Source organism: Molothrus aeneus, chromosome 1 (assembly GCF_037042795.1).
Source record: "Molothrus aeneus isolate 106 chromosome 1, BPBGC_Maene_1.0, whole genome shotgun sequence".
NCBI lineage: Eukaryota > Metazoa > Chordata > Aves > Passeriformes > Icteridae > Molothrus > Molothrus aeneus.
The window spans coordinates 114,210,789-114,261,396 of NC_089646.1; the positions used below are offsets into that span (position 1 = coordinate 114,210,789).

The 50,608-nt window shown below is 40.2% G+C and overlaps 1 protein-coding gene across 3 annotated transcripts; it reads left to right on the forward strand.

Moving 5' to 3' along the window:
* Window positions 1-336: 336 nt before the first annotated feature.
* On the forward strand, window positions 337-49,333 carry LYN (LYN proto-oncogene, Src family tyrosine kinase). Of its 3 annotated transcripts, none has more exons than XM_066546730.1 (13): window positions 337-409; window positions 20,961-21,097; window positions 22,280-22,328; window positions 22,421-22,526; window positions 22,984-23,082; window positions 23,188-23,291; window positions 24,748-24,897; window positions 26,165-26,317; window positions 32,196-32,378; window positions 33,863-33,939; window positions 40,930-41,083; window positions 42,457-42,588; window positions 47,677-49,333. In XM_066546730.1, the coding sequence occupies exons 2-13, from the start codon at window positions 20,966-20,968 to the stop codon at window positions 47,877-47,879; spliced, it is 1,542 nt and encodes a 513-aa protein (XP_066402827.1). In that variant the 5' UTR covers window positions 337-409; window positions 20,961-20,965; the 3' UTR covers window positions 47,880-49,333. The 3 variants fall into 3 exon arrangements, with proteins under 3 accessions (XP_066402827.1, XP_066402837.1, XP_066402818.1); XM_066546740.1 differs by lacking the exon at window positions 337-409 and adding an exon at window positions 516-588; XM_066546721.1 differs by lacking the exon at window positions 337-409 and adding an exon at window positions 619-802.
* The last annotated feature ends 1,275 nt before the right edge of the window (window positions 49,334-50,608 follow it).

The window sequence follows — 50,608 nt, forward strand, 5'->3', positions numbered from 1 at the left end:
AGATGGTTTTTTGGCCGTTGGTGGAACAAGAGAGCCTTTTTTACCTCTCGGACTAACAGGGTTTTATTTACTGTAACTTTTAGAGGTGGCTCGCTCCCTCTGAGGCAGCTCGGCGGGGCTGACCCCCGACACCCCGCTGCAGCCGCGGCCCCACCTCGTCCCGGCACAGCCTCCAGCCGGAGCAGCCGCCGGGCCGGGCCGGGCCGCCCCCCGCTCTGCCGCTCTCCCCGCTGTCCACCCCATGCAAATGTTCCCGGCAGCAGGAAGTAACCGGGCTGCGAACCTCCCGCGGCCGCGCCCCGCCCGCGCAGCCACAGCCGCGCTCCGGCCCCGCCGCCCGGCGCCCGGGACAGCCGCTCCGCGCCCCGCGCTGCGCCCGCTGCCGCTCCGCCGGAGCCCCCGGCACTCAGTAAGTGCCTTCCCCGGGAGCGGCGGTGCCGGCTGCTCCCGCGGGGGCCGCCCGGCCGCGCCGCTCCGCGCCCCCGCCCCGCTCCGCCCCGCCCGGCGCGGCGGGACCGGGCGCTCCCCGGGCGGCTCTCCCTCGCTTCTGCCCCCGCGAGGAGGTGCCGCTGCCGTCCGAGCTGCCCGGTAGGACTGGATGGGGTCTTAAGGGGAATAACCGCGCTTGGGATGAAATGATCATTCTCAAAAGCGTGATTTGTCTCATATCCCTTTGCCTGGTTTCTGCTGGGATCCGGAGGGCTCGGGTGCCTTCTGGCTGTTTCGTGCCGGGGAGCGTGTGAAATTAGCTGGTTTAAGTCCGCAGTCGGCGTTTCGAGCCAAAACGATAGCCTTGACTGAGGTGAGGTGATGTGATACCTGGGTATCCCTTCTTACACTGCTTTTTTCTACAAGCGTGTTTTCTGGTGCGTTCTGCAAGTTAAAGCTTCTTCCTCTTAAGTGTATGTTCAAATGTGCTTGGAATTAAAAGAAAGATGAGAAAATGTTGTTGCGATGTTTGGTGCACGGTGTTTCTTGCAGACTGCTATTATAGGTACTGCATTCCTGAGGAACGGTCTTTAAGGGTTTTCTCCTTACAATTTTAGTTTAGGAGCTGATGCTGTACCTTCAGTAAAGCAGTTAAGTTTCTGTTGAAATTGCATCTTTCAAGGGTTTGCAGTGAATGGGTTGGCACAAACTCATCTTGCTGCCTTGCTCCCGTCTGTTGGCACTAAAGACCAAAGGGATTAACAGTTAAAGCTTTTTTTAGCCAGGTTATATTCCCGTGGATATACATAGGGAGCACAGAGCTGGTTTCATCTGAAACCCCTGGTCAATATCCCATCTCCTGCCTTTCGTGCCCACCTTTGAAGAAAGAGAAACACTCTGATCAATCTTAATGTATTTTAGGACATCGTAGTACAAATTGAAAATTAACAATTTTTAAGCTTGGTCCCATCAAGTACCTGTAAGACTTTAGCAATTTAGGAATAGTAATGTTACTTGAAAGTATCTGTGAAGTACAAGTGCCACGTAGAAGTCTGCACTCAACACAGTATCACTATAGTTAAAAAGCAGAAGATATGTGTTGAGAAATTGCAAAGCTATGTTGGGAAAACATAGCTCAGTTTTACCAAAAGGAGACTGAAATTGTGTTTGTGTGTTTCCAACCCAACATTGAGGACAGAATAGGTGTTATCTTTTGAATATGTACTATCAACAGCACTGAAAGTATGGATGAGAAAAAAAATCAAATTATTTTCTCTCAAAGTCGCAACAGGCTAGAAATCAGTTAGATACTGTTAATAGGATATTATGAAACCGTGGAGAAGGATTGAAATTAATGAACTGTGAGATCAAAAGATGTCTCGTTTTATGGATCTCTTCTGAGATTTAAAGCTTTTTTCTTTCTCTGTTTCAACTTTGTGAGCTACAGACTAGTTAGGAAAGAATTCTTTACTTAATAATGTAAAAATCTCTTAATTGTGTGCTGTTGACATAGATTTTTTTAAACCATGACATAGAATGATCATCTTTGTACAGTAGCTGGCTGGCTTCAAGTTATTCTGCTTTTCTCTATTTTTTAGTAACTAAAAGGTTTTTTCCCACAGAAATATGCAGAAGACATGAGAAGATTTAGGTCTTCCTTTTTAAGCCCCTTGACCAGTGGAGTTGTGCAATGACTCTTTCTGACAAAGCAATAGTTGTGAAACTTTACAGCACAAAGTTAAACCCTGTTGCCTTTAAGTTGTTTAATACTATGGGGTTTAATGTTACCCTTTTCAAGAGAGTTTCCATAAATGTGAAACAATTCCTTGCAGGTATTTATGAACTGATAAGTATTTATGAATGTGTAAGTAACTATTTCATAGTACTTTCCCCCCCTCAGTTTATCTATGTAATTGAAGTGACCTCTCTTCCTGTGGCCTTTCTGACTCCTGTAAGCTAAATGGCATCACAGAACAGCAAGTGTTGAGGGGAACAATTCCTGTGACAGGCAATGAAAACAAGTCCAAGGTCTCCTGGCTCAGCTTAGTTCTGTTCTTCAGTGGGGTGTCTCACCAATTCAGAGATGCTACACCTGACCAATCCTTCTTGTGGGGCACATCAGAGAGCAACTTTGACCTCTCTGTAGTTAGCTGGGAAAGTTTAAGTGCTGCAATATTTAATCTCAGATGTTATTCCATTGCTGTCACAAAAAGGAGATGTTTTCCTACCTCTACTCTGCATGTTATTTTGAATCTTAATAGGAATCTTTGAGATTTCGGGATGAACACATGTTGATCAGGAGACAATTTTTGTTTTTGTCAAAGGGCTAGGTGATCTGGGAAGGGGATGAGATCTTTCTTCCTTTCCATATGTGCATATCCTGAGTAACTGAGTGACATTTTTTTCTTCCGTTCAGGGAGTTGTAAAGCCATTTTTACTCTTAGGGTTCAGGGAGCCTTTTTCAAACTGAGTGAACACTGAAGACAAGTACATGGGGAATAACTAACTAACTAACTAATTAATGGGGTGGGTGTTAGATATAACCTAGGATTCCTAGCAATCTGCTGTGGAGCGTGGTTGTACACACACATATCTCTGGAAGAGATATGAGTACAGAGATGGATGTCTGCTGCCGCAGAGATCTCAGAAGGATATGAGCCATCATGTGCTAATGCAAGGAATGGGAGGAGAATCTGTGGCCTGGGGATCCTGGGGGTTGTGTGAGCTTTATATGCAGGGAATGATACTTCCTTTTGAAGCTATGGAGTGTGTAAATAATTGCACCAAACCATGTGACTCTGTTAAGCAGCATTTGTTATAGTATTGCCTCTGTAGGATTTCCACCTCTAAGCAAAAAGGCTTCATTCTATAGAAAAACCAGCTGCCCAGCTGAGAATTAGGATTTTTTGTCCTGTTGCTCATATTCCTACTTCCTACTTCTCCCATTTATTTCTCTTCCCTCTTTAATGAGAGTGTAGGAATGCTAGAGACGGTGTAATAAGAAAGGCTTCCAGACTTGCTAAGTCTTACCACAGGAAACTGTAGATAAAAATGTAAAATTGCATTTGTATGAAAACAGTCTTTAATGACGCATGCAGGGTGAAGGAGTCTGCCACCCTGTAAACAGTAGTGGTGCCTTCTCCAAGAAATCAGCCTCTACTAATAAAAGACAAATGCAGTGTAACTGTCCTCAGTGTGACTGTTCCTAGTTTAAACTTCATTGTCCTTCAGGGAAGGATAGAAAGGTCTGTGCTTTCATATTTATTTTTGCCTGATTCAGATACATTTCCTGTTGACATTGTCATTAAATGCTGTAATTTCCGAGACTGAATTATTCACATTTGAGTTCAGCATCTTTCCTGAAAAATGTGGCTTCATGGAACAAAATGTGAAGGCAGAACTCATCATGTTCTGGAAGCATTTCCTCCAAATATTTATGGGATACTTGTATTTGTTTTGTGCCCTAAAGAACTACTTATAGAGGTAAATAGATTGGTTACTTTTGTCAGGCAAGTGTCAGACGAGAAATGGTATTTTGACAGTAACACTTTGCTGGGGAGAAAAGAAAGGAGGATACTAGGGAAAGGTGGAGGGAATAATGGGTAGATCTCATTTCTCTGGTGGGTTAAAAGGGTGGACTAGTTCTGTCTCCCTTAGGTCTAGCTTTGCCTATCTTTTTCAAGCTGCTGGCATCTTAAGTATCTACAATTGGTTCCTGTGTTTGCACAGCACACTTGTCTTACGTCTTCAGTTCAAAGGACTCCAGTGATAAACAGTCTGAACAAAGTGTCCTTCTTCCTCTATGGTCCCTGCTGCATGTGGCAAAAGGCTTGTTCTTCCTGTGGTTGTCATATTGCAGAATTTCTTACTTTAATTTGCAAAGGCCAGCTGTGATAGGAAATAGTGCAATCTTAAACTGGAACACATGATAGTTCACCAAAGGTGTTGAAGTATGGGATGCAGCTACTCTTCTGCAATAGCACTTTTTGCTGTTTTCTCTGTTTCAGAGGGGTGCCCTAAGTATGGAAATGATAAAATTTTGAAGGGAAAGGACACCCTCTGGGAAGTGCTTTTAACTTCTCCTTTGTTGGTTTAAAAAAAGCAGTTTCAGGAAGTTCGTCAAAAAAAGCATAATCTGTTAAGTGGGCTTTCTGATGTGGTATCTACAATCTATTGTTTGTTTTTCATGTTTCCTTCATTAGTTTGTACAGATAGGTGTATACAAACCTGTTTAATTTTTTTTAATGAAATCTTACTTGGGTTTTTTTAATGAAATCTTACTTGGGTTTACACTGAAGCAATATGGTATCACAGGAATTAGTACAAAAGTATATTTGGCTGCTAAAGTTTTCTCTTTCCATATATGACTGCACTAGGGACTTAGAACAAAATAATTATCAAGACTAAAAGACCATGTTTGAGTGAATTGCTATGTGGTGGTAACACATTTATAAATCAGTAGGTCTGCCCCGTGACTTAGTTCTATTTTATTCATACAAAAAGAATATTTCCTGGTAGTATCAACTGAGTAGGGAAAGATCTGAACAGTAGCACATCTATTGCATATATTGAAATTGCCTGCTAGAGTGTCCCTTGCCAGAATAATGAAGTTTATATTCATTAGATCCAGTGGACAGAAAATTGTTTTCTCCAGGGCAGCCCCAGCCTTACCATGTGTTTTGTTGGATCTTTTAAACCCTTCAGTAAGTACTAAATGCCCTGGGGAGCTGTGATTCAGGTGTGAGTGGACAAGGACTGGAGAACCAGGGTTAAGTGACCACCAGAGCTGGTGTCAGTGTCACTGAGGAAGTGAAAGTTTTTGGTAAACAAACAGGAAGGGGATGGGCAGGAGAAAGAGGAAATCCTATATTGGATGTTCTGTGTTTGACTTGTTCAAAATACATTGCAAGAGTCATTTGAATGTGCCGTTGTGATGTAGCAGAATGTGCAAATGGGATTCAAAGTACATTTTTGTAACCCCAGGCTTACCATTGCAAAAGATATGCTGAACTGTGCAAAGGCTGGAGGGAAGCATTGCAGCCCATGAGGGGTGTTGGAAAACCTGCCTTTTAAGCAACTCTTCTGCTGGATTGCTGGTGTGGCAATTTGTCCTCCTTTCTCTGTCCAGCTATACCTGCATTGGCTTCCAGAGAGGTTGCAGCAGCTGTCATGGCACCAGTGGAGAAGCACCAAGTCATACTGAGGTGAATTCTAAGCCCACTTATCTTGGGATGTAGATGGCAGGCAGTAGACAGCAATGCTCTCGCTGTGCCTGACTGGAGAGCTTGCCCCTTCTCAAAATCTCCTGCTAAATTTCCTTGGGAGCAGTTCCCCTCCCTCTGCCATAATGCTTACCAGCGTTTCCAAAAAAGTCCTTGACCCACACTGCTTCAAATGTCTTCATTAGTAATGATGTGCTGTTTGTTTGGGGCTTTTACTCCCCAGTTTCCTGGAAAAATCCATGTTTCAGTCTTTACCCTGCTGTAGGAGTACTCCCTACCACAATTTCCTTGTTTTCTTTTTTCTTCTCCCATCATTCTTTTTTTTTGCCAACATCATTCTGCTGTTTCTTTCTCTCCAATCTTCAGGACTGTCAATGTTATAAACTGTTTATTTCATCTCTTGATTTAGACATCTGCAGCAAATTTTCTTTTCCCTTTCTGGAAGAGTAAGCCTTATCAACTTTCATAATCCAATTATCATTTGTAAACTTCTTATCAGGGAACAGTCATCAGAAATACATACCCTCAGCCTCTGGAAGAGATAAGAGTCCAGTGGAGTACCAGCCTGGCAGGACTGGCATAGCCTTCAAAGTATTTTAAGGCTGTGCCTTGTTTAAGGGCAACTTCGTACTTCTGTAGGTGATCAGCAAGGACTCTTCTGTGTAGAGTACATTTTATGTGTAATGTACATTTATATGTACATTTTATGTAAGTGATCTTTAGAGACAGATAGCTGCTGTTTGACACATCTGATTTAAAATTGTGACTGACTTTAAACGGGTTTCTGTCTTGAAAATGGTCAGTGTGGATTGTCCCCTGCCGCTTTGTCTGCCCTTCTTGTGATGCTGCTTTGACCTTCTCTGGTCAAGTTTCTTTTCTGTTGCATGCAGGTTTTTGTGTGCTGTGTAGTTGTGCTTGGAAAAGGTTTCTGAGCCAGCACTGACCCTCCTTGTAAACACTTCTGGTTCAGGGAAGCAGAGCATGGATTTATCAGCATGCATGCTGGTCTGCAGAGAAGAAATCAAGTCTTGGTATTGTGGGGATGTGGTGCTGAGACAACAGCTCTTGCTCCAGGGTTGATGTTCTGTGCGCATTGGTGTTGGTGTGCCCCATACTCCACAGAAAGTGAAACTGAAGAAATTTAGCTTTGAGAAGGCAGTGCAAGTTTAGAAGAACCTAGTTCAATGGAGCTGGCACTAGCAGAAAAGAGTTTTGGTAGAGTGAGCAAGTGGGAGAAGGGTGCTTCAGGTGAAAAACTTCTGCTCTTAATGGAGCATTTAAGCAAGACTACAAGTGTCAAAAATGCATCTGAACAGCTTATTCAAATCATATGTATTGGACTAGGTTTGGATGAGTGAAAGGTCCTTTTCCCCACTCCTGCAATAAAAGCAGGTGGCTTGTATGGTATGACACGGGAAAGTAATTTCTCCTTGGAGCACAGAATACATATGTTTGTTACATGTTCTGTATCTTGTCATGCTGATTGAGGATATATGCTTTCCTAGGAACTACAATTGTCTCTACCCAATTAGTCATTATCCTTTGCATTCTTATTTGGTTTTTCTCCTTTTGTCTTTTTGCTTCTGCAGTCTTCCTGCTTAATTTGTTTCTCAGTATCAACCCCAATTCTGATTTCTTAAGGATTTTGGCCTCCTTTCCTACACCTTTTCTCATATGGTTTGTGTTGTCCTGAGGACTTCCCATGCGTGGCCAAACAATGAAGAAGTCTTACCAGTTAAAGCATCTTCTTTGCCCAATACTTAATACTGTGGAATTGAAATGCAAGCTGTGGACTCGTTACTGTTCTCCTGAAACAAACTTGGATAACCATTGTGAACACTGATTTAGTTTTAGTTCTTGCTTTGAAAGTTAGCTGCATGGGCTGGGAGGGCTGAAGTCACATTCAAACACTGGGGCTTGTGCACAATCTAAGTTTTTCAAAATATGGCATAATCACATGTCCTGCCTGTGAGCTGTATACTTTTGAACTATGTGGAGTTACAAAGGTTGCAAGCTTTAATGAGCAGCCAATAATAGTGCTATGAAATTCTTGCAATCTGCAGTATAAATGTAAAAATGATTGTTGTCATGGTCCTCCAGTTGACTGTGAGTATAAATCTGCCAGAACTATTGTGAGTGCTGGCCTATTTTTTAAGGTCTGTGTGCTGCCCTTTGTGCAGAAAGTCCTGGTGTGAGTCTCCTGAAGTTTGTCCGGCTCCTGCAAGCTGTGTGCTGTCACTTGCAGGATCAGAGCCTGGTTCAGTGAAACTTGCTATGGTTGTAACTTCTAGGTCTTCATCTGCTATCAACTGACCATTAAGCAGGACTTGAAACAACAGAAAATACCAAGTGCTGCACAATCCAGAAGTGGCATTTTGTGAACACAAAAATGTTGGTTGTTTTTAGAGTGAGAAAACAAGAAATTTCAAGGCAAAGTTAAAACAGTAGCAGAGGTCAAATTATTAGTTATTGAAAATGAAATAAATTAGCATATTGAGCAAATTCAACATGCATCTTTAAATCAGTCCCAAGTCAGATCTTCTGTTTAGTACAGAATAATTTCTCTCAAATAGAAAAGAACTTTAATCAAGTTAATATACCTGCATAGCTGCTGTCCTGGTAATATGGGAAACTGTTCATTCATGCCCTTGAGAAAGATCATCTGCAAAGACATACTTGTGTTTAAAATTGGAGCACTCCTGTTCTTCCTTAGAACCTTTGAAGCAGGAACAGTCAAGTGAACTGTCAGATCAGGTATTTACAATCTTTCCTTCAAAGAGAGCTTTCCAAATTCTCACTCTCACTCCTTTATGAAATAGAAAGCATGTAAACTATTTCTAATTTTGGTTAACTTTAGAGAAACTTCTTATTCTTGCTCATGTGTGTAATAAATGTGAAAAATATACTTAGAAACTTGGGTGTGAATTCTTATTGATTCAATGACATATGTCCTTCAGTGAGGTATTTCCTTTTACACTCTTACTGCCACCCCAGCTTGAGCATGTAGTTTCACGAGACTTCAGTTGGGGTGTGCTTTCCTCTTTACATGACAAGCTTTCAGACCCAAATTGGTGAAATTTTGCAGCCCCTCAGGATTTGTTTGGTAGACTTAAGAGAGGTCTACTTGTATCTATTAAAAAAACTCCTCTGATTTCAAGGACTTAATCTAAAAACCTCCCAAAATTGCAAGTCATAGAACTCTTTTAATTCTATTTATCATGTTTGCAGCAAACTGTTGGTTCAGATGATTCCCTTTGGTGCTACACCACCTGTGACAAATTGCAACAGTTGCTTGAAACAGTTTACTAAGCTGGGCGAAAAACCAACTGGTACATTCCTGGTTTAGATTCATGCCCTTGAAGGAATATAATAACACAGAGTTTAAAGTCAAGTAAAAGAATTGAGTTATAAATAGGCTTCTGTGAAATGCCAGAACCTGGAGGATGTTCTTACACCCTTGAAGTTCAGGGAGATTCTGCTACTTAACATCAGTGAGAACAAGACAAGGTGGTTTCTCCTGTGGATATTTTAGCAGTTGCTAAAGTGCTGAATGCTGGTCTAGTATCCCTGCAAAGATTAAACAGCAAAAAATTTCATTTCTGCCACGTAATTTAGTGGCACCAGATCTGATGCTGATTTTTTTTTTTTTTTGAGAACTCTTGCAGTTTCCTCTTGCAACTTGAGCAAACTTGTCCAATGTTTGCAAACTTTCAGGAGGAACTGTACTTTGAGTGTTAGCTCGCGTCAGCATGAATGATTTAACCCCAAATTTTTATCTGAGCATAGAATTCATTCTTGAATCCGTATTACATACCCCAGTACAATGTCCTCTGTTTCAGGAGTGTTCTGTGTTTATCTAGTGCTGTACATCTAATGAAACACAATATAATCTTCAGGAAGAGTAACTTCTTTTTTGTGATTTAAATGTATAGTGGTGTTTGAAGATAGTGAAAAAAAATCTGCTTCTCTTTTGTGAAATTCAGTGCTTTAGACATGCTCAAGACAGAATATGATGCTATTATAACAAGAATGCTATGTTTTAGTTGCAAGCTTAGTCATAAGTACATATCAGCATTCAAACATGGATGTGACAGCAGATAAAGAAGCCTTCTGACCAATGAAGCAGAATGGCAAATTCAGCATGGGGCAAAGTAATATGAGTTGCACAACGGCAAGGCTGTTAAAGTTAGGATCCATTGACACAGAAGTCATTCTGCCCTGATTTAGCCATAACTGTCATAATCCATGTTGAAAGTGGATTGTGGAATGCATGAAACCAGGTAAGGTTTATAAAAATTTATTTATACCCTGGGGATATAGTTACCCAAATCTGAAAGAACAAAAGCTAATATGCACTTCTGTTCTGTTCCCCATTTCTCTTCTATTAAACACACTGAAAACAGAAGATAAACCCAAAGGAGAAGTGGCATACTTTCTATGAGACCACCCTCAAAACCTTCATCAGGGCTTGCTGGCTGTGAATTTGCTGTCCTCCAGCATGTTTATATTGATGTGATGAGGGACTTGGACAGGCTGGGTTGATGGCTTGACGTCAGTTGCATGAGGTTCAACAAGACCAAATATTGGATGCTGCCCTTGGGTTGCAACAACCCCACACAGCACTGCAGGCGGGGGCAGAGTGGCTGGAAAGTGGCTTGGCAGAAAAGGACCTGGGGGTGCTGCTCAGCAGCCAGCTGAGCATGAGCCAGCCAGGTGGCCAAGAAGGTCAGTGGCATCCCGGGCTGGATCAGCCATGGTGTGGCCAGCAGGAGCAGGGCAGGGATTGACCCCTGCACTCAGCGCTGGTGGAGCCACACCTCAAATCCTGTGTTCAGTTTTAGGCCCATCTTTACAAGAAGGACATTGAGGTTCTGGAACGAGTCTGGAGAAGGGCAGTGGAGCTGGTGAAGGGTCTGGAGCACAGTCCTATGAGGAGTGGCTGAGGGAGCTGGGGCTGTTTAGCCTGGAGAAAAGGAGTCTCAGAGGAGACCTTATCACTCTCTGCAATGCCCTGAAAGGAGGTTGTGTGAGGGTAGGCTTTGATCTCTTCTTCCAAGCAGCAAGCAACAGGACAGGAGGAAATTGCTTCAAGTTGTGCCAGGGGAGATTTAGACTGGATATTGGGAAAAATTTCTTAACTGACAGTGTAGCCAGGTGTTAGAGCAGGCTGCCCAGGGCAGTGGTAGGATCTCCATCTCTGAAAGCATTCAAAGCACCTCTCTAAATGTGGCAGCTGGGGACATGGTTTGGATGTGATGATCTTAAAGGTCTTTTCCTACCTTAACAAGTCCATGATTTTATGCTGTGGTGCTTTCATGATGTTCATGATCTTTGCATTCTATCTACAATACAACAATGGGTTTGAATTACAGGCACACTTCAAAGCAAGTGATCATATCTGCAAAATAGTCTTTATTGCCAATAAGATATTAACTACTTAAAGGCCACCTTCATAAATAACTATCCTCTCCCCTAGGTCATAGTAGCTATTAATAATTTGCTTCAACAAGAGTCCCATCAATCCATTTGGACCTCATTCCACCAACTTTTTTTTTTATGGGTAGTTTCTCATTTTCCTATACCACAGTTATTGCTCTAATCATTAGAAAGGAGTGGAGAAGGATCCTTGTCCTAGTGGCAGGCATAGAAATACATAGCAACATACATACATAAAGTGCAGGGCAAAGATAGACTACTGAAAATTTAGCACACTGCCATTGTTGGCCAAAATCATCAATTTAAAGCTGAAAAAAACGGTATGTGAGTCATGGATACACTCAACCTGGAAAGTAGATGTCGACCTTGGGGTTTGCTAGCTGGATTGGGACACTTCCAAATAGTTAGGAAGAATGTTGATCCTTTTCAGTGTAGTGGTTTGGCCAAATTTTCATTTGGAAATGGAGATTTGGTTAAATGAAGCTGCTGTTTGTTATTACTGAGAGTTTTTACCAATCAAGAAAATGACATTTTTACTTATAGCTTGCATTACACTTTAAAGTCTTTAAAGTATTTTGGGAACCTTTGCTTTAAATTGGTTAATGTGTTGGCACAGCTTTTCTGTTCCATGTCATATGATCCTTTTGAAGAATTTGATAGAAGTATTTATTCTGTTATGTCAAATTAAGATGTTATTTGACCTTTCCCCCTATCTTCAAAAGATATAGTACAGTGGAAAAAAGTTGAGGAAATGGAAGATGTGGTTGCCTGAGGGCTGGCAAAGTGAATTAATTCATTGTTGATATTGATTCAAAATTCTGGAGGATGCAGTTAAGGCAAATGATTGTAATAAAATGAAGCAAGTATTATAAGGTCAGAAAACAGATGTTATTTTAATGTAAGACTTGGTTTAAAATTCGTGCCAAAAATACTAACTAAATGAATATGGAATATTTTCATAATATATAAAGTCTATTATGCAATGTTAGCAAAATTACAATTTTCTGTGGATTAACTTGTGTTTTGGTAATTTTTTTTCTTCAAGTCAATAAACTAGGATCAGTAGTTTGTATAAATTCTGCTTCATTTCAATGTGATGTTTTGTTTCAGGATTTTATTTTCATCCTTCCAAAAGCATTATAACATCATTATACCACCACAGTGACATTATTTTCAGTGTTTCTTGCTGATTTTTATTTACTGTAATGTGTTAGTTTTTTGTTTTTTACCAACTGCCAAAATTCCTTCATGAAACTAAGACTTTAACTAATCTAGACAAAACTGCAGTGAATTTACAGAAAAATGGAAGATTTTTTTTTTCTTGTCCACAGCTTCCCACCCCTGTTAGAGCTACTTTTCATGTCATCAGCTATGATGATATTTATTTTACGTGTCATTTATGGGCTCCAGCAAAGACTGTGTATTTTAGCCAAGCACTGAATAAAGTTACCCTCTCCCTGGTTACTTAAAGGAAAGACAGGCAAAGGCTGGAAAATGCCATTTGAATATAGAAAAGCGTTTACTTTGATAGAATTACTTTTACCAAAGCACTCCTTCCTATTGGAAGTTTGGGATGTGATAGCTTAAGTCACTTATTTGCCATTTAGTATAGCAATGTGTTCGTTCATGTTGGTTAATGCATCACTAAAAAGCCTCATCTAGTAAGAAAAAAAATTAAATGGGGAGTATAGGGAAAAAAAGATAGATTTGATGATATGATATTATATGATGATGTGATTGATATGATATGATATGATGATATGATATGATATGATATGATGTGATATGATATTGCTGCTCAGAACGGGTCTGCCTTTTCCAGAAACACATCAATACAGTGTCAGTGTGGCAACTCCAGATATTTTATCTCACCAAAAGTTCTCAGTTCTTATGTCAGCTGTTGGGAGATTTTTTGCTGTATGACTCCTCCGGTCTTGTGAAGACAGACTTAGAGGTAGGGTTGTTCAGCCTGGAGAAGAGAAGGCTCCAGGGAGCAGCTTTCCAGTACCTACAGGGGGACGACAAGAGAGCTGGACAGGGACTTTTTATAACGGCATGGAGTGACTGGACATGGGGGAATGGCTTTAAACTGACAGAGAGCAGGTTTAGATTAGATATTAGGAAGTGTACTGTGAGGGCAATGAGGCCCTGGCACATATATGCCAGAGAAGCTGTGGCTGCCCCATCCCTGCAAAAGTTCAAGGTTGGATTGGGCTCTGAGTAACTTGGTCTAGTGGAGGGTGTCCTTGCTCAGAGCAGGGGGCTTGGAACTGGATGATCTGGCAGGTCCCTTCCAGCCCAAACCATTTAATTGATTCTAATCCACAGTTCACTTCCAATATAGTTTTATGGCAGCACACTTTTTGGCCCTGTTGTAACTTGAATTTCCATTTTAAGGAAGTGGACTTGAGGTATGAATATTGTAAAGTCCTTATGCCTCATTTCACTATGAAGGCAAATGTGGGAAAGAAAAACAGGACACCAAACAATAGAGGAATGGGTGGTGAGAATTTCATTGAGAACAGCAATCAGCTTGGTAGAGGATTCAGGGTAGGTGTCTGCCAACCCAGACTGGTTTAGTTGGTTTAATTTGTGCCTTTATGTTGGGAATCAGGTCTTGGAAAAGAAGAGACAGAAATACTGGTACAGGGCTCAAAACTGAGCATTGCAGAGGAAGTAGAAATGTGATAGATGTATCAGTGTAGTAGGAATGCAGGTGTTTGGGAGCATGAACGTGGTAGGGTGATACTTTCTGTCACTGATGTAGGAAAGCATAAAAATAATCTGAGATAGCATGGACAGAGTAGGATTTGTCTTGGTCTCAATTGCTAAGGAAGGAATTGTGAAAGAAGTGGAACAAGGGGAAGTGCAGCAGACAGGAACCACTACCAGTCTCTTAGCAGGACCACTTTCTGTTTCCTGGTGTTACATTAGCATTATATTGAGACTTTTAAAACGTACTTTCATTTGCAATGAAAAAATGTGACGTCCCTTGTGATATTGAGAGGCATAAGAAACAAACAGGTGGCTGAGAATATTGTGCACGACAAATAGCCTGGGGAAATTATGGGGAGAAATGTAATATCAGGGTGTAATATAATGCCATAGGAGATAGGAAAGTCTGCTGTGACAATGACAATAGTTTGTCATTATAAAAGTGATACAAACCTGGATGTCTTATTGGATGGCCATATGATTATGAAAGGCCAATGTGATGAAAGTGTGAAAATCATAAATTAATTTCTGGGATTTGTTGAGTGATGTATTTCAGTAGATGGAAGAAATAGTAATATTATTTACTTCAAGGCGTTGCTGAAAATCATTTTGAAACATCTGGGCAGCTCCAACCTCTTGTACTTTAAAGGGATGGGTTCAAAGTGAAACACATCTGGAGAAGGGTTGCTAGGATAACCAGTGGAAGTGGAAAAAACTGAGAGGGTTTGGTCTTTAAAGTCTAGAAGACAGGCTGAAAAAGATGTGACTTCTTCCTAATCTCCCAAGAGGATGAAGGGCTAAATGCCATTATTGTCTCCAAAGCATTTTTAAGACTGGGACTTACGTGACAGCTTCTAAGCCAAGCGGAGTGAGGTTCTGAAAAATTTCAGCAATAATATTTTGTTCTTCCCCACCATCACCCATTAATCCCTCTAAAAATGGAGCATGGAAAACTTGCTTCTGAGCTTGTGCCATGTGATTGTGTTGCTTAGAACAGATCTGCCTTTCCCAAAGAGTATTTTGTAGTCCTTTGCTCTAATCATGGTTGATAAACTAGATAGCAATGTTGTCTTGCTGTGACAGACATATACCCTTGGAAAATTTGAGGGATTGACTTAAGTGAGATCAGGTATGAGGAAATTTTAAAGTGACATGCTTGTTGCATAGTTTTTCACCACAGTAATGTTGGTTACACAGGGAATTAACTTGTTTCTCTTCTTGACCTGTTTATATAGATATTTATGTCAAAATATTATTTTAACTTTGTCTCACCTTTTCCACAAAGAAGATTGAAGCAGTTAAAAGAATTCCCCCATTATTTTTACTTTTCTTTTAAATGCTGGCAGCTGGACTATGGCTTCTCACAACTGAGGAGCAGTGGGAGTCTACACAGGGCAAGTCTGTCATAGCCAAGCACTGAGTGGATTGTGGTTATCCATGCTCCTTTCCATAAGCCTTGTAGGGAGCACATGGTGATGTATGCCCATGCATATCATGTAAGGGATGAATTCCATTTGGGAGACACAGAGATGGAGTCATCCAGACCTACAGAAATAAGCTAAATTTGACAAAATATTAAAATACATGCAACAAGGATTGACTGAGACAAACAGAACCATTTTAGCAGAAAGGCAATGGAGAAAGAAACTGCTTAAGTTCCCCTAGTTATCTGCCGGTGCAAAAACAAGACGTAGGAAGTGAAACAAGCTCAAAATGAAAGCTGACCCCAGATTTCTGCATTTGCATGAGTCTAATTTGATGACAGTTATCAGACAGTCAAGACTTACAGTAAAATTGCAATGTGTATCTATAGATACTATTATATATTATTCAATTAATATATAGCTATACATATATGTGGTGAATTGCTGGTATAAGAATAAGGCTGAACAAGCTTAAATCTAACAACTTCTGAGACCGGCGAGAAACAGAAAACAACTTCTCTTCAGTTGCTCTCCAGTTGATGTTTTCATATTGCTCCCAACCACAGATAATTTATTTTTGTCACTCTTATTCTCACTGTGGTCTAGTGGCAAATCTTCACTTGCACAAATATGTGTAGACCAGTACTGATAAGCCATTGCTGAGCTTTGCCACCTCTAGTTAAACTCCTGCTCTGTATTCCTTGGCAGTTGCTTTGCCATGTAATGATGGGTCAGAAATGAACCCAAGTTTCTCAGAAATAGTCCTCTTCATAGTCCCAATAACAGAGATAAAGGAGATCCTTGCAACACTTTGCTTCCACAGATGATGTGGAAGCAGATCAACATAAAGTGAAAGTAAGCACTGAAGATTAAGGTAAATGAAGTTCTTACATTTAAGATTTTAAAATATTTTTTTTCATAGAATTATAAATTTGAGCAGTTGATTGAAGTGACATAGAATGTTGGATGAGCTTCTGAGACAGCAGGTGTTTGTGTCTTTGAGCAGAGCAGGCTTACAATCCTTCCTCCCCAGTAGTTTTAATTTAAGCTGATCACTCTGAGTTTTGAGACACTTCTGCCTTGACTTTGAGGGAAATGCACAGGAGTTCAGGAGATCTGATGAAGGCATCACTGTGTTACCCTGACTATGACTTGCAAAGTAGCAGCACACCAACTGGCATTCAAGGCTAGAATGAAGCATCTAAAACAGAAGAGGGCAATGGTATTGTTTTCAAATTTTGGAAGAGATATTAAAAATAGAACTATTTACTCCTCTGCTTTCTAAGCCCCCTTTAAAGCTCCAGGTGTGGAACCAGTTTGGATTTTATTTATAGATGTAAACAGTTGCTTCCTGTTCTTTGATTCAGAAGTTTAAATATAAAGCAATATTCAAGCCTCACAGTAAGTTGGGAGTTTAAATTTTTTCCCTTATTCTTAATCATGAAAAATTTGTGGTTTAAATGAAGAGTTTACTTTTTGCACTCAGTTGAATACAAATTTATTTTATTTATCTACCTGTTAAAATGCATATGTATATATCTGTTAAAACCTTAAGCCACATAGGTGTTTTGGTAAGTGATTGCTAACCTTTTCAACAACAGATATTTATTGGATAAAATACATACTTTGATAAAATAGAGCTTGTATGCTCAGTGCTGTAGTTCTAATTATTTTAAAAGTTAATTTATTATTGGAAAAGCTGAAGTATAATCTATGAAGATTTGAGAATAATTTCCATGAAGACATGACTTTGATCAAGAAAAGACCAGACATGTCAAGTGGGTTTTTTAGGAAATAACTTCTAATATGCACCATATACGTTGTATGTAACAAAATCACAAGGAAGAGAATGGTTATGAACACAAAATGAAAAATGAGATCACCTTTGTAGATGATACAAAGGGTAAGCACTGGGATGAAATGAAACCCCAAATGCTGCTGATGGTGGATGGACAGGTGATGGTCACATGAAACTTGGCTGCCTGCAGCAGGAAGTATTGTGTCTTTAGGCACCTTACTTTGCTGGAAATGTAGAAAAGGGCAGATAAAGGAATTCTATTTTGGGGACAGACAGCAGCTATTAACCCTGGAAGAATGCTGCATTAGTTTCTGACTTCCACTCCTCCCAAACCATTTTGGAATGAAGACCCAAATGCTGTAGTAGTAGCAAGATGAGATAGGGGATTCAGAGAAAAAATTCAAGGCAAATGTAGACATCAAAATCAGTGTCTTGGCAAAACCTGCTGTGGAGGCTCTGTGTGATAGCTGTTATGGATGCTCCTGTGGCTTTTTGAAGGGTGTCTGAACCTAGATTCTTGTCACCTCTTGCAGCTGTTAACCTAAGTACTTGTGTTTACTTTCTAGCCATAAACTACAGTATGCTCTTTGTTAAAAGAGAAGCTGTTACTTTTTTAGATATCTATTTATAAAGATTAGCAGCTATGTAAAATAGAATTTCTTTTAATTCAGTGTTAATCTTTCATGTCTAGAGGTGTGGACAGGACAATAAATGCAAAGCATGAATAGGAAGTAGTCTCCTGTATTGCAGAGCTGTTGGAATGGGAAACTTCTGAGTAGGGACTGGCAGCATTTTCTGTGATGCATAAATTATGTTTATCTCTGATAAAGAATAATGGAGTTTGGTTTGTAATGATGCTGGGCTCTCTGTATTGCTCTTTGCTTACTGTATTCTCTTTCTCTTTTTATCTGCACAAAACACTTCCTTGTGACACAGGTACAGAGCACCAGGCAAACAAACATTTACAGCAAGTAAAATGTTTTATTTATTTATACTCTCCTCCCTGCACTGCTGTTTTAGTTAGGTCAGGATGCCACTCCTGAAGCAGTTGCCCACATGCTCAGCTGTAACTGTGTTCCGGAGCAGAACTGAAGTGCAAGAATGGGGCTGCTTTGGGAGAATGCGGTGTGGGGTTCAGCTTTAGGTAAACCCTTGTCAGCTGGCTCCTCCTAGGTGTTCAATCCTTGGGGCTATACTGGAGTGAAAGGGGCAATAATCCCCTTGAACCAGCTATGGGCTTCAGCACCCACAGTTGGGACTTTTTGCTCACGTAGAACCAGCTGAGTCCTGTGGGGACTGTGGACTTTCACCTCCATGAGGAAAAGATCCCAGAAAAAGCAATGCTTGATGATGAGGCTCAGGATCTTCTTTTTGTCTGAAGCCATCACAAGGGTCATCTCACAAACTGATTTGTGTGATTTCACATGGCATCAAGTAAACTTCTGTGTGATTTCAAAGCTCCTCTACATAGTTATTGCTGATCAGTTCTTACTGTCATGAACAAATGCCAACCTTGAGCTTAACACAGCCTCACAGCAGAGAACTGACAGCTGTTCATGTGCTTTCAGCTGCAGAAAAAAAATCTGAGTAAAAAATGCTTTTCTCTGAGTTTACACTGACGCTGGGCATGCTGCAATCTCTAAAGATGTGCTCAGCTTTCTTACAGGAATAGGGAAAGGGATTTTTGGCTGACTACTTAGATCAAATTACTTCATGCCCTCCACTTCAGCTGTTTGTTCTGTACAAGCAGAACTATTCAAGAGCAGAAAGGTTAGCACTTAAGTGGATAAATACCTGATCTTGCAGATACAGCAGGTAATTAAACACTGGCCTTCCTGATGTCTAGGGTGAGTTTGCAAACACCAGTCTGCCTGTGGGTGTACAGAAATTTCCTATGAACCATGAATGACAGAACAAGAGTCATCTACATACCCACAGTTAAAAATAAATAAAATAAATTTTAAAATCCTTCTCAGTATTGCAAAACAACTAGTATGCAACCCACATGTAGCTAAGCATCACAAAAATGAAAGCATTAAAATTAATCATTAAAGATGTTTGCTTCTAAGGGAAGCTCCTGCATGAAGATGTGCTCCAGTACTTTCAAATAAGTGTGGGAACACTGAAATGTTGACAGTCAAGAAGAGGAAACTTTAATTCTCTCCCTGGTCAGTGCCTACTGATTTTTTGTAAGATTCCTTTCATTTTTAGTTCCAGAGAAGACAAGAAGGGGAGCAATGGGTTTTAATGCTGCTTTAAACCAGGATCACAGATCACTGCTGAATCTTATAGACATCCAAGACGTGTTGGCAATAGGTGACAGATAATTGTCAGAAATGGTAGGAGAGGAAGTGTCCTTCTGTCATATTTAGAAGAAAACACTTTAACTGTGGATAGGACAGTGCATTGTGTGATTATGTAGTGCTTCCTCAATGGCAGGATGGGACATTAAATGAAGGTGATGTTGGAAGTTGAGACTTGCCATGTGAGACTGCTTGTTGCCTTGGTTTATTTTTGTAATCAGTTAGGATTGTGATTGTCATAGGTGTTGTTACAAAAGTGAGTTTTAACATGAACCCAGTCCAGTCTGGTTAATTTTTGTGGCTGCAAGGCTCCATCCCATTGGTACAGTTGTGTCTGCCAGTGGACACTTCTGCTACTACTTTACTTGTTCACTGCCATGAACCTATTCACTACCATGAACCTATTCACTACCATGAGCCTTTTCTATCCTAGAAATGAAGGTAAAAGTGGGATGAAAGTCTTAGAATCTGCTTTAGCTTCTCCAGCTGTGTTTGTTTACTTGAGCCTATATTTGCACTGAGCTCTTATTTTAGGTTTTACATTGTTCTTCAAAGAACTGGCTTTAAACATTAATTAGGGCAGGGGGGAGTGAGACTGTGTGCCTGCAAGGGAAAATGTGACTGTGAACCTAGCATTAGAGCACTGACCTGAAAGGAGGGAGAGAGGAGGGAAGGAGAGGGTTGAAAAGCATTCATAGTGGATTCTTTGAAGAGTAAGTATAATTACTCTCCTCGGAGGGAGGATTGTAGAGATAATGTTATATATATATATATATATATATATATATGTATATATATATATATATATATATATATTTGCTGGAGTACTATGTAATTGTATCATCGGATTAGCAGTCAGGTTCCAGTCATGCAGATGCTGACAGCTGTATTTCATCTGATTTAGCATGGATGCACATCCTGAGAGAAGAATTAGCCTTCTAAATGATACTGAAGAAGAAATCCTGGTGTGGTGATTTGCCATCGCTGGCACACACATCAGCTATTTTAGGCTGCTGTAACGTGCCTGTGTGAGCAAGGAGATGCACTGCTGAAGGACACAGTAGCAGTGTGTCTGCCATGGAGCTGGGACTGCACAAGTCATCAGCCTCATGTGAGAGGGATTTGAATCAAACACAGCTCCCTGCTAGACTGGCATCTGCAAAATGAAGTGGGGATATACAGGCGTTGCTACTTCCAGCTGCAGTTCTCAGAATTTGGACAGGAATTTTTTTCATATATCTTCCAGAAGAGTATTTTCTTTAAAATATACAGATGAAAGTTATCCCTGCAATAATTGCATTTTTGTTTTATCTATTACAAAGCTCAGAGAAGTATCAGAAAGATACAAGGGGTTTGGGCAGGGAAAAGTAGATTAGGGAAAAATATAAAAAATCTGAAGAAATAGTAAATAACTGTTTACTTCTTCTGTGGACTGAGATGAGGTAATTTCTTTCCTTTGCAACAGAAAAGAGCTATCAGCGTGTGGGCCTAACCTTCAGTTCTTTTTTTTTTCCCATGAACTATTTTATATGAGAAGGAAGAACATTTTTACTATGTAGCTCAGATGATTTCACGGGAAAGGGCTTGCTTTATGGCACAATGATTTTGTTTAACACCTTTTTTATTTCAACAGGAAATATGGGGTGTATAAAATCAAAAAGGAAAGACAATCTGCATGGAGATGGGCTAGATTTGAAGAACCAACCAGTACGTAAAACTGAACGAACTATTTATGTGAGGGATCCAACGTCCAATAAACAGCAAAGGCCAGTAAGTAGATAGTCCCAGGAGAGAATTCCTGTAGCAAGAACAAAGCATGACTGGCGTAACTTAAATTTCAATCCAAAGCATATGCATGGAAAAACTCAAATTGTGTGCAGTTCACCCTCAATGAATAAGTACCTAGAGGAATAAAAATTAAAACATGGTGGTTTGCTACTTTTTGTTTGTCATAGTTTTCTGCATAAAAAAGTAACTTAGCAATGCTTGAGTAGATATAACCATGTCTGTAGAAGAATGCTAGGATGACTTTAGAAAACCTGAAGTAGTTTAGATCCATTTTTTAAAGCATTGGTGTTGGGTTTTTATAGCTATGGGATCCAGGTGTTGGTTATTCCATTTAAAGGCTGAAGTAATCATGGGTGATTTTATACCAGCTCTAGTCAGCTTCACTCACTGAGGGCCACTACTCAGCCTTGCCTGGGGTGTGTGGGTAAGGCTGGGAGGGTGCAGTGGTGCAGGGAGCAGCGCTGTGCTGCAGGAGGAACAGGCTAACGTGTTCCATGTGTGCTGCCTGGCATTGGAAGGAGGAGTGCTGGGATGGGGAATTCTGCTGGGTTCCAAGTGGGTTTGCTAATTTTCAGCCTGACTGGTACCTTTTTTCCCCCCACCTTCTCTACTGTGCTGAGGGAACTGTGTCCTGACTGCCCCTGTTCAGGGACCTGCTCCCTGCAGGTGTGACTGTCTCCCTGCTCTCCTCTCTCCCCAGCTGACACAGTGAACTCAGTGTGCTCTCAGTCGATGAACACACATCACAAACTCCTTTTGTTTTTTTTTAATTACTCTTTTTTTCCCTTGCACAGTCTTAGTGGCATAACCATGCTTGTAGTTCTTTAGCATGACAGCTACATGGTAATAACTGTCCTGCTTAAGTGCCCTTCAGCAGAAGTCCCAGAGCTGTGAACTTCTTCCCCACAGCTTGTGCCACACCTTCACAAGGTCTGAGCTGCTCAATTTAAAATCTAGGGAGACTTAATATATTTTTATATTGTCAAATGAATAATGTATGTTTTTATATATAAGACATATTTTGAAGAATGGTGGGAAAAAAATCTGAGCATTTCCTTTTAAGACATATGAGATGACAGCAAAGCAACTGTATAATATGTAATTGTAATTTAAGATCATCACAAAGATCTAAAACTGCTTAATTAAAGACATATTTTATTGTAGGCAAATCCAGAAGCACAGCTCTTACCGGGACAGAGGTTTATCAGTCCAGGTATGTTTCTGTAGAAATCTCACAGCTCTGTGCTGTGCCCGTGTCAGCCTGCAAAGTGATGTGAACATGCCTTTGTCTTTCTACTTTTGTAGATGCAGAGGAGCAGGGAGTCATTGTGGTAGCTTTGTATCCCTATGATGGCATTCATGAAGAGGACTTGTCCTTCAAAAAAGGAGAAAAACTGAAAGTTATTGAAGAGTAAGTATGGCAATATTGATTGTATTGCAGATTTTCTGTGGGCTCATCTAGTTCCCTCTACAGTGCTTTAATATCCTACTTGTACCATGGGTGTATGAACAGTAAGTGAGCTCTCTTACATGTGATAGTACAAATGCTTTATGGAGTTATTCCAGGTTGCATAGGACTTTGAACAACATGCTGCAGTGGAAGGTGTTCCTGCCCATGACAGGGATGGTCTTTTAGGTCCCTTCTAACCCAAACCATTTTTGAGTCTATAGTTCTCTGGTTGGCAGCTGGCCTCAGTAGCAGTGACCAAACATTGATCCAGCAGAGTCAGTGGCTTCTCAGGGCACTCGACCTCAGAGGAAAGGTTGTGCTTCTCTCTCCAGCCTGGGCAAAGCTCTCAGCAGACTAGAACCTAAATAACAATGCATCATTTTCCTTTCCTGTGAGTACTACTGCTTTTGTTTTTCAGATCCGGAGAATGGTGGAGAGCAAAATCTCTCACGACAAGAAAAGAAGGTTTCATTCCCAGCAACTATGTAGCAAAAGTAAACACCCTGGAAACAGAAGAGTAAGTTCTCCCAGTCTCCAAATTCTGGCAAACTTCTTCACCTTGGTGGTGTATCCTTCTTGGGTGAGGAAAGAGGTGGTTTTAACTCTCTGAAATACTTTTCAGATGGTTCTTCAAAGACATAACCCGAAAAGATGCTGAAAGACAACTCCTGGCTCCTGGAAATGGTCCTGGAGCTTTCCTTATCAGAGAAAGTGAAACATTGAAAGGTAGGTTTTGGGGTGGTGCTTTGGAATTGATATAGAGATAAAAAACATGCAGTCAGTCTACACAAAAATTGGCATCAGGTGTGGAGTAATTTCAGTGCATCCTATTGTATGAATTTTCTGCAGATCTGTAGGAGTGAGAAGAATGAGAAAATTACCAGAAAAAGAGAGAAGAGAGTTGCAGGCTAATACCAAAAGATGAGAAAAGGGGGGAAAAAAAGCATTACGTGTATGAGTACACTGACAAGAAGCAGGAATGAATGAAGTGGTATCTTTTCTTAATGTTTGTGACTCCTTTATTGAAAGGCATGCTGCTGTAATAGTAGCTGCTGCATTCTATAGTCTTCCATTATTGGGTCTGTATCCATTGCCATAAGTTTAAAGTTGTAGTTAGTGCATAATGAGGGTTTTCACTTCGACAGTGTAGTGGGATTCTTTTCAGAAAGCTTTTTGGTAAAATTTTGTGCTGTAAACAGAGTGCTTTGTGCTGAAAAGCTTAGTAAAGTCTCCAGGCTCTTCAGCTTTGAGAAGCCCCAGCCTGTGGACTCTGGCTGTAAGTCTGGATGGATATTCCAGCTGGATGCTGTAACACTGCATCCTGCAGAAGAAGACACATGAAGCCTTTCAGCAGGTCATGCCTCTCCACAGGCTAGCTTTTTTGGCTCTAATACTGCAGATTCTTGACTAGGTATCATCTGTAATGGGCCCGTATCATTGTGCTCTCAGCTGAAGACCCCTAAATGAAGTTCTCAAAGGAAGTTTCCTAAATTCTACATAAGGTACTGAGAGTATGGGAAAGTACCCCCCAGAATCACTGGATATGTGTGTGAGGAGAGATAAGGGGGAGAGATCCTTTTTTATCCTTTGAAAATGTGTGAGAATCGTACAAGTAGAAGAAACAAAGAGTGCTGTAGTTAAAGGTAGATGCTCTCCTGCCCCAATTTAAATCCCAGAATATGTTAGGCTCCCTAGGACTGCCTAGGGATCGACAGATCAGCAGATCTGCTCTCCTTCCTCTATGCCTGAAGCCATCTCCAAACTATCCTTTTGCTAGCTGGCCCATGACATCCAGCATGTTCCTTTTTCAAAATGCTGATCTCCAGATTTCAGCTTTTGCCTGAGCAGGGTGACAGCCACAGTCCTGCTCTCCCAGCTACGTCTACTTGAGCTGGGGGACTTTCTGCAATGCTGGGCACTGACTGTGGAGCTGCCTGGAATATGGAACCAGTGAGTTTGTCGAATAAGATTGAAAAAGAAAGTGTGACCGTAAGCATTTTGGTGACCAGTTCAGGGCTGGTTTTTGCTAACTTCCTCCTGTGGATTGCAAAATGCTTTATGAGGAAATAAGGGAGCAAAAAGAAAAGCAGACAAATCGGTGATTTTCTTAGGCTCAACTGTGCATGTGTGGACTCTGTAGATTTTTGCTATGTGTTAATGAGGGTTCCTTCTTTATCCACAGGCAGCTATTCCCTCTCCATACGGGACTATGATCCAGAGCATGGTGACGTTATTAAGCACTACAAAATCAGGAGTCTAGACAATGGAGGGTTTTACATCTCTCCAAGAATAACTTTTCCTAACATCAATGATATGATCAAACATTACCAAAGTAAGTTAAATCATTTAGTGAAGTACTTATTAGAATGCAGCCATTATTTCCTGTGAAGGAAAATAAATGGTTTCTTCTTTTCTTTCAAAGCTTTTCTTTTTTCTTTTTTTTTTTTCCTAAATAACTTGAGCATGCATGTTATCAAAGATAAAGTAAAACTGATTGGAACTCAAGTATTGTTGTTACCATAACCAGATCTAGTGCTGGTTGTTCTGTGGCATACCATTGTGAAATGAAAACTAGCTTTATAACACAATTCATCAAACTTAGGGTGATGTGAAGCTATAATAAGAATTGCCTACATTGTAAATAATATTTTCTTTGAGAGTAAATTTTTACTCATAATTAGCAGAAATACATATAGACTTGTGAATGTTGTCTTGTACCTAGTGTTGAGTGTGAAATTGGTTTTCTTTTTCCTGTAAATGTGGATTTTTAATTATCAATTTTTAAAGGAAGAAATATTCCATATACTTCAAAGAAATAAAATTGCACCCACATAGAATGTATATATTTATTTTAAAAAAGAAAGGGTGGATAGAGGAAGGGACAAGTCTATCTATGTTTTAGCTGCAAAACTGGCTTCTCATTCTGTATAACCTCCTGCTGAATAGCTCCAAAATTCAGGGTTTTTTTAATCTTGTACCTGGAAATAAAGACAGGACAATAAAATGTAGGACATAAAATCACATAGTAATTTTTCAAAGCCATTCTGAGGACTTGGCCATGAAATTTTTCTGAATAGTTAGATATGTGTGCTAGCTGTTCAGCACAGCTGGAAAACCTGAGAATTATTCAACATTCATATAAAAGTTATAGCTGGTCAGTGTCTGGAGAAAAAATAATGTTGACCTACTTATGCTTGCATGCACATCTGTCTGAAACTATGGGGCAAGAAAATTTAATGACAAAATGAGAATACAGATTCCAAACCTGACTCCATTGTACATCTTAATCAACATAGTGTCAGGAATAAGATCTGATATTGTACTTACTTGGTGCAAATTGTACTAAAACCCCTTAATAATCTGACAGTAGCCAGATGCATGTAATACTTTTTTATTAAATTTGTCTCTTAATGTGAAATTTCAGATCAGAGGCACCTAAACTTCTGTGAAAGCACCAGAAAGGCTACATTTTCATCATAGCATCTTGGTATTTTGAACATTATTGTGGGCTGGCTGGTGCAATTCAGCAATGTTTGTCTCAAGTCATGCAGCACAGGAGTGTAATGTATTTTGTATTTTGTTTTTCCTTTGAAAACCAGGGCAATCAGATGGCTTATGCAGAAAGTTGGAAAAAGCTTGTATTAGTCCCAAACCTCAAAAACCATGGGATAAAGATGCATGGGAAATTCCACGGGAATCGATTAAATTGGTGAAGAAACTTGGAGCTGGTCAGTTTGGAGAAGTCTGGATGGGTAAGTTTATTCTTTTGAAATGAGTATTTAACTCTGAAGGAAGTGTTGTTTCAGAGTCATTCAAAAAAACATAGTGGACATGAACCTGATCCTGTATACTTGTAAAACAGCAAAATCAGGCCCAGAATATATCTTCTTGTGAGGAGAGAGGGCTTGTGAAAGGGGGTAGATACCTGACAAGGAAGTGGAACAAATCCTTTCAGTGTCTTTTAAAGGAAAAGAATAGTGAGTAAGCACTGTAATTTAGAAAGTCAAGGACAATAGAGTCTTTTGTTATGTTTTGAGGCAGAAATACAAGATTATAGTAAGATGCAGCTCCTGAATCTCAAAACCAATGAGCCTCTCAGAACTTTGTTTCAAATCAGAAAGTGTTAAAGAATATGAAATAGAAAGAAACAGTGTCTTTTAGTGAACTGTGGATAGAGATATCATAGTCCATTTATGAAGAAGATGCCTCCTGCAATGTAGTGCATGATACTGGATGAAGAAATGTTGGGTGAAGAAAGGGAACAGACTTAACCTAAGAGTGTTGTCTGCCAGGGTGCTGCTCAGAAAATGGGTGATTCATGTAGTAAGAAGACTGGAGATTGAACAGCCCATACCTTGACTCATCAGGCAGTAATAAAACTGTCATAAGACTTACAAGTTGTAAACATTAATATATGCCCAGCAGAAAATGATAGCATTAATTATTGCAACCTGAATAACCTGCTTTGTTGGCTTACAAGCATATTTCCTCAGCCTTAGTGACTTCCTACTGGCAAGAGGCTATGCCCAGTGTCACATTCTGTGGAAATGGTTTAATCATCTTGCTTTTGAAATGCTGCTTTTTCTGACATCAGATTATTCTTTTGGCTTCTTCATTGCATGTTCTGTGTACTATTCATTGCTTACACACTTTTTGCCAGTTAGCATCTTAATTGAGGTAAACTATATCTTCCTCCCAAAGTCTTCATTAAGATGTTTTTTCAGGCCAAGTATTCTCTTAGCCTTTCCCCAAATCTGTTTTTTGGGATGTTATGTTTAAGTAGGAATAAACTTGTTATAATAAAAGATCAGATTATGGTGATGATGATCATTATTAATTTTAAGACCTAAGGTTCTATGGGCAGAGCATTTCTGAGCAACTTAAAAGTGTGTCCCAAAGCTGTCTAGAAGACACAAGGCTATGAAGTGGTCTCTGATAATCCATGGGAGTGTGTCAGTCTGACAGGAATGTCATTGCTTTGAAGAGATGCTCTCATTTAGAATAGCAAAGCACAGACTGGTGCAGTTTGAGTGGCAAATTAAACACACTCAACTACAGTGTCAATCAGAAAGCTCTAACTGAGTCTTAGGTGCAATCTTTTGGTATAAATCATGTAAAAAGTGCAAGCAACACATCTCTAATGTAATATATCCAAATTCAGCCTTTTATCTGCCTTCACAAGAGGAGGTTTAAGAAACCCTCTAGCTATGATATACATGAATGACAATTTAGATACTAGTCAGGACAAGTGTCAACCATTGTGCAGTTATTTCTGCCTAATAAACCAGGGCAAGAAATGTTTAACTTACACTGAAACACTGTGGAAGACTTTGTGGTAGGAGCTAATCACCTGCTTGAAAATGCAGATCATTTTGGGAAGTGACTACTTCTGCACATAGACACAGAAAATAATAAAACTTTAAAAGGGTGTTTCTGCTTCAAGATGCTTCCTCTTGTTTTTGTCATTATTTTAACATCTAAACTGGGCCTGAGCCCTATGTCTGAATTGCTGCACTGTGAGAAAAACTAATGTACTGTGAAAGCAATCGCTGCATTTCCTCTTCTTTGCTTTCTTTCTGAAGCGAAAGAAGATGATTTGCATGGCACAGATCCTCTCAAATCAGGAGCATGGTTCATCTTAGAACCAAGGAAGTTCAAGATGGAAAAGCATATTGGGTCAGCTGTGTGGTGCAGGGTATCAGCAAACCCTGTGTATTGCAATGATCACCCAGGGAGTTATGTAGGAGTACTGAGCAATAATCTGGTTGCTGTGCTCTCCTGATTTGAGAGCTGGTTCTTACACTGCCTCCTCGCAGAGAACAAAATTGGTTTTCAGCGATCATGTGAATTAGAAATGTTGTTCCATGGTTCCATTACTAAATAAATTTCTTCTTGATAAAGGATACTTAGAATTGTGCTTTCAGAGGGAACAGTGTCCCACTCAGAGGAATTGTGCTTTTGAGTAAAGAAAGTTGTATAGCTACTGGACAGTATCCCACAAAGAGCCACAGAGATGATGAGGGGACTGGAGCACCTCTCTTTTGAAGGAAGGCTTAGGAGGATCTTATCAGTGTATGCTAAGAGCTGCAGGAGGTATGCAAGGTGGATGGAGCCAGGCTCTTCTCAGTGGTGCCCAGTGACAGGGCCAGGGGCAGCAGGCACACACTGAAACACAGAGGTTCCTTCCTAACACTCACTGTGTGAGTGGCCAAGCATGGCACAGGCTGCCCAGAGAGGTTGTGGAGTCTCCATTCTTGGAGAGAATCAAAAGCCAACTGGACAATTCCTGGACAGCCAGCTCTAGGTGTCCCTGGAGGTGTTGGATACAGATGTTTTTCACAGGTCCTTTCTGTGTTTCTGAGAGGTATAGGGATATGGAGATAATGCTGATACTGCAATGTGAAGATATGCAATTATAGCTTTTATGGTCTTTTCTTTTTAGTATCTCTATAACTACTCTCTGAGCATCCATGTGGACATCTTCCTCTTGAACAGTTTGGAGGAAATTAACTTATATTATGGAAAGAGTAAGAAAATCCTAGGAACAAAAGGCAGGCCTCCATATGCCCCCAGCACTTGGCTGTGTTCCTGTACGACCTGTGCAGAAAATCTGTTTTGTGGAATGGGCTGGTGAATCTCCTCCAGCTCTGAAAGAGTTGCTGTTACACAGAGAAAAGTTGCTAACAGTTTGCCTTTATTTTTTCTATCAATACAAGTGCAATTTTATGCATTTTATAGAGATTTTCTGGGTTTAGGCTACCCAGTTAGTGTTTATGTGTGCATTTTGGTCATCAGTGCAGCCTGGGCTTTCTGCCTTCACATTTAATGGGCTGTGTGGAGATGAGTGAGAGATGGAGCTGCTGCTGCATTATTCTGCTCTGCAGCTGAACGATGGCTGTAGGAGGTGAAGGAGTGAGGTGCTGATGTGCAGTTGGATGCAGAGAAGCTGCTGTTCCTCAGACTCTTTCCCAGTACCTCCTCCAACAGTGACTGCTCCAGCCATTATCTGCCTTCTAGCAGTGTCAGATCTCCATAGCTCCAACAAGTTGTTCCAGTATACCCTGCAGGGAATTACTGGAAAAGCAGAGGAAGGAGAAAGCTGCATAGAGGCTTGTTCACAAAGCTCTGCATCTTCAGTCCTGTTCAGAAATGGTAGGCTCAACCTCACTTGTCTATTCCAAGTTCATATCACACCTTGGCCTGATTAAGCCCATGCAAGAATCTGGGGACAGCCTGGCTATGCAAGACACCTCTCTGTCTAAATAATAGTAATCAACTGCACAATAGATACCTAAAACACTTCATTTTTTTTTGGAGAATTCAATTCTAATATGTAAAAAAGAACATGGCTCATTGTGTGAGACATAATCACACGATCCTCAGACTTTCATGCTAGTGCTTGCTTCACATTTGATTCTTAACAGTGGCTAAAACTGCAAAGAGACTGCCTTCCTGCCATGGTATGACAGGTTTTTAGACCATGGAGTTCAGTGCATCTGAGCAGCTACTTTAGTGATGTGATGAAGCAGAGCAGCACTGCAAGAGCAGGGTCTATGTTTTATGCATTTTTGTTCCTAGTGAGAACTGATATGATGTGAATCATGATGCTCTGTGGTATTAATAATCCATGAAGAGAATTCTCAAGCAGGGCTAAGAGGAAAGTTAACAAGGCAAATGCAGTGATTATAGTGTAGTTTATTAATGAGTCACATCTTGCTTGCATCTCAGGTGTAAAAGATTCTCTTATTCAATAAGCTCTGAATTAGAATATAAGTAATGTGTGCTTTGGAAGTGTATTTTCTTCTGCAGTTGTTAGAAATACCAGAGTGTGCTCATAGAGCTCATGGCCATCTTGTTTTGGTGTCCCATCACTCCCAATACATGATGAAGTAAATGAACAAGAGAGAAATCCAAGATCAGCTATTTATTTTATACAATACCAACAGAGAGTCAAGGTAGACTTCTTTACAGCAGAAAACCTCAGTATCACAGAAATGATGTAGTAAAGCAAACTATCTTTTTTGAAACAAAAGACCTGAGTTTGATGGATATCTTTTGTGAATGTAAAATCCTGTTACATAGTTAATGTTTAGTGTGTTGGTGATAATTTCTTCACTGAAATAGTTGTATTAATTAGTATGTTCAGTAGAGAATTCAACCAATTGAGAGTGGAGCTCATGCTCTGTTTTAGGGCATGGAATGGGATAGTAGAAATGATACAAATAGTCTTTCTGCTTCTTAAACAGAGAGAAATATATTTATTTTCTGTTATTCTGATAGTTATAAATCATATACCTGAGCTTTGGCAGTGAATTTGACCTGTAACTGTAATTTCTTACTATTAGGTAACTTAGAGAAATGTCTTTGGTATGGTTTCACCTGACCATGTTTGGAAACATAGATTTAATAATCATGCAGGTGGTGATGATTGTGGCATAGTGGCTTAGTGGTTTTTGTGGCATAGTAGCTTTTCTCAGGTGATGATCCTTCTTCAAAAAAGATGCAGTGCTCAGAGCAAGCACTTAAGATCTGGAAGCTAGGTCCTTGTTTTGCCACTGATTTCTTTTGTTGGACAATAAATAGCATAAGGAAATGGTGGATTCCAGTTTAGAAGTGTATCCATCATGGCAATGGTCTGGAGTGTTGCTGAATACGGAAGTGAGTTATTTTGTTGAGTCATGAAGGTTTTACCTCTTCTGAGAAATATTTCTACCATGTTGCAATGGGTATGGTCAGGGATAAAAGTTGCATTTTTATCCCTATTTCTCTCTCTTTTATTTCTTCATTTTTCTAATTATATGACTTCACAAGACAAACTTTAGGGTAAAGATAAACTTTAGGATCAGTGCTTGCTACTCTACATTTTTAATGCTACTTGGACATTTATTTATTTATTGTTTGACAAACATTAAATCTGAAAATAATTTGCTGCTTTTCTCTTTACTGCTAGTTGCTTTTTATATAATTAGAATGTTACGTTAGAAAGTTTGCTAAACAGAGAAATGAGCCACAGCCACAGTCTCCTCCACTCCTGGCATGGGCTGTGTGATAAGAAGTTATCACATTTTAAATCTCGTGCTGAGCACTGCAGGATTGCAGTCCTGGCAGCGTGTCCTTGGTGGTCACGAGAACCACTCAGCTGCTCTTTCCCGTAATGCTTCATTTTGAGCACCAAGGGCTACAGGAAGGATTATAAGCATGAGACTGGCATGCATGAAATAAGGGTAATCATGGGATTTAAGATACTTCAGAAATTTCCAGGCAGTCCTTGGACTCTATTGTTCTGAGGCAATTTAAGTGGACATTCATTGAAATGTGTCTTGACCAAGTATTTCAGGGGCTACTTGTGAATGGAAACTTGGTATGAAGTAAGATCATTTGCTTGCTTTATTTTTTTTCAGATAACTGATTTCTAAAAATAGGAAATGGATCATTTTTCTCTGCAGTGCTGTATAAGTTGCAAAATAAAAAGGAATTCTAGCATAAATATTTGTGCTACATCTGGCACTTGTTTTCAGGCTCTCAGCTATTCCTGGAATCCAGCCTCACCTGCATTACAAATTCCTGCTGGTCAGGACACTGTGAGCTGCAGAGTGACTTCAGTGCACTGATCATGTTCCCTCCTTGTAGGTTATTATCATAACAGTACCAAAGTGGCTGTGAAGACTCTGAAGCCTGGAACAATGTCTGTGCAAGCCTTCCTGGAGGAAGCCAACCTCATGAAAACACTTCAGCATGATAAGCTCGTTAGGCTTTATGCTGTGGTGACCAAAGAAGAGCCTATTTATATTATAACAGAGTTCATGGCAAAAGGTGAGAAAAACATTGCATCTGCATGCTGATTTGGGCTGAGCTAGAGTTAATTTTCTTCCCAGTGGCCGGTATGGGGCTCTGTTTTGGATTTGTGCTGAACAGAGAGTTGATAATACAGAGATGTTTTTGTTATCACTGAGCAGGGCTTACACAGAACCAAGGCCTTTCCTGCTTTTTGTGCTGCCACGCTGGTGAGGGGGCTGGGGGTGCTTGGGAGGGTGGGAGGAGACACAGCCAGGACAGGTGACCCCAGCTGACCAAAGGGATATTCCAGACCATGTGGCATCATGCTCAGTATAGAAAGTGGGGGAAGAAGGAGGAAAGAGGAACAGTGTTTGTTTTCCTGAGTAACCATTAAATGGGATGGAGTCCCGCTCTCCTGGAAATGGCTGAACACCTGCCTGCCCATGGGAAGCACTGAATTAATTCCTTGTTTTGCTTTGCTTTTGTGTGTGCACAGTTTTTGCTTTTCATCTTCCTATTAATCTGTCTATATCTCAGCCCATGAGTTCTCTACCTTTTACCCTTCTGATTCTCTCCCTGGTCCCACTGGTGGGAAGTGGGTGAGTGGCTGCATGGGTTCTGGTTGATGGCTGGGGTTAAACCACGACAATCTGCAAGCAATAGTTTAGTGAGCTCTTCTGCTTCTCCTAAACTAGTTCCCTTTCTTTTTAAAGAATGGAATGATAGAGTTATTTTTGAATGTTCAAATATTAAACTGAGGAGCACCTATCCTTAAGATGGGCTGAAGCTTTAACTTTATGACTCATTACTGCATTTGTGAGATATACCATTTTTACAGTTTTCTTAAATGCAGCATTTTCTGTTGTTTCTGAATTGGAGGATAACCCCCAGAATAGCTCTGGTTCCTTTGGACTCCCTACCTAACTTTTATTTCTAGTATCATAGCAAGGCAATTAAAACAGACCTTAGGAATTGCCTTATGTGGGACTTGAATTGATAAAGGTGAGTGAGGAATGGTCCTGCAAGGGTGGCTGCACTACTAGGAAAGGACTCTATAGAGCATTCCTACATAAAATATGCAAAGTTTCCTTCTCAGATTATCTGGGATAGTAGTTTTTCTTCTTCTGTTCTGTTTTCAAGCAATTTTGCTGGTAATTTAATGAACAAATGTTGAAGCACTTAGTCTGTGTGACTTGGAAAGAATTGATGTATGTGATTCTCCTAGACAGCTTTCCTGATGGTCCAGAGTAGGATGCTTATTAGATTCAGCCCCATTGAACTGAGGTGTGATCTCATGGGAGTTTTCTACAGCCAGGGAAACAGCAAAACTTGAATGTCTGACAAGCTGATTTGGGTTCCTGTCATTAAATCATGCAAAGAGACTGTCTTGCTGTTGTCAGCTTGAAAAAACATCAAAATACTTTACTGCATTAATTTTATTATCCAGAAAATTGGGGAACCAATGTGACGTTTATTTTTGTTATAAGATGCACTGATCTATTCTTTCTCTGTTTTAACAGGAAGTTTGCTGGATTTTCTGAAGAGTGATGAAGGAAGTAAACTGTTGCTTCCAAAGCTAATAGACTTCTCTGCTCAGGTAAAACTTAAAAAATGTGCTCAAAATAATTTTTTTGGGGTTACTTCTCTTAGAGTCTGAAATTCATACTAGGCCATTTTATCCTAAGGATTTTTGCATTACAAAAATGTAATTTACAGTTCAATTTTGAGTAAATACAGTTAATTGAAAGGAGGAAGTAGATGGAAGAGTTTTCAAAGGGATATGTGGTTAGGCTTAACTCTTAGATACTGCTGGTGACCTGTTCACATGGCAGCAGTACTCAGCTGCCTTCCTTTGTGAAAAGGCTGCTTTCAATTTAAGCAGCTACAAATTGAAAGTGTAAGGGCAAGTTTGTGAGTTTTTGCTTAGCAAATCCTTTCAGAGTTAATAAATATGTCATTTTTTTACTTCTTAAGTTAGGTTAACTGGTCAAACTCCTCTTAACCTCAGTGTACTCCTCTTGGTTTCAAATTCCTAGGTGAATTATTGTGAAATGGTGTTTCAGGTACTAATGTATGATTTATGAACCAGGATGATTGTTTCAAAATATACAAGTTATCTTTGTCTTAAATGAAATCTGAAGAGAGACTCTGGAGTGATTTGTGTGTCAAAGCCTCAATCAAAACTCCCAGAGCCCGGGTTTTTTCTTAGACAGTTATCAGAACTGGGTGTCCAGGGAGGCATGTAACAAAAACAGAGTAATAATTCTGCTTTTACAGGTTGTACTTCATGTTAGTAGTAGGTAATGATGGCATTTCTGGTAGGTTATTGTTAACCAACCTTTTTTGGTTTTTTTTTTTTAATATGCATTAGAGTTTACAGATTGTTGTACCCTATTATGTTAACTTGTTATAACTCATGAGGAAAGATGGGAAAACAATAATAGGTATAATAAACCATTAGGAAATTATACAAAAAATTCACAATAAGAATATTATATGAATTTTAATGTAATTATTGCTATACAAATAGTTATAGGATTAGATATTAGGAAGTATTTCATTACCAAAAAAGTTGTCAAACCTAGGAGTAGACTTCCTAGAGCGGTGATCAATGCCCCAAACCTGTCATATTTTAAAAGTTTATTATTGTCATATTTTAAAAGTTATTTATTTGGTCAATGTCCTTGATATATGCTTTAATTTCTGGTTAAAGTGGCCTGAAGTGGTAAAGCAGTTGGACTAGATGATCACTGAAGGTCCTTTCCAACAGAAACTATTGTATTCAATAGTATATTATGTATCACATGTTGTTATGTAGATGTGCAATAGATCAAATACAGGTTTTTATTTCACATAGACTCAATGGAAGAGCTATTTTCCCTATAATTATTGGTTTAGTGTGGCTATAGGCTCTTTAAATTTTCTGAACTCTTTGGGAAATTTGTCCTTGAGAGTTTATTTTTAGTGGAATAAAAGCTTTGTAGATGCAGAAAACCTGCTGGATCCCAGGTCATGGTCTGAAGACATGAGTGACAGTGGGCAAAAAAGAGGTAGCTTTGAAAATAATGTGTAGAATTCAAGAGAGCAAAGAATATCTGTGAGTGCTGATGTGAAAGGAGACCTGAGATGGGGAGAGAAAAGCACATGTGGTTTCACAGCAGAACCTTTTTATTGGAGTTAGGGACGTTGTGTTCATTTTAAATTAATGCTGTGTTTTCAGAAATTTAAGGCTTGGACAGGGTAATGAGCTAAAGAGCAACTCTGTGTACAACTTGGGTAAATCACGTTGAGATAACAAGGGTCAGAGATTGCCATTCTCAGAGCTTTGAAGGTCACTTCAAATGGCCATCACTTGTCACCCTGATCTGACAGCAACCCCTCACAGCCAGCTCCTGCACTGGGCGCCAGGGGCCAGGACCTTGTGCTGCACAGGTGGTGTGAGAAGTCCCTCTTGTCGTATAAGATGTAGACCATCCAGAGAAATTCCTGAGACTGGCTTGCAGGCATCCTAAAGGGATATTCAAGAATGCCTCTTTGAGGATTTCTGGCTGAGGCCCAAACAAAACTTTGGAACAGAGATATTGGGATTTTTCTTACGGAAAGAATTTGTAGGGTTTTTGAGCACATTTGTAAAGAGCCCTTAATGCCACTGTCTGATAACAGGAGTGTGAGGAATAGACTTGCAGGCTGCATGTGTGTGGTTCCAGACCAGAGATTTCCCTCTGACCAACACAGATGTTCCACCAGTCTTCTCTATCTCTGGCAGTCTGAATTAATTGATAGGTCTTTAGGGCAAAAGATGGACAGAAATCTTTTCAGACCTCTGCTAAGGTAACCTGTGGATCACACTTTTCCTGAATGTAGGCTGTGTGTAAAGGAAAACACAAGAGGTGTGTAGTTTTTTGGCGTGACTCTGGTTTGTACCAATGGAACACTAATTTATTTTTACAGAAGTGATGTTAGCCTCTCTGCAGAGCAAAGGGGAAAGAAATTTGGAGAGCTATGTTTCAGGAGAGTTTAAAATTAACATAGAAGGAAGCTTGTGGTGAAGAGGTGAAGATTCTTATTCTTAGATAAGATCAGGCTTTTTTTTTTCCATGGTGGACACACACTTGAGCTCTTCATTAGTCTCTGATCATACCATTCTGGCAAAGCACTTTGCTTTATCCAAGATTCTCAGGAACACTGAAAATGCAAGAAATGGTAGCTGAGCATTAGGGCTTTTTTGCCCTCATCCATCTGTGATTTTACAAGACACAGGAGGGACTGGGAATGGGAGAAAGGGAGAGGAGGATGTGGTCTCTGTGACCATTAGCTGGGTAAAGAAGGCAGTTGTACAGGAAACCCCAGCTGAAGCTGATTTTCCAAGTCAAGAGCACCGTGGGTTGTTGTTTGCATTGCCAGGCTGTTGTTTAGTGCTCCTGAGCTCATTGCGCCTTTGCCTTGAAGAGTCTTGAAAAAAATACAAGTGTTTGCAAGAGGTGAAACATTCTGACTTTGCAAAATGAGGACTGCTCCTCTGGGTGAAATAAACAACTTTTTGAAAGTAAGCACTTTTCAAGCAAGTAATGAAATACACTGCTGCTCTGCTATACTGGCTTAGCTGTCTGGTCAGGTGAGCCCACCTGCTGATGGGGATTTTTGGAGAGATAGCTGTTACTGGGTTACACTTACATCTAGTGCCTACCCTAACTTACAGCTGTGGGGTCTGGACTTTGGTGGTTTACTTTCTGTACTAATGGTCATGATTTGTGAAATCAGGTTTGTGGAAAAGATGGCAAGAAAATGCCTGCTGGGAAGGTGATACAGCTCAGTTTCTAAAGCAGCCTGCTCTCTGACAGAGCTGAAGGTATCTCTTGGGTTTTAATCAGTGCATATGAATAGGGGCTGGAGGAATTTAATGTTAGCTATGCCCTGGCAAAGACAAGTTTATCCATTGGAGATGAATGTTAGAGGTCTCTGAAATTAGAATGTTTTAAGGGAAACTGAGTTTTGCAAGCATATCTGTGGCATTTCCTGTAGGAGTCAGCACCAGCCTGGCTCCTTCAGTTCCTAAAGCAACTGGAAGTCTCAGGGTTTTACTGGCTGGTTTCTGTCTTGCCTCAGAGGCAATTTACCAGAAGAGCCTCCAATTCTTTGTTTCACATTTCCTGAATTCATAGTTGTTCCTGCTTGATTAGATCTGCTGAAAACATATGACACAAATTCAGCAAACCTTTTGTATGTGTAAACTCTTCCTGCTTCTTATGCAAATCCATTACCATCTGTGTAGGATGCACATGTGTGGTGGCTGTGCTTAGGAGAACTGTACCTGTTTTTACTAAACAAACTCATAACTTTCTAAAGGGTCAAAGCTTTGTCCTAAAAACAGTCATTTCTTCTTTCTCATGCAGTGCTGATAGTTTCATTAATTCTTCTATGATCTGCAGCTTGACTGGCAACTTCTTTCTGTCTTCCAAGGCTACAGTGCCCTTGAAATAATAGTAAACTTAGAATAAAATAAATAGAGATTTTTGATGCAGTGTTTTAATTCCTCTCTACCCACATTTTAAAAATCATAGTGGAAAGTCATCCCTAGATTACAATTAATTTTAAGTCTTATTCGGCATTGTAATATTTCCACTGTGTATTCCTTTTCATGCTTCTTTGAATTTTAATGATACACTCTAATGTTCCAGTGCATAATTATATACATTACTTTTATAATATTTTTTTTCTCTGTGAATCTGCTTTAACTACATAGCTGCTTGACTGGGACAAGAGGAATATGATTTTGCAGCCTCTCCTGACTTCACCTTTAGGATAAGCACTGCTGCAAACTGAAAATTGTTATTACACTGATGTATCATTTGAAGATATGTGTCTTTTGCAATAGTTTTCAATGGCCAGATAAAAAGGGTTTACACCCTCTTCACAGAAGAAGAGTCACAGGAAGATGAACTGTCTTTTTGAAAACTCTGTGATCAAGAAGTATATTTTATTTTATCATGCATCTGGACATTATTGAAAGGTACAGCTATTGAAAGGTTGATCCCAGACCACAGACAGCCCTGTCCAAATCAATAACACCTCCACTGTCTCCTGGAGGACTTTTCTTTCATTCTTACCCTGGGTGCACAGTTCCTAATATGTAGAGATTTGTTTGGGGTTTTTTTGAAAGTATTTTATTTGGGTTTTTCAAAAGTGTGTGTCAGTACTTCATTAAAGGGGACTGGGAACTACTTCCTTCTTGGCAGTAACACTTGAGCAGTGTAGGCAGAATTCTCTTTTAAAGGCCACAAAAGATATTCCTGAAGCCCAAATTAGCTTTCCCATTCCGCTCCTGAATAGATGTTACATGTAGCTGAGCAGTCTTGACAGGTACCAATGATCATTAAAAGAGAGGGGAAAAGGCTTTAATTTTCTTTTGTTCATATGAATTTCTCTAGCATTAACATTTCATTTGGTAATGAAAATCCAACAATAATCATTAGGAGTTATCACGTGGGTTCTGGCACCCATCTCAATCAAAAAATCTCAATTTTTTTCCTTCTTCTTTTCCTATTAGGAAAGGTTTAACATGACCAGATGTGTGAATTCAGTTTAGTCACTGTGTTTCCCCTCCCTCACTGATTCAAAATTCCTTGCTGTTAATTTTTTCCTACTTTGGAATTTTCTGCATTTTTCAGTGAATCTAGCTCAAATAAGAGGAAATAAAATCGTCTTTCCAATAGCTTTTCTTTGTTGGACTTGGAAACTAAATATCACAATCACAAATGTTTCTTTTGTGAAGTGAGTCTTCATTCCCTATCCAGAAGTTCACCCAAATGTTATATCTGTGCAGGGAAGAAGGAGGAAAGCTGATTCCTCTATGGTGTTTGATGTATTTTTGGTGGCATTACCAGACCTGTCTGCATTTTGGGTGTATCTTCCATGCTGGCCAGTCCAAACTCAACATCAATCTTAAAGCAAAACCTTCCCCTTCATCTCTGCTTCCTCCCCAAACCCATGTAATGGCATGGGGAGCAGAGAGAGGCAGGGCAGACTCTAAATTAAATACTGCTCTTCTATGGTGTCTGTAAGCCCCTAATAAGACTCTCTGTGGCAATTATTCACTAGCAGCTACTTCCTTCATTAGTAAATGTTTGACTTGCTTCTAGAAAATGTGAAATGCAGGTGTTGCTCATTCTCTTCATCAGAGTTTCTTCTTGGTTTAGTGTGAGAACCCCCCTGCACTGTACAAGGGCAATGTCACACTTCTCTGAAGAATGTATCTGACTGTAACAAGAGGTTTGCAGTGGAGGAAGTGGGAGGGCAAGTGGCTCTATTTTTCCATTGCTTAAACCAAAAAAGGGGAACAAAGACCGTGAGGTTTTGTGTTGTAAGTGGTGGCAGCGTGTGCCCTGGCAGCACCCCTCGGGGACTTTTTTAAAAACGAAGAAGCAGAAGTGATGTTCATGTCCTCTTCAGGTTTGGGCAGCTGCTGTGCCTGCTTTACTGCACAGCTGAAAGGAGCACCTCTGCTGCTGGGGAGGGATCCCTGCATGGTCTGCTCCTCAGGGGGAGAGCACAGAGCCTGTGGGAAGGTGCCAGGCACTGGCACTGCTGAAGGACCCTCCCTGCTCCTCTGGCAGATCTGAGGGTGTGGGTGCTCCCCAAATCATGTGGCCAAGAGGGGTCTGTCCCCCCCCACAGGCATCCCAGACACCTGTGGCACAGGTGGAACCTTGACTGGGAATGTCCCATCACCAGTCTCACAAGAAAGATAAAAACTGATGGCTCCCAAAGACAAGGTTTTGTTTTTTTCTTAACTCTGCTTTAACTTTTGGACAGAATACTGTCTACACATCAGTTTTATTGCTCTCAGTTTAGAAACTATTATCTCTATTATCTCAATTTCTTTTATTTTTTTTTCCTGAAAAAAAAATCATCCCCTCTGCATATTTTTGAGGTTATTAATTTGGTTTGGAAATCAATTTGGGCTGCTGAAATGCAGACTATATTTACTTATGATACTATCTGAGAGCTGGCTGTTGCCAAAAATTCCTCATGTACGAACAGGTACGTGTTGCAGAAGAAAATAAAGGTGTTTCCCCTATCTTAGTAATTGCTTCCTAGTTGTCCAGGCTTATACTGGGTAGATAGAAAGTTGTGGGGTTTTCTCTGCGCTGTCACTTTTCAGTACCTGCTTCATCAGAACACCTGTATCCTAAGTCATTAATTCCTTCTATTTTCTTAGTATTCAGAAAATAAACTGGTTAATAATTTAGGAAAAAAGGATATTTTAATAGAAATCTTAGGAACATTTTATTCCATATTTTCTTTCAGGAAATGTCTTCCATACGTCTCTAATCCTGCCAGCTGTTACTCACCCAAATAATTCTTTCAGACCTGCTACCATAAGCAGAGTTTTGCAGGGCTGGATCTGTGCATAGGTTTTCCATGGCAATCCCCCCTTTCCTGGTTTCCATCTAAAAAATTCTCCAAAGACACCAGTAAGGAACAGATGGATGTGGCTTTGCTGATACCTTTGAAGAAAGAAGGATCAGACCTGCTAATAGAGCTCTATGGTATTGAAATATCAAAATAGTTGTTCTTTTGGTTACAGATTGCAGAAGGGATGGCATACATAGAAAGAAAAAATTATATCCATCGAGATTTGAGAGCAGCAAATGTTCTGGTTTCAGACCTACTGATGTGCAAAATTGCTGATTTTGGATTAGCAAGAGTGATCGAAGACAATGAATACACAGCAAGGGAAGGTATGTATTTTTATTTTTGTCTTTAAAGCTTCTGCCTCTGGGAGATGGTGATGCTGTATCAAACAGAAATATGGTCACCAAGGACAGGAAGTGCTGTAAGAGCTTCCTAGGGGCTGCATTCTAATGCCAACTTCTAAAATGAGTAAAGGAAACAAATAACCTTTCTGTGCTGCCCAAGCTTTTTGATGAGTTTATTTTAAATAAATTTGAAAGACAAGGACAATCTACAGTATTTAACTGCACACCATTTTTTCCTAAATTGAACAAAGTAATTGTATATTCTCAGCTTCCATCTCACAGAATTAAAGGCCAAGAAACTGTGATCTTATATTCTCTTAACATCCTTAAGTGCCTTGTGGACCTCCTTTCAAAGGAAGAAACCCTAGCAGCTGTAGTTGCTGGTAACAGGAAAAGCTTTAGCAGAACTTTGGAAGCTCTTTGAGTAGCTGCAGCATCAATTTGCATGTTCAGCAGCATAGCAGGGGCCCTGGAAGGCTGGGCCATGTCCCTGTTCAGCACATGGATGAGAGGTGACAGGGTCAGGACTGGCCAGAGGAAAAGCCTGCTGTGAACGGTGTATGTCTGGGTTTGGCCACGAGTGTTTTGCTAATGTTGTCAAGGATCCTTTCAAGATTGTTGGTTGTAGTGAAAAGTTTTTATTTTTGCTTCCATGCTTATAGGTAGCTTTTCAGAGTGGTTTGTTGGCTGGTTTTGTCCTTCTCCTTTTAAGGACACAGCCTTTTAAGGTTTTCACAGTCTGGATGGGTACTCTGGTAACATAGGCAAGAGGGGAAGAACTAAAATATGAAGAAAGAGAGCAACACACTACAGCTGAGATTAAAGGAAGATGAGCTCTTCAGCAGGCACTGAGTTGTAGTAATTCAATAGATCAGCAGGAAGGGTCTGGTTAAGCAGTTTTCAGAAGTACAGACCCATATCTGTGGGTTTTAGCTAGCTCTGGACTTTGTATATTGATTAAATTAACTTCTTTGTATATTGATTAAATCAGGTTATAAATTTTTATGTCAAGTTTCTTTGATGTGTTTTCTGCTATCAGAAATGTTCCCTAGCTCACCTGGTATTTTGTGCCAGGATGTTAGAGCAGGCTAAAATGGGCTTAGAGAGACTCTGCTTGTATTACTCCTCATTGTGAAATGAATTAATGTAGTATTCCCAACAAAGGCTGCCTGAATGTTTTTATTTAACTGTCAGGAGTTTGCTTTTATCTGGCAATTTCTGGAATCAGTTAGTTAGATATGAAAGACAGTAATTTAAGATATGAATTTTTAAGGTATATCTTGCTACTGCTTTTGCATCTGTGGCTGAATGTGAAATGGATTAAAGTGACTGTTTGAGACTGTACTTTCTTTTAGGTGCAAAATTCCCTATTAAATGGACAGCACCAGAGGCAATTAACTATGGATCTTTCACTATTAAATCTGATGTGTGGTCATTTGGGATTCTCCTGTATGAAATTGTTACATATGGAAAGATTCCTTATCCAGGTATGGGCCTGTGGTTTTGCTCTGTATTTATACTTTGGTGTTAAAAGGCAAAGAAAATATTCAGGGAAAGGGCTGGCATCTGATAGCAGTGACACTGGTGATTGAAAAAATGTCTTACAAGTAATCTTACTGTTTTGAAAACTTACTGTATGTGTAAGGTACATGCCTCTCCAGGGTAAATTTTAGCAGAGTAATGGGAGACCATGGGTATACAGTAATTTTTATATGTTCTAAAGGTGTTACAACTGCAGCAAATGGAGATCCTGTGTTTCTGACATCCCTGTTTTGCGGACAGAAGCACAGTCCCATGGCAAGGATGCAGTGCTGCAAGTCCAGTGCTCTGTAAGCTGCTGGGGACTTCAATAACATAATATGTGAAGACACTAAGAAAGTGTGTTTTCACAAGCAATTAGGCTGTAGTAATTTGTCAGTGCTAGCCTAGTCTAAAAAAAATATGACAGCAGACCCTAAAGCAATGTTGATGAGCCACTAGGAATGTTTACTATTTGTTGTTCCTTACAGTCAGGTACAAGGCCACAGAGGTGTGCACATCAGCTGCATTGGGTAGCTGTGAGATGGTCATGTGCTTCATGCTTCATTTTTCATTGTTAAACAAAATATATATTCATGTTAAATATATATAATGTAAAATTATATATTCATGCTTCCAGCACATTGAGACACCTTGTATGAAGGGGTCTTTTATGCACAAAAAATTGCTACATGTCAGGCAAAGATGATTAATTCTGGGCAACAGACTGCATTCATTTGAGCTTACTGAGGTTATGGGGAATTGCCCTAAATTCCCTTCTCTGGTGGGCAAATGGGGAAAAGTACAGCCATGTTCACCTGCACTGCACATCTCATGGGCATCTCTGAGAAGAACCTTGGGATCCTGACAGGAAAGGGAGACCAGATATTTCATCCAGGCAAAGCTTTCCCAGTGCTTCCAGTGCAGCAGCTCTTGCTGTTTAAACAGTGAAAACATTTTCACCACTTCATGAGCAGCTGGAATTCTGCATCCTGAGCTGACAGAGATGGTAGAGGCAGACCCAAATCCCTGAAGTGGCAGGCTGTGGGATTTCCCATCTCCCTCTGGACACAGGGAGATGGGAAATCCCACAGGACTCGGGCAGTGGGAAGGGGGTGATGGCAGCCAACTTTACACTGCTATGGAAGAACACAGTGACTTTCCATACAGAGGTAGAGCCAAACCAGACATTCTCATGGCACAGTTCTAGGCCAGGAAAACACTTAAGCTCAAGACTAGCCCCTTTAAACTTCAAGAGGTGATAGGGCTGCTTGCACAGCTAGGTGCTCTGGGTCACTTTGTCGGTGAGGGCTATGAAATACTGGACAGCATAGCAGGTCCTCCCAAAGCTCTTCTTAAACACTGCTCATGGAAGCACTGTTTAAGGAGGATGGATGAAGGATCAAGGAAGGGAGATGGGAAGGATCAGAAGGGAGAGGTCTGCAGCCAAGTAATGCATGGCTCTTCCCACAGTCAAGATGCCTTTTTTTTCCCCAGTTAGAACTTGCCTGTGTATACAGAGAGCTCCTGCACTGAGCTGGGCTCACAAGATTATTTCTGAAGAATTTCTGCTTAGAAATTCTGGTGATTCTCTGAGCAAACCTACAAAGTGACCTGGAAACCAGCACTACAAAAATACAAAAAGTCAATCCAGTACTTAATTCTGCAGCTAAATCTGCTCCCTCTTTACCTTCATAAGCCATATCATGGTTCTATTCTAAGAATAAAGTCAAGCTGTACTGCTGCACTGCTGTGGGAAAATTTCTCTTCTAGGGGAAGTCTGGGCAATATTTTTTTTAAATGTGGGAGCATTTCTATGAGCACCATAAATACTCCGTGCCCTGTGGATTCATTTATCAACCAGCAGGTACATGTGGAAGGCTCTTGACTGCATATTAGAAGATTTTAATGTTGCAGGTATTTTGTTTTAATATTTGCAAGTATTGCTTGCATTAAAATGGATGAGAGATATACATCTATTTTAAATAGAAGTATAAATGGAAATAGCCTATTAGCCTGAAAGTTGCTTCTGAGCACCAGAATCACAGCAAAATACATGGGTGACCAATCTACTTTACACAAAGAGATGTGACAGATTTGGGCAAATTACCCCAGCATGGCAATAGTAACCTGGTGATGGATTGTGACCAGTAACAACTGGACAGAAACAGTAAATTGATTTTTCACTTCTAGTGGGAATGCTTCAAAATATCATTTTCAATTATTAAGCAGCTCTAGGAACCAGAGTATTCAGCACAGAGCTGCATTGAAATTGGCAGGTAGCTAATACCTGTACTCAAGTTGGTAGGAAGCATTTCTAGCCAAGAAATTTGGAGCTTTTGTGATCTTTGTTCTTAAATTCCAACAGATGTTTCTCCTCCTGAGAAACTCAAAGCCATTAGTGGAACTAGAGTTTCAGGAACTACCTCTGAAATTTAAAACAAGTATCTGATTCTCTGGGCACAAAAGTTGAATTGGTAGTTAAAACCTGATTTCTGGGTGATTACATAGTATGCCAATACTGGCAGCATCCATAATTGCATTCCAGTTATGCCTGGAACTCTTCACAAGATATGACCCTTTCTGTACAGTGGGATTCCTCTTCCATACCAATCTGTTCACATCATTTCCCAGGCCTTAATATAAAGAAATATGTCTTTGTGAAACCTAACAGGTACCACAGCATTAATTAACAGACATGTACCAAAACTTTAGCATTCAAGAGGGTGTAAGTGTGATAAATACGTGTGTGGGATATATTTCTGTCACTGATTAGGATGTAGATATGGTAAGACAGCTGAAAAGAAAAAAATTGAAACAATTTTTAAACAAGTAGCTATTTGGAGAATACTGTTTGGACTGAGGATAACCCTTTTTGTTTTAAATAAAACCCCAAACACATGGAAGTATGTACATGACGTATTTGCTTTAAAAATGTTTTCATTTTTTGCTTCTGTACTTAAATGGATGTTAAACAGATCTTTTTCCTGCAGGGAAGCTAAAACACAGTCTTTGTCCTTAGCATTCACAAGGTAACAATCAGTCCTGCAGACAGCAGATCTAAGCACAATCCTATGAAGTACTTAAACCCCAAACATCATCCCCATTCTGCACAAAAGCCCAGTAGCAGCAGTCTTCATATAGCAGCACGGTTAACTAAGATTGTGTAGGGTAGGAATAACTGTTTTACTGCATATATTATGTACAATCCAATTTCTTGAGGTTCAGGCAGTCCAGTCACTGTTCTCTATAAAATACTTTATTGAATTTCTTCCTGTATTTAATTTGTCTCTATATAGCAGTAATTCCTTATTCTGTGACAACATGCCCTTCCCCTACTTTGAAGTACTTCACTGAAATAAATGGGCAGTGTTAGTTCAGGAAAACTTCCCTTCTCCTTCCAAAGAGGAACTGAAAATACAAAAGATGTGCCCAAAGTAAGCACTTTGATCCAGACTCAGATTACATGGCTGAGGGTATTTTTGGAAAAGCTTAAAGCCAACAAGCTTGAGCTGAAGTCAACTATAGGAACTATGGTCATCTTGAATAATCCAAGTAGTTATACTGGATAAAGTTGTCATTTGGTTGTAATTCAAGTGTGTCCTTACTTGCCAAGTGGCTCAACTCACAGCCACAGCAGTCAGATAATACATGCAAAGGTCTGCAGAGTCTGCAGCAGCAGAGCTGCGCCGAGGGGTCAGGGGAGCACCGCATCTGCACCTCCACTCCTGCCCTGGCTGAGAGCAGGACCCATCCTCCCTCCTGTCAGCCGAGCAGAGCTGCTCTCCCTGCCCTCTGGGGAGCTGGGGGGTGCAGGAGGCTGTCCTGCATGGACCTGAGCAGAGGCTGAATGGCCTGAGAAAAAAAACCTGGAGGAGCTGTAGTCTTGGGCAGAACTGCACCACATGGAGCATTTAGCCTGAGGAGTGGCTGAGAGGTCTGGGATACCCTTCCCAAAAGGGAAAGCCTTCTCTGGTGAGCAGGAATCTCTAGGCTGAAGCACAGATGCTTTCTGCATGCCCAGCCATCAGAACAAACAGCATCACTGAGTACAGAAAAGAGTCTGTGCCAGAGAAGGCAATGCAACCACTGGGATGGTTAGATTAGATTTGCCGAGGAAGGGATAAGCCCAAAGGCAGGTTTCTGGGTAGGAAGTGGTGAGCCTAAAATAGCAAAAGCTGCCCCTAGCATAGCTGGCCTTATGAAAGTAGGTGTTGAAATTGTTCTAAGAACCAGTTTCTCAAGGGTTTGCTAAAGGGGGGAAGGGTGACAGGAAATTTAAAAAAGGGGGAGAAGGATGGAGTCTAGGGCAGGACGCTCATGTGCCATTAGCTGGCATGTGAGATGCAGATGCACTGCTGGTACTTACAGTTCTTATCCTCCAGAAGAAAACCATAGCAGGGAAAAAAAGCAAAGCTCAGCATAGCTGGCAAGAAGGTTTTGCATGACAGGAGTAGGACAAGAGGGGAAATTGCCTATTACAATGAATGATTTAATGAGTGGCTGTCCAGTATCTTTCAATCAGCAGCATTTACACAAAAGCCGATGTAGAAGAAATCCTGAAATTTTGGGCAGGCTGACTGCAGTGTGGTCAAACAGAGGGGCTGCTCTCCATCTCAGGATGGATGGGTCTCCAGCAAGCAGCGCAGCAGCTCTGCAGCTAGAGATGAAGGCTGGTGCCAGGGCAGGCTTTTGCTGGGAATCACACCACCACAGGAAGCAGAATAAATGGAGACAGGATTGGTAAGAAAAACAGAGCAGAGATGGTTCTGGAGACAAGAATTGTGATTTTTCTCACAGTTTTGTTAGACTTGACACTAAAGAGGTTGTGGTGCAGTAATGGAAATGTTCCCACCAGGATTTTCAGAGCAAGTCCCTCATTGCTGGTACATACCTCGACCATTATTGAACTCATGGTAGGATCTACCTTTAATAAGTAGCAAAGATATTAAACTAGTGGGTGAAGATCTTTAGAGTGAAGTAAAAAAAAGAAAAAATAACTTCTCTAGGAATGGAGATAATTTCATCAAATCTTTCTTCTTTGTTTTTTGTTGAAGGTATGAGCAATTCTGACGTGATGGTTGCTCTTCAGCGTGGGTACCGGATGCCACGCATGGAAACCTGCCCAGCTGAGCTTTATGATATCATGAAAACATGCTGGAAAGACAAAGCAGAAGAGAGGCCAACCTTTGATTACCTACAGAGTGTGCTCGATGACTTCTACACAGCAACAGAAGGGCAGTATCAACAGCAGCCGTAGAACAAAGAACACTTTTTCTATTGCCATAGATCATTGGCACAGACTATCTTTAGAAGAGACTGCTCAAACCAGTTACTTCATGCATTCAGATGTCTTAACAGAGTGTGGAAGCTGAAATGCTGAAGAATAATTCTGCAGAGAAATAATGTTTTTATTTAGTTAAAGCAGTTCCTCTAAAGCTTCAAGTTCTCCTTAAAGGCTCTGTGTTTTGCATCTGTAGAAACACCCCAAAGCAAACAGGCTTTTTGGGGTGGGGAGGGAGAAGGAAGGAAAGCAGTCATGCCCTGGTACAGTTTGACAAGACCTTCTTAGGATCTAAATCATGCAATATGTTACAAGGAGACATTGATAAAAGGGTTGAGAAGATGCATGAACAGCTGTTTTCAAAACAAAAAGTCACAAAGATTTAAGGCATGGTGACGTTCTTAAATCATGTTTTTTGAAATACAGCATATAGCAAAAATTATTTTTATATCCTTGTTATTTCACATTACTATCAGGCATACTGTCACCTCTTGTAAGGCTTCTAAACAGTGTCAAGGTTTCCTTTGAGGAAGAGTTATGTATGTAATTCTTTACACTGAAAAAAGTTCTGATTTTCTGCTGTAAAACCCTAAATTTAAAATAATTTTCAAAGCATTACGAAAGCATCAGATACAGAAGTGCAAGAGGAACACACATGACTGCAGACATGGCAGCACACCTCACTCTGTGTTCAAGCTTCAGCTTCCCACAAGGCCAAAGTCATCCTCTGAAGTCCATGGAAAAGCACAGGACTTTGAAGGAAGTTAATACCTTCATTGTGGTTGCTGAAAATGTTACCAGTGAAAATATTTTAATCTTCATTTTTAATCCTCTGTGGTTATTCAAGAATATTCCTTATATTTTTGCTGCTTTAATCAACTAACCTCAAATCTGTTTGAAAGCTAAAACTAGCTCTAGCACTATCAAAAACAATTTGTGGAAACATGCAATGAGATATCATGCAATGAGATATCAAGTTATATTGCAGTAACACTGTCATTTGTCGCTTAGTATTACAAATCTAATTCTTAAAGTGAAGGCAAGTTGCTGTGCTCTTTACATGGAATTGTTCTATCAAATTACTTACCCAAACAGATGAGCAAGCCAGTGCACTTGCAGTGTAACCACAGCACAGCATAGATTACTTCTTTTTCAAAGTGACACTGGTTCTTAGAGCTGAAACCCAGTACACATCTTTGCCATCCTTCAGCCCAGTTATTTAGGCAAATGGTACTTTGCAGAAGCTCAAAACTTTTCTGAGAAAGCTTCAGTGTGCCTGCAGTTGAAGCTCAGCAGCAGAAGTATTCATGGCTTTTCTTTCCAAGGGCTTCCTTCAGTCAAACTGTGCAGTTTAAACAGACTGTCAGTTAAATATGTAAATAGTTTCTATTGTATGGTGATTTCTAATTTTAATAAACACTTACTCTGAAGTTAGTAGTATGGCAGTGATTTAGATAAAACAAACTGCTGATGTTCTATTCCATGGTAGCTTCATGTGGAACAGGGGAATCTCTGATTATCACCACTACAAAGATTAATGGGCTCTGCTTTCCTTACACCTTTGAGAAACTGAAAAGGACCAAACCCACCATTTTTGCATCCTTCTTGTGGTTTCTTATTATCCTGGAGGGCATGAAGAGAAGAACCAACCCCTCAGCTATTCTTGAAAACAGCTTCTCAAAAGCCTTAAACATAAAAGCTACACTGTGCTTTAGCAACTTGTAGGAAAACATTAACAGTTCAGCACTGGCCAGTAGTTCACTACAGGCTTTATTTTATTTTAAGACTGAAAAAAAAAAGAAGAAAAAAGCTCTAGATAGTAACTTTGTCTTTCAAACCATTTCCTTTAGCCTACCAAAGAGCTCTGGGAAGTGAGAGGGAATAGTTGCTCAGGGAGTAGGAGGTAATAGTTAGTGTTACATAAAGTTGCTAGACAGGCTGCCAAGGTGTAGCACAAGGTAGTTTGAAATGGTATTATGGAAATTTTCCAGTATTAGCCTGTTCTGATGATTTTTTAAACTTCTGTTTTAATTGCTTTTCCTAAAGCAATTTGTACATAACAGCTTTCTTATTCAAGAGATCAGCATTCAGTGTCTCATATAACCACACCAAAATATTTTTTATAGCTGAAATAGTTTATGTGGGAAGAGACAAATATTTTAGAAATTCTACCTTCTAGGGATTATAGGCCTTCAGAACTACTAAAACCAGATAACCCTGTATTTAACAGAAACAGTTCAAAACACGAGGAAAGCAATGGCTGAAGAGCAACCTCAACAGCCTTGTTAAATAGATGTCAGAGTGATGATTACTGATCACAGACCAACCCAAAACTCTCAGCAACCTGGCAAGAGGAGTCACAGCAGAGCAGGGCTGTCCTCCTGTCAGACGGGGAGGCTGCACCACCTACTGTCTCCCCAGGGAGGGTGAGGTTCTTGCTTTGAACTCTGTCCCCTTCCACTGAGAGAAACTCCCTTACAGGGACTGATCAATCCAATTTACTTACAGATTCCACAGCAAGCCTCCAGCAATTGCAGACATTGTACTTCCAGAATAGTTAAAAATCCCCTCACCTTCACTGACTGGAAAGGGCTTTAGGAAAACTACTTCAAATTTTATCATGCTCCAGTCTTCCATCCTTAAGCTACTAGATAAAAGCTAAGTAATATAATCAAGGATATGATTCTTTCAATTCAAGATCATCC

Excerpts from the sequence above, each read along its gene's own strand:
- LYN (XM_066546730.1), top strand. The coding sequence starts at position 20,966 with ATGGGGTGTATAAAATCAAAAAGGAAAGACAATCTGCATGGAGATGGG. Across the intron at positions 23,083-23,187 it reads AACACCCTGGAAACAGAAGA|ATGGTTCTTCAAAGACATAA; the intron begins GTAAGTTCTCCC and ends AATACTTTTCAG. Across the intron at positions 41,084-42,456 it reads TGAATACACAGCAAGGGAAG|GTGCAAAATTCCCTATTAAA; the intron begins GTATGTATTTTT and ends ACTTTCTTTTAG.